The 60,948-nt window shown below is 41.6% G+C and overlaps 2 protein-coding genes across 7 annotated transcripts in view; one reads left to right on the forward strand and one right to left on the reverse strand.

The window, feature by feature from the left end:
* adgra1a (adhesion G protein-coupled receptor A1a) overlaps window positions 1–9,173 on the forward strand; it is a 25,523-nt gene extending 16,350 nt beyond the window's left edge. The window contains exons 4-6 of the mRNA XM_078279999.1: window positions 5,871–6,022; window positions 7,497–7,592; window positions 7,676–9,173. Coding sequence (XP_078136125.1) covers window positions 5,871–6,022; window positions 7,497–7,592; window positions 7,676–9,173 — 1,746 coding nt within the window. The remainder of the gene's footprint in view (window positions 1–5,870; window positions 6,023–7,496; window positions 7,593–7,675) is intronic.
* Window positions 9,174–30,922: 21,749 nt separating this feature from the next.
* LOC144535878 (zinc finger protein 518A) lies at window positions 30,923–48,217 on the reverse strand. Of its 6 annotated transcripts, XM_078278628.1 has the most exons (5): window positions 47,837–48,213; window positions 46,019–46,073; window positions 44,633–44,712; window positions 38,944–39,072; window positions 30,923–37,149 (listed from the first exon to the last, which is right to left on the reverse strand). In XM_078278628.1, exons 4-5 carry the CDS (start codon window positions 39,032–39,034, stop codon window positions 32,990–32,992), a joined length of 4,251 nt encoding a protein of 1,416 aa, XP_078134754.1. In that variant the 5' UTR covers window positions 39,035–39,072; window positions 44,633–44,712; window positions 46,019–46,073; window positions 47,837–48,213; the 3' UTR covers window positions 30,923–32,989. The 6 variants fall into 6 exon arrangements, 5 of the variants coding, with proteins under 5 accessions (XP_078134754.1, XP_078134753.1, XP_078134756.1 ...); XM_078278627.1 differs by lacking the exon at window positions 46,019–46,073; XM_078278630.1 differs by lacking the exon at window positions 38,944–39,072.
* Window positions 48,218–60,948: the final 12,731 nt, after the last annotated feature.

Below are 60,948 nucleotides of genomic sequence, written 5' to 3' on the forward strand. Positions count from 1 at the left end.
AGAAGAATCGGAATTGGAATCAGAATTGTTCAAATCAAAACAATGCCCAACCCTAGTGGGCGGACACACCTCTTCCACCCTCATCCCTAACACTGAAGCCCTGCTACGCCCTGCTACGTCCTGCTACGCCCTGCAGTGCCCTGCTACACCCTGCTACACCCTGTAATGCCCTGCAGTGCCCTGCTATGCCATGAACTACTACAACTACTGTTTCTAGTCATAGTTCCATTATCATTATTGTTACTATTATTGCCACTGTTCATCACACCCCCAACTGGTACCGTCAGACACCGCCTACCAAGAGTCTGGGTCTGTCCAAGGTTTCACCCTAAAAGGAAGTTTTCCCTTGCCACTGTAGCACTAAATGCTTGGTTTTGGGGGAATTACTGGAATTGTTGGGTCTTTGTAAATGATAGTGTTGTCTATCCATCCATCCATCTTCATCCGCTTATCCGGGGTCGGGTCGCGGGGGTAGCAGCTCCAGCAGGGGACCCCAAACTTCCCTTTCCCGGGCCACATTAACCAGCTCCGACTGGGGGATCCCGAGGCGTTCCCAGGCCAGGTTAGAGATATAATCCCTCCACCTAGTCCTGGGTCTCCCCCGAGGCCTCCTCCCAGCTGGACGTGCCTGGAACACCTCCCTAGGGAGGCGCCCAGGGGGCATCCTTACCAGATGCCCGAACCACCTCAACTGGCTCCTTTCGACGCAAAGGAGCAGCGGCTCTACTCCGAGCTCCTCACGGATAACTGACCCTATCTCTAAGGGAGACGCCAGCTACCCTCCTGAGGAAACCCATTTCGACCGCTTGTACCCTGGATCTTGTTCTTTCGGTCATGACCCAGCCTTCATGACCATAGGTGAGGGTAGGAACAAAAACTGACCGGTAGATTGAGAGCTTTGCCTTCTGGCTCAGCTCTCTTTTTACGTCTAACGGTGCGATAAATTGAATGTAATACCGCACCTGCTGTGCCGATTCTCCGACCAATCTCCCGCTCCATTGTCCCCTCACTCGCGAACAAGACCCCCAAGGTACTTGAACTCCTTCACTTGGGGTAAGGACTCATTCCCTACCTGGAGAAGGCACTCCATCGGTTTCCTGCTGAGAACCATGGCCTCCGATTTAGAGTGCTGATCCTCATCCCAGCCGCTTCACACTCGGCTGCGAGCCGATCCAGTGAGTGCTGAAGGTCACAGGCCGATGATGCCATCAGGACCACATCATCTGCAAAAAGCAGCGATGAGATCCCCAGCCCACCGAACTGCAACCCCTCTCCACCCGACTACGCCTCGATATCCTGTCCATAAATACTACAAACAGGATTGGTGACAAGCGCAGCCCTGGCGGAGGCCAACTCTCACCTGAAACGAGTCCGACTTACTGCCGAGAACCCGGACACAGCTCTCGCTTTGGTCGTACAGAGATTGGATGGCCCTGAGAAGGGACCCCCTCACCCCGTACTCCGCAGCACCTCCCACAGTATCTCCCGGGGCACCCGGTCATACGCCTTCTCCAGATCCACAAAACACATGTAGACTGGTTGGGCATACTCCCAGGCTCCCTCCAGGATCCTTGCGAGAGTAAAGATCTGGTCCGTTGTTCCCACGACCAGGGACGGAATCCGCATTGTTCCTCTTCAACCTGAGATTCGACTATCGACCGAACCCTCCTTTCCAGCACCTTGGAGTAGACTTTACCGGGAGGCTGAGAAGTGTGATACCCCTGTAATTGGCACACACCCTCTGGTCCCCCCTTTTTTAAAAGGGGAACCACCACCCCGGTCTGCCACTCCTTAGGCACCGTCCCAGACTTCCACGCAATGTTGAAGAGCGTGTCAACCAAGACAACCCCTCCACACCCAGAGCTTTAAGCATTTCTGGACGGATCTCATCAATTCCTGGGGCTTTGCCACTGTGGAGTTGTTTAACTACCTCAGCAACCTCCACCAGGGAAATTGATGCCAATCCCCCCCCCCTCATCCTCCAGCTCTGCCTCTACCATAGAGGCGTATTAGTCGGATTTAGGAGTTCCTCAAAGTGCTCCTTCCACCGCCCTATTACCTCCTCAGTTGAGGTCAACAGCGTCCCATCCTTACTGTACACAGCTTGGATGGTTCCCCGCTTCCCCCCTCCTGAGGTGGCGAACGGTTTTCAGAAGTACCTTGGTGCCGACCGAAAGTCCTTCTCCATGTCTTCTCCGAACTTCTCCCACACACGCTGCTTTGCCTCTTTCACGGCAGAGGCTGCAGCCCTTCGAGCCCTTCGGTACCTTGCAACTGCCTCCAGAGTCGTCTGGGATAACATATCCCGGAAAGACTCCTTCTTCAATCGGACGGCTTCCCTGACCACCGGTGTCCACCACGGTGTTCGTGGGTTACCGCCCCTTGAGGCACCTAAGACCCTAAGACCACAGCTCCTCACCGCAGCTTCAGCAATGGAAACTTTGAACATTGTCCACTCGGGTTCAATGCCCCCCAGCCTCCACAGGGATGCACGAAAAGCTCCGCCGGAGGTGTGAGTTGAAAGTCTGTCGGACAGGGGCCTCCTCCAGACGTTCCCAATTTACCCGCACTACCCGTTTGGGCTTACCAGGTCTGTCCAGAGTCTTCCCCCCACCCCCTGACCCAACTCACCACCAGATGGTGATCGGTTGACAGCTCCGCCCCTCTCTTCACCCGAGTGTCCAAAACATATGGCCTCAGATCAGATGAAACGATTATAAAATCGATCATTGACCTTTGGCCTAGGGTGCTCTGGTACCAAGTACACTTATGAGCATCCCTATGTTCGAACATGGTGTTCGTTATAGACAATCCATGACTAGCACAGAAGTCCAACAACAAACAACCACTCTGGTTTAGATCAGGGAGGCCGTTCCTCCCAATCACGCCTCTCCATGTGTCTCCATCATTACCCACGTGCGCGTTGAAGTCCCCCCAGCAGAACTATGGAGTCCCCGACTGGAGCCCCATGCAGGACTCCACTCAAGGTCTCCAAGAAGGCTGAATACTCTGAACTCTTGTTTGGTGCATATGCACAAACAACAGTCAGAGTTTTCCCCCCCCACAACCCGCAGGCGTAGGGAGGCGACCCTCTCGTCCACTGGGTTAAACTCCAACGTAGCGGCGCTCAGCCGGGGGCTTGTGAGTATCCCCACACCCGCCCGGCGCCTCACACCCTGGGCAACTCCGGAGAAGAAAAGAGTCCAACCCCTATCCAGGAGTATGGTTCCAGAACCAAGACTGTGCGTAGAGGTAAGCCCCACCAGATCTAACCGGTAGCGCTCCACCTCCCGCACAAGTTCCGGCTCCTTTCCCCCACAGAGTGGTGACATTCCACGTCCCCAGAGCCAGCCTCTGCTGCCCGGGTCTGGTCCGTCGAGGCCCCTGACCTTCACTGCCACCCATGTGGCAGCGCACCCGACCCCAGCGGTTCCTCCCACAGGTGGTGGGCCCATGGGATGGAGGGATGCCCGCCACGTAGCTTTTTCGGGCTGTGCCCGGCCGGGCTCCGTGGCAAACCCGGCCACCAGACGCTCGCTGACGAGCCCTCCATCTGGGCCTGGCTCCAGACGGGGGCCCCGGGCTTCCTCCGGGCAGGGTCACTTCATCCCTTCCTCGATTTTTCTATTTTTTTTTAGTGTTGTCTAGACCTACTCTATCTGTAAAGTGTCTTGAGATAACTCTTGTTATGATTTGATACTATAAATAAAATGTAATTGAATTGAATTGGAGCACCACAGGGCTGTGTTCCAAGTCCCCTGCTGTTCTCCCTGTACACATATGACTGTGTAACCACTTTTGACTCCAACACCATCATCAAGTTTGCTGAGAACACAGCTGTGGTGGGCCTGAGCATAGACAACAATCGAAAGGCCTACATGAAAGAAATAGAGGACCTGACCCGCTGGTGTCAGGGACAACAACCTACTCATGAATGTCAGCAAGACTAAAGAGATTATATATGGAGTGGAGAAGCAGGGAAGGAACTACACCCCTTTTCATATCAAGGGTCCCTAGGTGGAGAGGGTGGACAGCTTCAAGTACCTTGGTGTCCACATCGTCGATGCTCTGACCTAGGCTCTGCATACTGACTCAGTGGTGAGAAAGGCAAGGAGGAGACTGTTCACCTGAGACACCTGAGGATATTCCAAGTATCCCCTCAAATACTTTAGCGGACCAAACATCATTTGACCAATTAAAACCATTTTTAGTCCTGATATATACAGTATAATATTTGGTGTCAAACTGTTTTCAATCAGTGACTGCAGACTGCAAAATTGTAAGACTTCTTGAAAAAGAAAAGGCTACAGTTGTTTCACTGTTCACCCAGTATGGATGTGAACACAGAAAATCAATTAAACCAAGTCAGCACTTTAGTTTCAGTCATTGTTTTTATTTCAAATCAAATATACCAGAGACATAACAACCTAAACATGTCACTGTCTAAGTGTCTTACCAGCTGATAGTTCCGCCTGGCTGTTCCCAGGTTATCCTGGTGCAGACACAGGGTAGGTTCATACCATTGATACATACAGCGTTGGAGGCGGAGCCCCGTTTATTCTTGTGAGAGTTGCTCAGTGGCGCAAGAAGCCGTAATCGGCACTGCTTTTGCACTGTGTGGCCCATAGAGCAGGCACACTAGAGACTTCAGCTGGCCAAGCCGACTACTTCCAGTTTACCGCTCCGCTAACTTTAATTGGCATTAAATGATTTATTCATGTGGCTCTTCTACACTTTCCAAATGTTATCAGACAGAATGAATTAAATTCTGATAGACGAGACATTTGGTTTAGGGTTGTCACGCTTGAAGAAATTCATCCACTTATTTACGCTATGTAAGTCTATGGGGAAAAGTCTTTTTGGGCCAGAGGGCATCAATTGATAGGCCGGGAGTTGCAATTCCACTTGGCCGCTATGTTCAATTTGCTTCTTCAGCACTTCAACAAGTGTGTAATTACACTCACTGCCAGAGGAGGGGAGACAAAATCTCCAAACTCCAGGTTTAACATAAAAAATTTGACATCAGGGAAACATTGGCCATCAACTTTCACTATCTTTGAGTACCAAACATCACTGATGCAAACAGAGTCTGCCGCTCCTCGTCCCACCGGAGTCCTGCGCTCTGTCGGCGCAGAACACGCCGATCCAGGATGCCACGATGGAGCCCCGTCTCTGCCAGATGTGAGCACAACAGTCTCCTATCTCCCGTTGCTGGACCAGCCCGAGTACTGGTTCATCCATTCTACTCTCCTGTGACCTGATATCAGCCAGGTGCAGGCTGGGTAGTGGAACAGCCCTAGGTCCAATCTGGGCGAGCCTAGCTCTTATCCCGGCTCTCTTCCCTCTCTACCCGGGGCGGTCACACCGCCCTCGGTGGCGCTTGGTCCAGCTAGTCTGGCTGGGTGGTCGGAAGATGCTGTGGGAAGTCACCGTCTCAAGGTCCGCTGCACCTAATCCAATCCCTGCTCTTCATTCTTCGATGTTGATGAGTGGATCTCTATCATAGGCAATACGTGCTCCGGTAACAAAGGCAAAAAGACAACAAATTAAAACAAAAAATGTAGCAAAGTATCAGGGAGCTACAGTTAGCAGGTCCAGTTCCGGCGCCGTACAAGCAGCAGCCAGCAACAGTTGCTCTCTGTCTTTTCATACATTTCCCTCCGGACGGCATGAATGAAGTTTTCTCTTATTTTATTTTATCTTATCTTAGCAGCATAATAATGGTATAATAGGGTGGAGTGCAATTTGTGGTATGATTAATACCCCTTTATCTCAAATTCATGTACAAAACACTAATACACCCTCATGCAAATTTGGACAATGAACTCATATTGCTTTTAATAATCTTTGTTTACAACTTTATCTGTTAGGTTGGCATTGTGCTCCACTATGCGTCTTTGTCTACCATGCTGTGGCTGACATTTACTGCTAGAAACATCTGTAAGGATGTGTCCAAAGATCCACTTCGGCCCCAGAAGAGGAATGGGCCAGCCCAGACTCGCACCAAACCAACCGTCCTCAGGTAAGCTGTGAGCTATAAGCAGGTTTTTTAAGTGCACAACAAGGGCTGGTCAATGTTTGACATGATTGCTTTACTGGGATCTGACTGTCAGCAAGCAGTACCCTGCTTTTCAAATGTGGAATATAGCAGTGATGCGCGTGCCCTTGGACCTCCGTCTCTTTTTTACATGATTTTCGGCTGATTTAGAGAAAGTACATTTTGGAGTGTTAAGCCAAAGGCCCTTTTACAGTTCATTATTGAGCGCCCTTGCAGACTTGCAGAAAGTCTTTAACAATAATACTCAGCTACTTGATGCTGCACTACTTGCTTAGCATATAAAGTCAAATTAGGACTTTGAGTTTGAAAGAATTTGAAGTTGAACAAATCTTACAACTGAGTTTCTCCCATAAAAGTTTTGCATCACTAATTGGTTTTAGTTGGTGCATCTTGTGCCAGTGAATCACCCCCACTGTTAATAGAAGCAGCTTGTTTTCTGCACAAAATGAAAGCAAAGCTCACCGTTTTAAAATTCTGATAAAAACTTATTACAAAATTGAGCTTGAATAGTTCATCGTTTTGGAATGCTTATTAGCCATCGAGAACGATAAATATCAATCTTATGTCTCTGTGTTAAGTACAGAACTTGGGTCAGCGTCGGGATTCTGTATAGCTGTATATGTCTCTCTCTCTCTCTCTCTCACAGCGTCTCACCGCCCACCAAGAGTCAGTTTCTGTCTGAGGTTTCTGCCTGTTAAAAGGAAGTTTTTCCTCGCCACTGTCACACCAATCACTTGCTTTGTAAATTACAGTGTGGTCTAGACCTACTCTATCTGTAAATTGTCCCTGAGATAACTTCTGTTATGATTTGAGACTAAATAAAATAAAATTGATTCGGTGTGGCTAGCCTAGCTTAGCATAAAGACTGAAAACAGGAAAAAACAGCTAACCTGAGCAAGTCCAAAGTAATAATATGCCTACCAACACCTCTAGGGCTCAGAATTAGAATCAGAAAAATATTTATTGCCAGGTAAGTAGCACTTACTAGGATTTTTGCTCAGTAACTCACAATGACAATGTTATATGCTAATCTTTGGCGGTTAGCTTGCTAACTTTGCGAGTTAGTACTAAACACATTGTACAGCTGAGGCTGATGGTAATGTCATTAGTTTTACTGATATTTGGTCATAAACTAAGTATTGGACAAATGATGATGGCGCTAGAAGAAAAGTCAGAGGACCACCACAGTTATTACAATTCATCCTGAAGGAAATATAAATGTCAGAACCAAATTTCATGGCAACTCATCCAAAAGATGTCATCATATTGAAAAGAAAATGAGCACCATGGAGATATCTACCTGATTTCACAGCAATCCATTCAGTAGTTTTAAAAATGATTAAAACATTTGTTTTGATCTAAGATTTTCTTCTGTCTCTCTGACCCACCTGTTACCCTGCCAGCATTTATACTTTATCATTTTAAACATTTTTTGCAGATTTTATCTTGTAAGTGATGGAGTCCCTCTCATGATTGTTGGAGTTACAGCAGCATTTGGTATGGATAACTATGGCAGCAGGGATGACGCTTTGTAGTAAGTACTCATTATTTCTGAACAATCATGTTTTTATTCATTCTTTAGTAAATAACACACCTTTATGTCACTGTCTTTTTCAGTTGCTGGATGGCATGGGAACCAAGCTTGGGAGGTTTCTATGCCCCCATGGGTCTTCTGGTCTTAGTCATGTCTGTGTACTTCTTGTGCACTTACATCCAACTTAAACGCCACCCAGAGAAGAAGTATGAGCTGCGAGTTCTGAGTGAGGAGCAGCAGCAGTTATCATTTAGTGAGTCAAACCATCATTGCCCCACTGACACTGGGGGAGTTTCTGGGCCTAGTGGAGACTGTCCGCCATTTGCAACAGGTGTGTCGGTGCTGGCCAATGAGCACTCATTTAAATCTCAGCTCCGAGCCACAGCCTTCACCCTCTTTCTGTACCTGTCTACCTGGGTTTTAGGAGCATTGGCAGTATCAATGGGGCATTTCCTGGATATGATATTCAGCTGCCTGTATGGGGCTTTTTGTGTCACTTTGGGACTCTTCCTTCTCATCCAGCACTGTGCCAAACGTGATGATGTATGGCACCGCTGGTGGGCCTGTTGCCCGTCCAAGTCCAAGTCAGAGGACGGGAATGGGGACGGACAGAGCCAGAGGCAGGAGCTCCATCAGCCACACTGCCACCTGAGCTCCCCATGCTCAGGCAAGCATCCTCTACTCTCTCCTCACCTCGTGCAGAGTTCTTACCACAAAATGACACCACATTCCCAGAGCCCCGCACCCAATCACACAGGTCCATGCTGTGTGGCCGTGATGAGTCCTGTTACCGCCAACCCCATCTCACCTCTCGCTGAACCAGTGTCCTCGCCTCGTCCACAGTCGCTTTCTGACGAGCTCCCTCGTCCCGCTCTGCCTCTACAGAGCTGCCTTAATGACAGAACAAAGTCACGCTCCTTCAACCGCCCGCGTCCATGCCTCCAGGACTACCGTTCTCACATGGCTTCCGTCAGTATGGATGGGAGTGTGCACAGCTCCCACCTTGACAGCCCTCATGCAGCACACCACCTTGAAGGCTCCCCACTGGTTTCCATTAGCCCACAGCCAGACCTCCAGCTCCCCTGCCCCAGCCCTCACTTGGATAAGCAGCTGGCTTCCTGCCACAGTTTGCAACACCAGAACTCCTGCCACAGCGTACAAGACTCAATGACGTCCTGTCACAGCCACGCACACAGCATGCATGACAGCATTTCTTCCTGTCACAGCCTCCTCCTGCCTGCTCATGGGGCCCACACCTGCCAGTGGCACATGTACAGCTCAGCAGATCACTCTTCAACTACAAGCTGCTGTGAGAAACCGGATCCCTTTACCTTGCAATTTCAGCAAGACCCCAACACGTACAGCTGCATGTCAAAGACAACAGATAAAGAAAAGGATAATCTCTGCGTAGAGGTGGAGCAGAAAGGTTTCCCAAGAAATACTCTGCCTCGGCAGCACGGCACTTTCAGCCGGCGAGGTACCATCGGCCGGAACATGAGCCTGCAGGAAGACTGCCTGTTTGGTTCAGACGCCCCAGGAAACATACGGACTGGCCCTTGGAAGAATGAAACCACCGTATAGTTTTCTCATACTTGTACCTGTACTTGCCAGACCTTCCAGCAACCCTGTAATCCAATTACTCCGTAAGTGTTTGGGTCTCAATGCCTTCAGCTTTGCCCTTAAACCACAGGTTGAGTTTTCAGTGAGGCCTCGTATCGTGATGATATCTCAGAACCCTTTATGACATGGTTATCTTAAAGTGGGTTACTTATCAGTTTTTATAAAGAGAGGTTCAATTATTGTTGAATTAATATTCTGTTCCATGCTGTTTAAAGTTGCAATCAGTATTGTATGGCTCCGTAGGGGAGCACTGGCTCAGTAGTTTGCAAGGTCACAGCAAGAAGGCCCTGAGTTCGAACTCCAACGGTTCCAGTTGGAGCTTATTTGTGTGGAGTTTGAATGTTCGCTTCATGTTTGTTTCAGTTGTTCCCCATTCCTCCTACAGTCCACAGGCATGCAGGTCAGCTGCAAGGAATACGCCAACCTAAAGGGTCAACACAGATTTAAAACTATGGACCTGATCCCAAACAGACCAGGGCAAAACATACCTAAACTCAGTGGGCTAAAATAAGAGACCTGATCCAGAAGGGACTTGAAGACAGTCAGACCCAATCTAAATAGACCCAAAGATTGCATTGACCCCTGAAAGTTAAACTGGCTTATAAATACTATGTTGACCAGCAGTCATTACCAAGCAAGCTGTGATCAAGCAGCTGTGCTGTAACATCAGCTGTATTGACATTAAAAATGAATTATCTCAGGGGTAAATGTTAAGGCCGTGACGCACCAAGGCAACCTTCAGCCGAGATGGACCAGCTGTTTAGCTGATGGCCTACGCCGAATCGGCCTAAAAAAGGCGGACAAAGGATGACGCGTGGTGACAGTCACTAGGGCAACAGTCACTCACTGTGAAAATAATAAAAGAATAAAAAGACATGACCCTCCCCTATTTTCCTCTGGTGGTCCATTCCAAAAATACCGAACGGTCCCTTAGCATCGCTAATCCTCTGTTCTGATTGACAGGTCCTGAAGTATCCCCTGCTTTATCGTCTATTTTAAAAATGGCACCATCATTTATTTATTTATTTTCATATTTTATTTATGAAAATGTTTATTGAGGTAATAAATCAAGTGAGAAGTAGGGTCATTTCCTCCTAGACTTCAATAGAAACGCACTTCTTTTTGAAGTCAGTGGAGTTGTTCATCACTCAAAGACACAATGACATGGTTAAAGGAGGACCGCTCTGAGCCGCAGCCGCCTGCCTTTATGCTTGTAAAACACGCAAAATGTTGGCAAAACAACTCTAAACTGTATTATCAATGTGGCTGCTGAAGAACAGGCGCTCTGTCTCTGAAACGTGTCTTATGTAGCCTACATTAAACGACTGAGCCGTGACACAACGCAGCCGGAACACAACTCAGCCAGATGCCATGTACGTTCTGCTTAAAACTAATGTGACCTCAGTGTTTTACAGTTTCCATATTCCATATTTATAATTTGTTTATCATTCATTAAAAACAAAAGCAAAATATACTAATATTCTTTACAGATCTCAAACATTCATCAACCAACAAGTGGAAGAATCTACAGCTCCTGTGTTCACTGAGGTTTTGGAGAAACTACTGTGCATTTTGAATAGTTTAAGGGGTTGAAATCTTGAGAAAGATCCAGAGCCATTGAGAAAGATCGACTGGTATTGATCATCAACATCTGCAAACCTCCGTTGATATTCAATATCATTCAAAGAAGCAGTAAAATATCCCTGATTGCACCTTTAAATACTTGGATTGATCGTTTCAAAAAGATCTATATTTGTCAATGCTATTATATTTCTACTGGCATTGCTAGACACTATCATTTTAAATGTGAGTGGTTACACATGTGAAAACACTTTTGAATCAGTGTGAGCATGTGTGTTTTTATGTGTGCAACAGTGCATGAGTAGGTACATACAAATGTGGTGTGTTTTTGTGTTATATGTATTCATTATTATAGATTCACCCTTGAGGAATTTTACATTTATGAGTATCTTGATGAAGATTAATTTATAAAGCCTTTGAAGATTTTCTATGCGGGACACTTTATGTATGCTGCCAAAAAGAGTCACATAGACTCTTGTCTGACAAATATTGCACTAGTATGTACAGTACTATAGTAACTCACTTGGTGAGAGGATTATTCCAAAACAACTGCAGTGTGCTTCAAAGCACAAACTTTGTATCGTGCCAAAATGATGTGCCAGCTTTCACTGTGATGAGAAACTACACAACTCGTCAATGAGTTTTGAGAGATCATATGGTTTGTAGCATCATACAAACTTGAACTCAGGTTTTAAAAGATCATCAGCAACTTTTTCAAGTCGTTCCAGAAACGTTCATGTTTTCTCCAGAGAGGTGTTTCGTAACGCAGGACTGCAGTTGAGCCAGGCTTACTTCAGTACAAATCATTATTTTCTGTTTCTTAAAACCATTTAATAAGTAATAGAATAAGTCTGACCTAAGTTACTATGGAAACCCAGCCCTCCAGACCAGCCTATTTCGGGTAAGGCTAGTTTTCAGGCTGCTCCAGTGTTACAATTGATTAGTCAGACTAAAACCATCTTCTGCAGAAACTCACTTATTTGCTCTCTGTCATCTGAGCAAGATGATGTATGTGTATGGAGCTACAGCCAGGAGGCCATTAGTCCAGCCCAGCATAAAGTTCCAGCATGTGACTTCCCCTAAAGGTTTGTATATGAATTTCAGTCAGGAGCACTCTCGTCATAGATTTAACCATTTATTATTATAACAAATGGAAATACAGTTATGCTTGGCGCTGATGGCTCGGCTCTTGATAATGCTCCCTGAACCAGCCAAGCAGCATGCTAAGCTGAAACAGGGAGCGTCATTCACCAAAACGTGTTCCATCGGTATAAAATAGTGAGCCAAAAGAAAGACAATGAAAAGCATTTTTTAAAGTTTGAGTAATGTTAGGACTCTGAACTAGGAAGGTGGAGGCTGGGCTGGTGGAGGCAAGGCTTTGCCCGCCACAGCAGTGAGTGGGGAAGCGTCAGTGTAGCAGGGATCAGTGAGGAGGGAGTCATATTTAAAAGGACCGCCTCGATGTGAGAATGGCTGTGATTGGAGTGTGACTAGTCTTGCTTCGGCAGACCTTCCTCCACAGCACTGCAGAGGTTTGTGTCCCATTTTTGAGCACGTAGTGGGACTTGTTAAGCACAGAAAAAAATGTTTCGAGCACATTAATTAGAGAAATTAAAAGCACGTGAAGAAATATTTAATTTTAACAAACAAATCTATTCTGTGCTATTATCCACATTATGCGCAAAATAAAAACCTCTGTTGCTCACTTTTACTCATTTGCCAGGTTACACGGTGCACTCTCACAGCAGACACACATTTATCTTGGAATGCTCAAATTTAATTATGTTTTGTGATAATGTATCTGCAAATATAATTTCAATAGCAAAAGTATTTCTGTGCCTCGGAACACACCGAAGCAATGCTGACTTGAGCGAACGTTCTGTGCGTTCACGAGACGTAATACGTCTCCATAACAGCAGGCGCCACTAATCTGTATTGTCGCCCAAAAAATTAAAACCGGCAGCTGATTGGACAAACGCATCACGTGGGTCTGGTTTCTCCGGAATTTCAAAGCCAGACTATCATGGCGGCTCGTTCGGAATACAATCTCATATTTTACGAAAACAGTTCACCGAAACGTGTTTCTGAAAACATTTTAAGCGAGTCTTCATTTCAGATCGACAAAGGTCAGGTTAAAAGATTTTCGTCAGATTTTGAGAGACTCTAGTCACGCTCATCCCACTCGTCATTTCCGGGTTAGCACTCCACCAATCAGATTGGTCATTGAGTCCGATTGCCTGCCTTCCGATTCAACAGGTCAAATCGGCCCAAATGAAGGCCGACGGCTCCTCCGACTGACTACGGCACGGAACACACCAAACAGACTCGAGGAAACGGGAAACATCACTGCCTCTATAGCTGCCACAAGAAAGATTTCAAACACTATGCGGGTAAACAACGAAACACAAGCACTGAACTGCCCAGGAGTTTGTGTAATAGCTGAATGTTTCCTGCAACAGCAAAGTTCTCACTATGTCTCGATCGTCTCTTTTCTTTCTCTCTCTCCTGTGACATAAAGCTGCCTTCAAGTGCGGTCGTAAACATCGAAATCTATAAATGATCTGACGGAAAACAGTAATTATGAAATATAATGTCTACTTGTGCTTTGTTGGGTGGGGGTTAAGAACACAACAGGACGTCCCCCCTCGTCACCTGAATGCCCCGTAAGCCCTGCTTTTCGGAGCCTTCTTTATGAAACACCTCTGGTTCATGGTATTTAGCGGCACATTTGGAACAATTGAAAGTACAAGTCTTGTGAATTTCACTCATCGTAACATTTTATTCTACTTTTAGGCCATAATCAGGCCTTCATACTGGAACTAGTGTTGATTTAAAAAAAAGGGATGAGTCATATCCCTCTGTTATCTATTGTAGACAGATGTTCACTTATATGTCAGCATATCCCAGTGTGATGTAGGCGTATAGGTGTGGCGATCACGACACTAACCTTCAGCCTGACCGTGATGACTGTGTACGTGTGATGTGTCGTGTCGCAGTGTTGCGACAGCTTGAAGCATCTTCCCAGGCCCGAGGCAGGGATCACCTGTTAGTGGGGAAATGACACTGAAGGATGCTGTCCAAACATGAAACCATTTCAATCTGGCATTTTGTTTTTTAGTTCTCACTTCTATTGTGGATTTTGTCAACTGTGTAAAGAAACCAAGTGACACCTTGTAAGACAAAGGGAGTACCAATATGAGCACTGTGTGTTGTCTGCACTACAAATAAACATTTACTGTGATACACTGCATTAGTCATATTGCGTATATTTTGGATCTGATGAGTTGTATCTCCCAGGAGACGTTGCCCTGTTAAGGTGTAAACAGAGTCATAATGTTTTTTATTTAATGAAGAGTAGAGATAGTCTTGGTCTTGGTCCCTGGTCATATACATAACACATTCAAGTTTTTAAATTGATTTGTATCATTTCTATCAAAGTATAGGCCTACCACAACCTTTAGTTCTACTATGTGAACAGCAACAGTAATATTGAAAATAAAATAAAATAAAAAATGCTTTTGTTTTCACTCCCATTTTTCAGCAGTGAAATAAAACTTTTTCTATGTACACAAAGACTTTTTTTCTCTAATTGTGTGTACACATTGAATTGATATTTAATATCTATTGATTTTATTATTCACAATTTATTCCGATTAAACACTAACCCTGAATAGTTAGGAAAGATTCAAAGGCTCAGAGGAAGCAGGTTGGATTTATTGTTATTTGATTTCATTATTATTGTTAATAAATTCGTAACATACCATTGGTTAATTTATTTTGCAATACGGTATTAGTTCATAATAATAATGTATACTTTATTAATCCCGCAAGGGGAAATGGAGAGATGTCAGAGTGAGGGGGCTGCCCATGAAAAGGCTCCCCGCGGGTTCGGTGCCTTACTCAAGAGCACCTTGGCAGTGCCCAGGAGGTGAACTGGCACCTCTCCAGCTACCAGTCCACCACCATACTTTGGTCCGTACCCAACTCCCTACTGACTGAGCTACTGCCACCCACTGGTTAGGTAATTCTTCTGAGACAAAAATATGTTTTTAAGTTTAATGTGAAGCCTCACAAGGCGAGGTCAGGTGGAGAGGTGTTGCAAATAACTTTGAAGATAAATAACTAAATTTGAGTAAAACCAAAATCACATTTTTGAATTAAAAAAGTCACAATATCTATATATGTAGTTCATAGTGAAAGGGTGTTACTGTGTAATAATGAGTCATAAACTCTGTTAGAAACCTCACACAGCTTATAAGACAAACATGTCCATACATCATGTAATTTTGTACCAAGCAAAGTGCATATTGAAATATGGGGGGGCTTTAAATGTTACTTACATACTTATTTGACCTTATTTCAGTTACTGTGTGGAGGTCTGGGCCAACACATATGCAACTGATTTACAGTAAATCAAGTGTGCACAGTGTTCAACGGAACAGAGTATGTATCATGTAATAAAACTGAATGTTAAAGGAACACGCCGACTTATTGGGACTTTGTCTTATTCCCCGTATCCCCCAGAGTTAGATAAGTCCAGACATACTGTACCCTTCTCATCTCCGTGCGTGTTGTAACTGTCTGATGCAACCACCGCTAGCCTACTGCTCCCAATAAGTGACAAAATAACGCCAACATGTTCCTATTGACATGTTTGTGATTTGTATAGTCACAGCGTGTACAAAAAACAACGTAACATGAGACACAGCTATCTTCTAACCATATACATACTGGGAACTATATTCTCAGAAGGCGAAGCACTGCTACTTCTGCTACTTGGGCGGAGTGATATGCTGGCAGCACCTGAGAAGCCCCGTGGTGAGGAGAAGAGAGTAACAACGGTGCTTTTCAGGTGTTGTGCTAATCACTCCGCCCAAATAGCAGTGCTTCGCCTTCTGAGAATATAGTTCCCAGTTTGTATATGGTAAGAAGATGTGTCTCTTGTGACCTTGTTATTTGTACACGCTGTGACTAGTCCCAATAAGTCAGCGTGTTCCTTTAATTATGTATAGACCCAAAAAACGATTATAGAATTAAAATTGACGGAGGTTTGTTAGTATTAAGATCATGATCACAAAATATGGTTCACTGTGGATCATGATCACAAAAGGAAGCTTTAATGTAAACTACATTGTTTATGGAGTCCAACTGAAGAATTCTTTTTTTAGGCAATGTTAAACTATTATCATTCAAATCAAGGAAATTGGATCAAATAGTTATACATGGATATAATGAGTAATTCTTATAATTAGTCTGCTGTCATTGATTGTGCATGTGCGTGCACGTCTTCTGTCAAAGGGCTTATAATTATGTTTCTGATTAGACGTGATTGAATAGTTTTGAGAGGGCATTTTCTAAGCCTTTTGGCTTCCTTCCTCCACTGCATATCCACTGTTGCTCTATTATTGCAGACTGATCTCATGAAGTGGTGTATGTGTGACACGCCAATTCATATGCCATTATTGGCGTGTTATCAAGATGCATTCTCGCTTTTTAACGTGTTTATCAACGCCGTTTGGCCTTCATTGACTTACATTACCTTGTGATAGCATGTGAATTTACGCTGTAGCGAGTAGTATGAAAGGGCGAAAATCCACGTTGCTCGGGGGGAGGATGGGTCAAACAACACAGGACTTTCACCCAGGAGAACGGGGATTGGGTCCCGCGTCTCACGTTTCCTTCGTGTTCCTTGATACCTTTTTGAAAGGTAGCATCTCTGCCCACCAGTTGGTGTAAAAAGTAATCAGATCCTATACTTAAGTAAAAGTACTAATACCACACTGTAAAAAATACCCTGTTCATATTATGGTCATTTTCAGGTTCATAATTGTGTTTAGATGTTGTACCAGAATAGGTTCATGTGGTTTAATTTTCAGAAAACACCATATTTTTGTTGTACTGCACATTGCTGCAGCTCCTCTTTTCACCCTGTGTGTTGAGCTCTCTGTTTTAGCTACAGAGTGAGACATCTCACTTCTGTTCCATCTTTGTTGGGAGCCACACATGCGCAGTACTACTAGCCAATCAGAAGCAGAGTATGAGGGTGTGCCCTGACAGTAGCTAGGTAAGGACTACTAACCAGTCAGAAGCAGAGTATGAGGGCGTGCCTGACAGTACCTAGGTAAGGACTACTAGCCAGTCAGAAGCAGAGTATGAGGGCGTGCCCTGCTAGCAGCTAGGTGAGCATTATAACATGTGTTACAAAGTGACTACGTTTGTCTCTGAAGTAAAGGCTGGACTACAATAGAGCTGTTCGGAGCAGTTTGTAAACAGTGTTTTCTGTTGGAGATGGTAAGTCCCTTTTGGGGGGGACTTTGGGCTTTTTCACTTTGTAAACCTATAACATGCACAAAAAGATATATAACACAATAAAGGAAAGGGGAAAAGCCAAAAAGCATAATATGAGCACTTTAAGAGTTACTCAATGCAGAAAAATCCTCCCGTTTTAGAAAGTGTGAAGGATCCAACCAGTTGTGTGTTTAATGGTCTAATCATGTCAGCTGGACTTGTAGGCTGTTATATTGTTGGCTAGTTTCATTTATAATAAAACATCAGATTTAAAAAAATACATGTGTTTTGTGTGCAGAAATCTTAATGTGTAAAGTAACTAGTAACTAAAGCTGTAACAGATTTAGTGGAGTAAAAAGTACAATATTTCTCTCTGAAGTGTAGCGGAGTAGAAGTGGAAAGTGGCATGAAAAGAAAAGACTCAAGTAAAGTACAATTACCTCAAATTTGTACTTAAGTACAGAACTTGAGTAAATGTACTTAGTTACATTCCACAACTGCTGCCCACTGAACTGCCAACCGCAGACTGTATGGGATGTAGCTGCTACAGTAGTGGGCCAATCACACGTCGCATTAAAAATATGCTTGTGGGGACGTACCCTTGCAAGCAAAACCATACAAATCGTCTTTTGTTTCTAGATCTAGGTACAAAATTGATCAAATGCAGGAAATATTTGACTGGAGAAGTTTGGATAGCCTACTGTACTTGGCAGTGTTGTGACCAAGTCATCTAGCTCAAGTCCCAAGTAAGTCTCAAGTCATTTGGTCCAAGTCTGAAGCTAGTCTCAAGTTATTTGTTTTGGGGCAAGTCAAGTCAAGTCACAGGTTATGTCAAGTCAAGTCAAGTCCTTTGTTAAGGCAAGTCAAGTTCCAAATCAAGTCACTTTTTTTTTTTTTACATCCAAAATAAAGCTGATGTTTATTATATCTTGTTGATGTTACGTTTTGCCATAGCAAGGAGTTTCACTGATAGCCAGCATCCAATCATGACAATCACATACCAAGTCGTCCCATCATGATTCACAGTTTGCATAGCACCCTTAATAGTTAGACAGAAACGTGACAACATTAAAATTGTTATTATTAAATTGTTTTATATTTAACAGCTTACATTCAAACTTATGAATACACGTAAGTCATCCGAGTCATCATGCCTCAAATCATTTACTTGCAAGTCCAAGTCAAGTCTCTAGTCATTTATTTTTTGTCAAGTCGTAAGCCATCAAACGGTGACTCGAGGCGACTCGTGTCCAAGTCACCAAGTCTCAAGTCCACATCTCTGCTACTTGGTACTGGATGTTTTCGATACCTGGCCCTGCATGGCACTCAACTCATATGTCATGATGACCTGTTAGTAACTAGTATCACTGCCAGGTTTAATGCTAATTCATTCCCCTAGACACAACAACACATCTTTTTCTCTATTTCTCTGCTATTTATGCCATGACAATAATGTCTACAAGATAAAACACCCCATTTTATTTGTTCTTTATTGATAACTAACATATGGGTGACATGAGTAGTCTTAATGAGCTTGTTCTACACATAACAGCCAGCGTTGTATCCATGACTCAGTCACATTCACCCAGTGACTATGTGACATAATGTGACAACACATTTAGAAGAGACTTAACGTTTCATATTTACAAGGGCGGGGCTAGAAGGGGGGCATGGGGTGGCTCCCCCCCCGGTGCCCTCACAATCCATTGGATCAGAGTACTGTCACTTGGCTGCCTGTTCTGCCAATCTTCCCAGCCCTTGTCACATGACCAATTTTGGCGTTTTCCCATTACATGGTACCTGCTTGACTCTACTCGCCTTTTTTGGTTTTCCATTCTGATAAAAAGTCCCTGGTACCTGCTAACAGGTACTTTTTTTAGTATCGCCTCCGTCGAGGTTCCAAACGAGCTGAAGCGATACCAAACGGTGACGTGAAAACCTGCAGACTACTGATTGGTCGGAGAGAATCTACACTAATAACGGCGTCATCATGGCTATAGCGACAGACGGGGGTGTCCTGAACAAACCCGCCCTTTTTAAATAGTTTAGCCAGCGGTGTTTTTTTTGCTGCCTCCAGCTTCATTTGAAACTAAATGTGTCTTCTGGCGAACAGCCACACGCAGAGAGTCGAAAACAACATACCTTCCACGTTCTGTGTGTGTGTCGCGTTAGGTCACGGCAGTTTCCTGCTGCATTGCTATGATGACCAGCCACGCTCGCCTCACGCGTGGGGCGGTACTAAAGCTGAAATGGAAAAAGGAGGACGGGGCACCGCGGCCGAGTCGAGCCAAGCCAAGCAGAGTAGAGCTGGTACTAGCAGTGGCTAAGCGCCATTATTATCTATTGACTACCCAAAATTCTGATACAATGGCACCAGCACTGGAATTATTTTTTAAAAAGTAGCAGACTGAGCTCATAGAAAATGTGTATTGTATTCTAAAGCCCAGTTCAGACCAAAGATTTGCGCCGAGCCGGGGAAAGTGGTCTGAACCGGCCCGTCTCAGCTCGACTCAAACCAGCTGATAGTGACGCTGGGACTAAGCTGGTCGAGTCTCACGGTACAGATCCATTTGACCGTGCGACGCTTCTGTCGCGCCGCGCTCCACTCTATTCCTATGGGTGGCGTCAAGCGACTTCAACGCGCCTGCAAAGCATTCTGGGAAGGCGGCGCTGCATTTGAAAAAATGCCGCGTGTCCAAAAGCTGGCCAATGGCACATCTTTATGCGAATGAATCCGTTGAATGCGACGCGACTATCCAGTAGAAGTAGACGAAAATCTTTTAAACTGACCTTTGTCGATCTGAAATGAAGACAGATTCAGCAACTGCACGGCCTATTTCTCTCTTAAAATGTTTTCAGAAACACGTTTCGGTGAACTATTTTCGTAAAATACTAGATTGTATTCTCAACGAACCGCCATGACACTCTGTTGAAATTCTCAAGAAGCCAAACCCACGTCAGGCGTTCGTCCAATCAGCTGCCGGTCAAGGGAGCATCAACCGCGCTTCAGTCGTGTCGGACAAATGGATCTGTACCGTCAGAGGCTGGTTTTAGAACGTAAGGGACGTCGCCTGTTTCAACAGCCAACAGAGGAGTCAGCTGGTAAAGTCGGCTATGAACTCTAGAAATGAAATGATCCATAATCCATTTTATTTGAATGTTACAAACAGCTGGTCAAAATGGCCTCAATGACCGTCCGAAAGCATGGTTACGTTATATGGGTAAGCAAGATGGAGAGTGACTGAAGAGGGTGCGCAGATAGCTCAGTTGGTAGAGCAGGCACCCATATATAGAGGTTTATTCCTTGACACAGCGGGCCCGGGTTTGACTCTGCCCTGCGGTCCTTTGCTGCATGTCATTCCCCCCCTCTCTCTCCCCAAAAAATAATCTTAAAAAGAGAGAAAGACTGAAGAGAGGGAGCGCCCAGCAGCGTTAGAACAAAACAGTGAATCGGAGAACTAAAACCTGTTTTTGCCGATTCATCACTAGAAATGTAACTGTAGCAAGCATCTCAATATCACTAACGTTATCCACATTCATATTTAGATGCAAAAAATGATACATCCAGCTACAAAAAAAGCATAAAGTCGGAAGTCAGAAGGGCAGAATAATGAGACGTTGTCATGGAGATGATCTCGCCTCGTCTCATTGGTGTGAGCCGGCAGCTTTCAGAACGCTGCAGACCGACGCGCTGCAAGAAGATGCAAGTTTACACTCGTCCCGTCACGAATCTTTGGTCTGAACTGGGCTTAATAAACAATATGTTTAAAATGAGAAGAAGTGAAAGTAATAATTAATGTGTTTTATTTAGCAGAATTACATTGTGTTGTTCTATCTCATCCAATACTTCTTATATTTCTAAGCAGATTTTCAATGCTGGATTCTGATAAAAATGTATGCCCCCCCAACTGATTATTGGTCCCCCATTTGCCACACCACTTACAAAACGCTGGAATCGCCCCTGCATTACAACCCATGGCCTGTTATCACTTAAATTCAGCTCCCGTGTTCCTCCATCCATCCCATCCCCCACACAGTGCTCTCCTCCACAGCCACGGGCCACTGGCCTGTACCACTTCAGCAGCTGAGAAGTCAGGAAAATGATGCCGACGTCCCTGATGTGAACATGACCTATTTTGAAGCCTGCAGACCTGGCCGTCTTCCTGCTGCGGTGGCCTACTGCTTGCACCTGCCTACATGACATCCTTAATACACAGAGTTAAAGATTCACGCTTTGCATTTAGTTTTACATAACAACATACATACGTAATTATTGCAAATTTACTTCACAAATGTCCAGCCTTTTTGCTGCACAGCCTTCCCTCTGGACACATTTCGGCTGTTTCTATAAGACCCTATTTTTATACACATTATATTTGCACTGATTCTTTAGTTACATATTTATAGCAATCAAATATTTTGAATTTAAGTGGGCATATTGAATAATTATATATTTATTTTATTCATTTATTTTTCATGTATATATATAAGGACAGTCACCAACATTTTCATTCGGGAAGCACTACATATAATATAAATATAAACAATGATACTTAAATATATTAAAGCCAATGTATGATGCATGATAATGTAAGCGTGAGCATTTACACCACACCCAGTCATCAGCGGTTACACAAATCACATCACTGCTAAACAACTATGCAGTTTGTATTCTGTGCTTGAGGTTCATAATTATTCCTATTTCATGCATTACTGTCATTAAATATTAACTTGAAATTGATTTTAATGCTGTGATGATTAGTTGATTTTCAAGTGCATTTTTATTCAGTCACATTATACTGCAGTTTTTGCAGGTTACCAAGTTAAACCTGAAGACTTTTTAAGACCAGTATGAATGACATTTAGGACCTTTATCACAACATCAACTAAGTCCGAAATTCAGTTTTTTCAAGCCAAGTATCACTAAACTTGCACTTTCCCTCAGCTGAAGAATAAAATCTGCTTAATATCTGTGGTACAATCCGAAAGAGACTGGCGCCAATAACATGAAAGCTGATTGGCTGCAATATAAGTTGCATGTGGTCTCAATTGTAGTCTTAATACAGCGAAATTATAGTTGGACTAGCGAAAGAAAGAACTACAACACCAATAAATAAAAAAAGAGCATGGACTTAGGAAAATTAAGACCCGTTTGAAATTATTTAAAGTGCTCATATTATGCTCATTTTCAGGTTCATAATTGTATTTAGAGGTTATATCAGAATAGGTTTACATGGTTTAATTTTCAGAAAACACCATATTTTTGTTACATTGCTGCAGCTCCTCTTTTCACCCTGTGTGTTGAGCTCTCTGTTTTAGCTACAGAGTGAGACATCTTACTTCTGTTCCATCTTTGTTGGGAGTCGCACATGCTCAGTACCTAGGTAAGGACTACTAGCCAGTCAGAAGCAGAGTATGAGGGCGTGCCTGACAGTACCTAGGTAAGGACTATTAGCCAGTCAGAAGCAGAGTATGAGGGCGTGCCCTGACAGTACCTAGGTAAGGACTACTAGCCAGTCAGAAGCAGAGTATGAGGGCGTGCCATGCTAGCAGCTAGGCGAGCATTATAACGTGTGTTACAAAGTGACCACGTTTGTCTCTGAAGTAAAGGCTGGACTACAATAGAGCTGTTTGGAGCAGTTTGTGAACAGTGTTTTCTGTTGGAGATGGTAAGTCCCTTTGGGGGGGACTTTGGGCTTTTTCACTTTGTAAACCTATAACATGCACAAAAAGATATTAGGGCTGTCAAACGAATCTTTTTTTCTTAATCACCATTAATCGCTGAATTTCTATAATTTAATTTATAGTTAATCACGATTAAAGGACAATTCCAGCGCAAAACGAACCTAGGGGTTAATAACAGATGCGTACCCACTCTGTCGTTCTCTTGGCCATGTTTTCATGCTAATCGAATGTGTTTGTAGCTTGAAAGAAGCTAGCGCGGACCACTGATTAGCGTACAAAGCTAGTATTCGGGGCACAGGGAAAGTAAAAACAAATCGCTATTTATACCACTAAAAAGGCTCAAAATATCACCAAACTTCAACGGTAGCATAATGAGGGTCCCTAAATGTTAACCGAAGCATTGAGAACATTGTAAGCGTACAGACAGTTTGTTAAAAAGATAGATTATAAAGACAGTCGCGTTCATGTTTACATGCGGCCGCCGTCTTGAAAACCAGTCATGACTTGCTGGCAATGCAAACTAAAACCAAAAGCAATTTGCTCAATATATCTGAAATAATTGCACCAATGTAGCTAAAACACAACTTGTCTAGTGTACTTACTCGGTGGATAACTGTCCATCTGGTCCCTCTGGTCTGGGTCGCCGTCTCCAATTTATTTTCGGGAGAGGGGAAATCTTCAGACGTGTCTCTTGGGTGTCGCGACGCAACAGGTCCCACTCCGTGCAACACAGACACTCCTGTTGGGTGGCCATAGCTTCACAATGTCTGCAGGTACACCACCAGTTTCCCGAAGTACAAGGCTGTGTTGCGGCATTGACTACCGGTAGCTCTCTCTCTCTCTCGAAGCCCTTTCACGGAGCTCCCGCAGCTCTTCGTTCAAACTTACAATGTTCTCAACGCTTCGGTTAACATTTAGGGACCCTCATTATGCTACCGTTGAACTTTGGTGATATTTTGAGCCTTTTTAGTGGTACAAAATAGCAAATTGTTTTCACTTTCCCTGTGCTCCGAATACTAGCGTTGTAAGCTAATCAGCGGTCCGCGCTAGCTTCTTTCAAGCTACAAACACATTCGATTAGCATGAAAACATGTCCCAGAGAACAACAGAGTGGGTACACATCTGTTATCCTAGGTTCGTTTTGCGCCGGAATTGTCCTTTAATCGCATGTTTTATCAAATGATTAAAATTATATTATTTTGCATTTCAGAACTGTTTTTAAGTACATATTAACAATGGAAAGCAATTCTTACCAGTGTATCTTGATTGGGAATCAAATGAAGGCCAGTGATCAGCGGTTAAAGAGACAGTGTTTGCAGCACCTTGCAGCAGTTCCAGTGTGGCTGCTTTCTCCGTGTCATACAGGCTGTGTGTGGGGCTGCTGTCCCCCTCGACGGCAATGAGACGGGTCAGAACATGCCAACCGCAGTACGTCTTTAAGACCCGAGTCCTCTACGATGCTGACAGGTCTGCAGTTAGTTGCCACCCATTTCGCAAGAGCTGTAGTAATTTTTTGGGATTTGGTTTCATCCACAGGTCGGCGACTAGCACTCTCCAGTCACGTTAACTGTACTACTATGCTTAGCTCGTAGGTGGTAGCTCAAGCTTGACGTGCTTCGGTGATATTTTAATTTGGCTTTACACAATCTGCATATGGCTTTCGACTTGTCTAATGAGCTGTCTGGGAGTTATGGAAAATAAAAAGCACCATTCAGAATTGTGTTGCTGTCTTTCTCCATCATGCAGCCTGCAGCAGCAGGATGTGTTATGAGGAAGTGGCAGCTTGATGATAAGTAAATGTGCGGCAAAGGGTCAAAATAGTAGCCTGTTAGGCACGATGCAAAGCCGAGTGAAGTGTCAAATAAATTAATAAATGGCGGCATGCGATTAAAAAAAATGTACGCGTTATGCTCGGCCCTTAATCAAATCACGATTAACGCGTTAATGCTGACAGCCCTAAAAGACATTTAATGCTATAAAGGAAAGGGGAAAAGCCAAAAAGCATAATATGAGGACTTTAAGACCTAGAACACAATACTTCAGTGAATTTAAGACTCTTTAAGGCCTAAAGTTTTGATTTCGAAATTTTAGACTTTTTAAAACCCCTTGGAAATCCTGTACTGTATTTGCGATTTCTTTCCTAAATACACTTTGTAGTTTCTATTCATATATGGTATATCAGCAGCATAAATACATGTTAAAGTACAAGTGTGCTGTTGATGCACACAATGCAGGTAGCTTTCCCAAGTCAAAGTTTGACTGACGTATAACGTCAATCATATTGTATTATTTCCTGTTATTAAGAATTGATGTTGATTTCCTTGTATACCAACAGCTACACAGTATACTTTGATGATAAGTGTGTAGTACATACAGTGGCGGAAGAAAGTAATCAGATTCTTTACTTAAGTAAAAGTACGAATACCACACTGTAAAAATACTACAAGTAAAAGTCCTGCATTGAAAATGTTACTTAAGTAAAAGTATGTAAGTTTCATCAGGAAAACATAAAGTATTAAAAGTAAAAGTACTCAATGCAGAACTCTCCTGCCAATTTAGAAAGTGGAAAGGATCCAAACAGTTGTGTGTTTAATCGTCTAATCAATTCAGCTGGATTTGTAGGCCGTTATATTGTTGGCTAGTTTCATCAGATTTCATAAACTACATGCGTTATGTGTGCAGAGATCTTAATGTGTAAAGTAACTAGTAACTAAAGCTGTCAGATGAATGTAGTGGAGTAAAAAGTACAATATTTCTCTCTGAAATGTAGCGGAGTAGAAGTAGAAAGGGGCATGAAAAGAAAACACTCAAGTAAAGTACCTCAACATATACTATGTACTTAAGTACAGTACTTGAGTAAATGTACTTAGTTACATTCCACCACTGAGTACATACTGTATGGAATTATGGTCCGTTCATGCCACCTGGGAATATCAGGGACCGCCCCCGTGATGACGTTGTTTTTCCGACTGCCAGTGCTTCACTGTCTGTGCATGTTCTTATTCTGTTATATTGGCGTTTGGCATGACAACTTGTTGCATGACTGCCACCAACTGTTGGGCGTAGCCTAGAGCATCAGGTGTGTGAAAACATGGAGGCCACAATAATAAAGATTTGCTGCTGTTTTCTTATGCGAGCGCCTATTTGACTTGAATTGGTTTACTTGTTACTGGCAAGAGCACACAACTTTTATACCTAATTGAAGTTACTCTGTTGAAACCAGTGGACGACTACAACCTAAATCGATAGCACATTGTGGACTTTGGCAAAATATATTACATGCATGCGTGAATTTTCTACATTTAGGAAAAGTTTCTCACCCTTCAACACATTTGAACGATCGTCGGCCACGTTTCTGTACGTCAGTTGTCAACAATGCGTCACCAACTGGGAGACTCAATCTAGCCCGTTTCCCACCTCTGATTCCCACATGAAGTGATGTGAATGATGACGTTTTCACTGGGGGAAATGTTTCTCCGATGCCCATGAACGCACGGTTAGTATGTAGTTTTACACTGTGTGGAAATTTGCTCTGGGAAACAGTTGAAACATTAGATTTCAGAGAAATTCTAAATCAACATTCATGTTTCTGTAAAAGGGTGCAGGACACTGACCATTATCAATGGTTTTCAAATCAACAAAATGTGTAAATCTGTGTGCCTGTATAAGATTCTTAGAAAAGTCCTCTATGTGGGGCGGCCTCTAGCTCACCCAGTTAAAGCGTTCGCCCCATGTTGGCTGAGTCCTGCAGCGGCGCAGGTTCCTCTGTGAGTAAGAATTATATATATTATATATAATACTCAGTTGCCAGTTTATTAGGTCCATCTATCTAAAACTAATGCAGTCTAATCCATCAGTCCTGCAATAACGCCTCCCTTCATGAGGATTCAAATGTGCAGTATTGTTTCAGAGAGGTTCATTGGTTGTATTACACTGCATTTGTTTAAGCTAGTAACCTAATGTGTACCTAACACACGGGCAACCGAGTGTGTGTAAGTATTGTCATTGTTTAAAGCATGCACTTCCCCCAGCTACATTACAGTAAGTTAAAAGAGTTAAGCACATAATAATCTATGTGACTTAACAAATCATTTCCGTCAAACATGAATCTTGTTGTCCACCCGGGACGTTTCTGTCGCTTTTATCGATGCTTCTGACTCTTTTTTTTTAACCGCTTTTGTCACTTTCTTCAACGCTTCGTTTTATTCATGGTCAAATTTATATGACATTACAGCACATTTTTGAGAAGCAGAAAACACTGCCGCAAGCGACGATTCGTGGGGTTCAAACCCTTTCTCGGCCAACAGGAGGTTGTAGTTCTAGAAGTTTTTGTAGTTCTGTAGATTCTAGTCTTAACGACTACTCCAAGCGCTTTTACAGTACACATTAAAGGCACCATTCACACACATTCATACACTGTGGCCAAGGCTGCCATTTAAGGTGCCACCTGCTTATCACAAACATACACACGTTCACACACGGGGGGGGGGGGCAAGGACACTTGGACATTGGACTGCAGGGCCCTAGGAAGTAGCCCAAACGCCAAAACTCAAAGTAGCAAGCAGCAACTTTTTTTTTCTCCAAATGCTATACAATTGAATAAAAAAACCCAAATTCAATGAAAGTAATCATTAATTTTACAATGCATCCATGTAGTTTTTGGGCAATTTGATTGAAAGAAACCCCTATTTCCAACAACCCCTTATAGGGTGAAATGTTTGATTTCTTATAATTAAATCATACTAATGATGTGCGGCTTCCGGTCCAACTTATTCATAACTCTAAGGAGAGTTCATGTCAGAATTATTTACAGTACACCAACACAAATACTTTTTTTCTGATTTAGGCCCACATAAAACACAAGTTATGGTATGAAGTGAAAGATTATTCAGCTGGATAAAATTCAGGTGTAGGAGATCATACATCATTTTGTCTTGTGCTGCCCTCGTGTGGATCTTTTCAGCATCACCACCATTAGACATACAGCGGAGGGACAGGCCACTTCATTATTTCACCTCTGTGCAGGGTTTTTCCTGCAAAAAAAAAGAGGTTTTAGCCAGCCTCAAAGGAAAAAATCCCCAGACCAAAATGATTCTCAATTCTTGAGAATAAAAATTGCAATTCAAATCCTCTCTAAATATGTTTAAGAGCAATTTACCAAACACCCGTTAAACAAGCAGAACATAAACTTCAAGTCCTATAAATATTAATATTTAAATAAATCAGCAGGAGAAGCAGGCTATACTGGACTCACCCGGTGATTTATTTAAATATTAATAATAATTCATTACTTTTTTTTTTTTTTTTATTAAGGGGTTTTATTTACTCAAGCATAATATACTTTTGTTTATCAAAGTGTCAGAAATAACAGGTCAATGCATCGACTTCTGTCAAATAAGGTAACACAGACTCATTGTCTTTACTGTACGCAGACCGATCATGCTTACTGCCATGTGTAGTCCCCCCTCCCCCCCAAAAAAAAAGGTCCATTCTGAAACAGGAAAAACCCTGCTGTGCTATATAAAGCATGTTATTATTAACAAACTGTGTTATCGCTAACAGGTGTGCCATTATTTCCGATCACAAAAAAACACAATGTTTCCATAAGGTATGTACATTTATTATAGGAGAGTGAAACACTAAGTTGAACAAAAACAATACAGTACACATTGTCAACCTGCCAAAGGACGTTTGAGGCACTTTGCATGAGGAAAGACTCGGTGAATATTTCAACAGCCTGCTGGTCATGAACGGGCATGTTAGGGTTGAAATCTACAATCTAGTGTGTGGAAGAGTAAAGCATCATCACTAACAGGGAGCAGGGAGGCTAAACTGTAGCAGGTGTCTTTATGTATAAACTCAAATGTATTTCACTTATTGTTCACATTTTAGGCTCATACAACTGAAATATGAAATAAACTGATCTAGTAGTGTATCCCCTATATAATGAGTTTTTTTTAAATCACAGTGCAGAACTCATTTGTACAGTCAGAAATCCCAACAAAATGTTTTTTTTAAATGTTATGATAAAACCAAATCCTTTTTTTGGGCCTGAGAGCATCAATGTTACAAGCTACAACATCAATGAAAAAGCTAGGCGGAAAAAGTCATAAATACGATGTTATTGTTAAAGTAATGAAATGAACATGTACTGAACACTTAATTGTGTCAAACTTAGTAGGCGATTTTATTAATCGTATCCCAAAACTGTTATATATCATAATACAGACATGACTTTTCAAGTTTCAAGAATGACAAACCAATCATCAAAAAAGTGAATCTCACCATAAGGATTGCAATGACAAAAGTAAAACTATTAAGAACCTTTAGCTACTTCACATCTGCATGTACTGCATTCATAGACAATATTTTGTTGTTGTAGCCCAAACCACTTTGAAGAGAGAAACACCAGCCACATGAATATTTACGGATAGGAGATAACTTTAATCATTTAAACAAAGTTATAACAGTAACTTGTGATGTTTTGACATTTTGCATGTTGAACGTCAAGTTGTGATTATTTTTCCTACAAACAAAAACGTTAATTCGAGATTTATTCACTTGGAAATTTCCCTTCAGTTGTAAAGAACAGTAGATTTGAAATAGCTTTTGTACTGGGTTGGGATGTTATTACATCTAAAAGGGAACAAAACAAGATGGTTTGTTTCGGAAAAGGGACATTATGACCAAGGAAGTTAGCTTTCTGCAGCTGGCTAGGCTGGTTCGAATTAAGGAAAAGTTCGACATTTTGTAAAATAAACTAAATTGCTTTCTTTACAAGAGTAAGATGAGAAGACAGATATCAATCACATGTGGTTAGCATAAAGATTGGAGGCAGGGGGAAAAGGCTAGCCTGGCTTTGTCCACAGCAACCAACATCTCTAAAGCTCACCGATCGACACAAGCTAGGCTAACCCCAACCCAGGCTCCAGCTCTGTACTTAACACGGACATGTCGATCTTCTCATCTCACTCTCAAAAAAAAGAGAGTAAGAATATATCCCACATATGTTGAACATTACCTATAAGAAGAGAACACCCCATGAAGCAAGTATAGGTGCCAACCACCAACACACCAACCCGATTATCGGCCGTCTGACAGTCTGGCGAGGTCGGTGACTCGAGTCTGTTTGGTGTGTTCCGTGCCGTCGTCAGTCGGAGGAGCCGTCGGCCTTCATTTTGGCCGATTTGACATGTTGAATCGGCCAGTGGGCTGTCAGACTCAATGACCAATCTGATTGGTGGAGTGCTAGTCGAGTGCCCTTGACTAGCGAATCAGTGCACGAGAAAACCGGAGCTGACAACGCCAGTATCTTCTTGTTACTAGCCATCGTATTTTTTTCCGTTCAGCAGGTAATGACAACGATCCTTCTTGACTACTATCGACACTCTCTGATGAAAACAATGACTGACGACAGCGTGCTCTGTGAGATGTTCCGTCATTTCTGGTTTTCATTTTTTGGGCGACAATACAGATTAGCGCCGCCTGCTGTTATGGAGACGCAGTCCGACTGCCTTTTCTGCCGACGGTCGGCCGTCGAGTTGGTGTGTCAGAGCCTTAATGGCTGAATGCTTGTTTGGTTCCATTGGTAAGTCACAAAAATGAGTGGAATGTAGTTACTACTCATGCTACATTTGTAGGAGTTTTATAGGAAATGATTTCATGGAAATTCACCTAATGTACAACAAAATGTCCTGCTGATTGGAGCGGTTGATTCAAATTAACATTTAACAAATGTTGGTTAAACGCGGGACCTGCTGAGCTCAGAACTTCATCAATTGGAGGCTGGCTGTTTAGAACCATTTTGAAAGTATAAAAACATTAGCATGGCTTGCATTGTTCAGTCACTTGCATATTGAACGGAATAAAACGCCACAGTTTGATTATCATGTAATACAATCATTAAAACCCATGAAGGAACGCAAAGCCCATGTCCTGTTGCCATTAAAAAAAGGGGCAATGTAACATTAAAACATATGTATGTACAACATACTGGACTTGATGACGCCAGTGAGCCGATATATAGTACAACATTAATGCAATAACAGGTGAAAGCTGATGCAAACACATGGATTAAGTTCAGAGCTCCTACAACACCTAAAAGGTCTACAGAGCATAAAAACAAATGTGACAATCACTATCCAATAACCTCTGAATGTATTTGATACCAACAAGAAACTTTTTATTGAAGCAAGAGTGTTTGTATCTGGGGTGTCTGCACTTTGTTATAAGCACATTACTATCGAAACATGCCGTTTTATGTTTTTATATACCCCCTCGTCTATTCGTGTAAAGTTTAAGAACTTCCCGCTGTCGCATTTTTTACTTCTGGGGTGATCCAGCCAACCCCCCGCATCATAAAAATGACCTTTGTCCTTATTCTAATCAGCAGGTTCAATGTTTCCATTCCCCAAAAGGTTGTGGTAAGGGTCCAAGTACCTACAATTAGTTGTGTAGGAAGACAGGGTTCGACAGGGTTCGACATCATTGCCTAAGCCTTCCAGCGGCTTAAAGGGCATACTCCCATTCTTTCCTGAAAGGGTTTTAATATAAAATATCTGCAGGAAGTGTTGAGTGAACAATCAAAAAAAAAACGTTCAACCCAAAGCAATTGGAAATTTGTTATATTATTGTTTGAGACTTGGGCCATTATTCTAATAGAATTTACAGTAAATATTGGATCTAGAGCTGAAACGATTAGTCGATTTATTGATAAGTCGATCAACAGAAAAATAAATCAGCAACAATTTTGACAATCAATTAACCGTTAAATTAAAAAAAACGCCAAACATTGCCTCGTTCCAGTTTCTAAATTGAGATGTTTCGCTGCTTCCTCGTATTATGTGAGAAAAAGTCTGAACATCTTTGGGTTTGGGAGAGTTTGTCAGACAAAACTAAGACATCCGATGAAGTTACCTTGGTCTTAAGAAAATAGAATTCTTTTTTTACTATATTCTGACATTTAATAGACCAAAGGATTGATGTTTCGAGAAGATAATTGACAGATTCATCGATCGGGAATTTAATTGTTGGTTGCAGCCCTAGTTGATATTACTTATTGACACGTGTTATACTACAATTATAAATGATTAAAAGAATGCAGCCATTTTGTCAACTTTGGCATCGTAAAGGTTTCAAAGTGGATGTCAAATCTTACACTCAAGCCCTGTGACAACACTTGACTAACATTTCTATGTTGTTTCTGGCAGATTTTCATATTCTGTTTCTCTTGATGTTACCATCCTGCATCATAATCTTCTTCAATGAACAAACATTGCGACTCACAAAAAAGGGTAACAATCTGAAAGCAAATTCATGGGACCTTTAAGATCTACAGTAAACTCGGAAATCATATTGGATTCACATGATTCACAACATGAGCATGAGTAAACAGTCTGATCTGCTGACAACAATATTGTTGCGTGGAAACTGCATAGGGTGCAAAATGGGCTGATCTGTATTTCTCAAGTACTGACAGGGAGCATGGTTAACAGATAAGATTTCTCTTTTTCTGAAATTTATAAAACTATCTGTCTATTTGCAACACTTGGCAGATTTAAGAGATTACTGTGAAAAATATCTTCTCTAGTTATGACAAGCGCATGATACAGGTTGACAAAATCCTGACAAGGAAACCGTAAACTAATCCTGAAGATAAAATGGAGTAAAATTATATCCCCTTCAATTAAAACATCATACAAAATGGAATAATTTGGACCAGAACATTTTCAAAAGCGCAAAGCAAAAAGGAATTTGTCTACAAGCTTTAGAGTTAAGCTATACCTGTCCTCATGTGCAGGCCCAGGATTATAAAATATAGAAAAGTCCCTTAAACTAGGCCTCTGCTTTTTTGAAATTAATGAGCAAAAATGACAAACCAGATTAATATGAAATCACCTGAGTAATTTAATCCAGCTCTACTTACAACTTTGCTGATATTGTCCCCTTTCTTTAAGCTAGTGCTCTTACCACAGCTCTTAATTACAGTGTACCATTTTCACAGTTCAATTTGACCTGTGCATGCATGATATAAATCATGCTTGCAGTACATCATTTACCAGAAAATGCACCTATGAAAAGATAAACTACGATTTACTGAGGAATATGTATTTACAGGAACAGAATTTGAACAAACAGAGTGGAAGGTCATTAAAAAATATACAACTTAAAACCATTTGTTCCACCTCAGAATCTCTTTCATTTCAAAAGTAGATGGAAAACGTTCAGAACAGTTTATTCCAGTCTCTAGTTGCCTCCATGAGGTGTCGCTGTCCATGGCCAATCCAATCTTCTTGGCTGTTGAAGAGCCGACCACAAAACCAGCAGTCAAACACCACAGGCTCTTGACTGCAACCTGACAGTTTTTTCACCACCTCATACTTTTTTTTGCTTTTTTTCCTCAACTTCAGTTTCAGGAGGAATCGCTCTCGGACAGAACTCCGAACTGGCCGGGGTCTTGGATCATCGCTGTGAGACGATGCACCTTTGGTCGAGGAATTCTTCCATAGAGTACCGAGCTCAGAGAGAGCTTGGATAGTTTTCTGAGATAGAGAAACCTTAGTAACAGCACCTTTGTACCGGTTAACTACCTTCATGACATTGGCCACTTCGGGAATGTCAGCATCTGGATGATTGAGCACCACTACAGGTTGGTATCTACGAGGGCATTTGACCTGCTGTAGAGAACTGAATGGGGCAAGCCTTAGTGTTCTTTCAACTTCTTTGGCTACAGGCTTCCATAACACAGTAGTCTCTTTCTCAGTCAGTACTTTATTTGAGAGTCTTCTAGCTTTATGCACCGTCGATGGAAGCTCGTCAAATAATGGTTTCCTGCGCCTTTTCCTTTGGCTTGGAGGCCGAATCGGCCTTGGGGCTAGGATGGGTTTCTCTGCTTCACACGATTGTACCTTGACATTCATCTGAGATGGTGAAATGCAAGATTCCTTGACATCTTTCTGTGCAGTATTTTGTATGGTGATCAATTTCTTTACTCCATTGGAGGAATTTGCATTAGTTTTGTTTGATGACACCAGAAAACACTGGGTTTGAGGTCTGGTGGCCAAAAACAAAGGTTGACTGCTTGAGGTGGGAGCACCACTTGTAAGAAGGCTACCAGTAGGAGTGACAATTTTAAAAATGACTTTGTTCCCAGTACCTTCACTGGTTCGGCTACACTGAGTCCCAGTCTTTGTGTCTTGGTTGTTCAATTTCAAGCCTGATTTGGGTGGAGATATGTATCGGAGCAAGAATGCCTGGCGACCAGTCTGCAGGGTGCTGGGTTTGTCTGCAGAGCTCACAGGCACGGCCAGAACTGGCCGTGAGTTCAGTGGGAGTTGTGTATTTGCCAGACTGAGGCCAGGAGCACTGGGGGTTTGAACAAATGGAACAGACCGCTGTACCAAATAGCAAGTTGGCTGTGTCTTTGCCGTTTTGTCTGTAGGTGCATTATGTGGTGTGCTTGAGAAGAGTACAGGACCCTTAAAACCTTGGCTGTTGATAAGGTAGTGATTTGAGGTGGTGCCAACACCTGGTTGAACAGCAGAGAGAAGTGTTGTCCCTTTTTCAGCAGCCCCTGCCTTTGGTGCAGATACACCCATCCTCCTGCTGTTTGGAGTAAGGGTTACTCCAGTAGGGTTACTTGATCTTTCTAACCCTGACTTCATATAAGATACATTGATCTGAGGATTTCCAGAATTGGTTATCAGTTTAAAACCTGGAGTGGCCTTGAGCTGAACCGGCATGGCAAATTGATTCTCAGTAGTTCTCAGGACTACCGACTGCTTTCCCTCTGGCAATTGAAGAATTCGTAGAGTTGTTTTTGTTTGTTTTGAAGAATCATTACTTGCACTTGAAGATCCAACTCTTTCCTTATGAAGTTGTTGATTAATGATTGCATCTGAATGTTCCTCCACAAAACTGCCCAAAGAAGTTGAACCAGTCTTTGTTTCTGACCGTTTGTTAGATATAGGAATGCTCTCCTCCTCAATTTTGATAATATTAAAGTCTTGGAGCACTGACTCAGGATTCTCATCCTCAGTGGCAGGATCATCAACACTAGTGATGCACGCATCAATCTCAATGTCACTATACGACACCTTTTCTTGATTCGAGTCTTCTCCATTGCCACTTTCCGTGAATGGTTCTGGAGACTCTGCCAATGTCAAGCTAAACTGGGATGATTCACAAACACTTTCTTTGTCTACTGAATGTTCAGACATATTATCAAAGTTTTGGGTAGTGTTAGGGGAGGTGCCAAATGTTTCCTTGGAATAATTGTGAAAAGTAAATACTTCTTGGTTGGGTGAATTTTGTGTGCAGTTTTCTGCTCCCATGGCACTTTCTCTGCGGCTACCTGAAGTGGATAGGGATGACTCTGATGGAGGTGCTGGATTAGTTGAAAGCTTTTTTAAATTTTGCTTGTTTTTATGTTCAATATCAGTTTTAACCTGATCTGGGTTTTTTTGAGTACTCTGAGAAGATTGGTCATCATTTTCTATAGTGTTAAAGGAGGAGTTCCCTTTGTGTTCGTCAATGAGTTTGTCAGTTACTGTATCAGTCATCAATAACTCATCTGCAGCCCCACAGTTTTCAATAGTGTCTTTGGAGACTTGTTTGGAATGCAATGTGTCCTGAGCAGTGACCTTACCAGCACACATTGAAGTATTACTGATTTGAGAACCACTATGGCAGGTTGCATCAGAGTTAAATGTTGCAGAGACAGAGTTCTTATCAAACTTACTTCTCTGGGACCAGGTTGTTTGACTTGGGTGACTCTGGTCATCCCCATGAGCAATCTCATTTGTCATGGGATATAGCGTATCCGCACAAGTCGAAGACCTACCTAGTAAAGGATTAGTTTTCTCGCCAACATCGTCTCGAGGTGGGGTGGAATCAAGGTTGCAAACAGAGGTTTCTTCCTCCTCAAGCTTCACTTTTACTGCCATAATATCGTCTTGAGTCATCTGTGTGCAAGATCCACTTTTTGGTGAAAGAGCAGAACAATGTGATGCTAAGTTCTTGCTATGTGAGCATTCCCCATTCTCATGAGAGACTTTACTTTTTTCCAACACAGGATTTGGTGCCGAGGATCCCACATCTTCAACAAATGTATGGTTTTGAGTGGATGAATCTTGCTTTGCTGTTGGTATTACTTTGAGAACTAAATGTTTTTTGCCATCAACCATCTTGAATCCCATCACTTTGGTTGTACAGTTGGGGGGAAGAGAGATTTTGTTCTTAACCATCAAAACAGTCAGTCCATTAGGATTGGTGTGACTTGTAGCATCAGAACTTGCAGAGTTGTCATATTCCTGTAACACTACTGGCATTGAGTTCTCTGTATTATGAGAGCTTTTGCTCCAATTTTTGTTTTCCTTTTTTGCAACAGTCCCATCCACAAAGTGGTGGGTCTCCTCGAACGATATCTCCGTTTTCATTAGTCTGCCATTTTGGTTTGGTAAACTCCCAGAAAGACAGTTCAGTTTTGATATCCTCTGAGCCTCCTGTGATTCACCACTCTTTTTCAGCAAAAGTTTGAGGCTTGCAGATGAATTTGCTGAAAAGCTGCTGTCATCTATAGCCTTCCATGCATTCCTTCTCTCAACCTCCTCTTTGTGAACAGCTGCCGTGTGTTGTTTAAGATACTCGCCTCTTGATGCACCATATCCACAGATCTGACAAGTGAAAAGGAATGTTCCCGAGTGAGCTTTCATATGCTTCTGGTGATCTTCTTCGTTCAAGCTGATATGTCTGCATTTTGAGCACTTCCAATGACTCTCATTATGATGATGGATGTGCTGGACGAATGTTCCTGCATCCACAGTTGTAAACTCACACCAGTCACAGTTAAACTGTCCATTTAGACTGTGACACATGATGTAGTGTCTGGTAAGCAGAAGCAGGGAGTACTGAACATCATTGTTGCAGAGCTCACATGTAACCAGAGTATTCCTGTGCTCAATCCGATGACGTTGAAGAGCAGGGAACTCGTTTGTGAAAAAACCGCACAGGTCACAAGGGTATGTAGGAAGGGTTCCATTATGGGCCGCTCGAAAATGTTTGAAGAGATCATTGGGGCTATATGTGGAATCATCTTTACACACAGAGCATCCAAAACTCAGAATCTTTCCAGAGAAAACGGCCCCCTGCTGAATTTTACAATGGGATTTATTGTGAGTTTGTTTATCTTTCGTGATGGAACTCCCATGTTCTTTAATGGAGGATTCTTCAGCATTATTGAAGGGTGACCCATCCGTCACTTCTCTGAAATGCTTATACACAAAGTCTTTTACCTTCTCTTCCCCTATTACTGATATGTTGCAGTTTTTGGCAGGATCATGAGGTATTGTGAGGTCTTCTTCCATAGTTGTAAATCTACAGATATCTGTAAGAGAAGTAAACAAATGTTTTATTAGCACATTCAGGAGCATCCCACTTACTCTAAATGCATTTAACATTGCTGTATAGCAGAACAACTCAATCTAGTTATCTATACACTACAGTGCACCTGTCCAATGGGCATGATAATCCCTGTTCCAAATAGATACAGGGCAAGTGGTGATCAGGTGTATCATGGTTTCATGCCCACTTAAACAAACCACAGAGGTTTTGCTGCAGCATTTAAGAGTGGAGGTGGGCCACCTTGAAATAAAGACTATCTACTAACATCACAAGAATTTGATATACTTTTATAAAACAAAACATTAACATTGATAAAACACAGAGCATGTGATATTTCATACGTTGAAGCAGTGGTAGGCAGTAGGGATGTAACGATACACCCGATTCAATAAGATTCACAATTTTAAGTACAATACGATTTTCTCACAATAATTTTAACAGAATGAGCTGCAGACAAATGACCTTTTATATAAACATGTGTGCAAAATTGCAACAGAAATTGTATTTTATTCTCGATTAACAAAAATGTAATTAAAAAAATAATTTGATTTTTAAAACAAATCCTACACCAAATAACTAAAACATAAAAATATCTTCAAACAAACAAACTAAGAAGACAGCGACATCTGAAGTCAAACAAGTGAAATCAAAAGTGGATTACGCCCTAGGCCGTTTCAAAATTACACCGCGATTCATTTTTTATTACACATTTATATTGATTTTTAAGCGATTCACGATGATTGTTACATCCCTAGTAGGCAGTATATTTTGCCATTGTTAATAATTCCATTATAATCTTTCATCATATTGTTATTAAAGTGTTCTGAGAGAAAACTAAAACTCTGCACCTCCTCTTGGTTCCGTTTTCAGGCTTCAGAAAATCTAGCATGATGGGAGACTTTGGCCAATCACAGGTCATTCAGAGAGAGAGAGCATTCCTATTGGCTGTTCTGGACATGCAGTGAGCGGAGACAGACCTGCGGGAAGAGGTCTTACTCCACTTAAACTTCTGTGGTGTTTTTTTTTTTTGCTTTCTACCTACTGCAGCTTTAAATGCTCTATATGTAGAAGGTGACTATTGTGTAGGCCATAATCAACTAAGCAAATTTGGCATGATGTGGAATACAGCAGGACCTGAGTGGCTTAAGCGCCACTAAACATTCCAGTTCTGGGGATAAAGCCTGTATACCAACCCTTTACACCAGGGGTTCTCAAACGTATTACTCAGTCCACATCTGATTTTTTTTTCCAAGGACAGAGGAACGATGGGCAATAACGAGTTAACAATTAATCAGCTCACTTATGACTTTTAAGCAACATGGGCTTAGATTTGTAGATCTCAAAAGAAGCTCAATGTATTGGAAGAAGGCAAAGCCTGTGCTCCCACAATGAGAAATGTATCAGGTGCTACCAGTGGCACAGCTGAGGAACAACCTTACACACTTAATAACTAGGGATGAAACTGTAACTGAAGGTATATCATTTAAACCGTGTCATTGTCATTGAAAATGTCATAACGATTATAGTGACAAATGATCCTGTTATCAGTGCTATCGCGGTTTTGGTAAAATGTGCTGAAAATGTTCAAAAAGTACTAAAACACACAAAAATCATTTAACCAAGTTTTATATTGAAAATCATTACAGCATTATGCACTTTTGGTTTGCATATACGTTCAAATAATGTAGACAACACTTTGGCATAATAGAAACACCATTACAATGTTGAGGAAATTATTTTTGCTATATTCAAAGAAATAGGTTTAAAAGAACTTAACTGTGAAAAAAGAAAACAAGAAAAAATAAGATGTCAAAAGGATGGGAGGGAGGGGGTCCCACAGGCGAGACGGAGAGCTTTTGCTTTGGCATTGTTGTCGTTTCTTCAGTTTTTTTGAGCCGGCACAGCGCTGTGAAAACATCAATTTACTGTCAGCTGTTATCAGAGGACGCAGGTGAGGGAAACAAGAAATAAAAACAGAAACTCTGAAAATGAAACTGCCAATACGCTCATTGACAGTCATTAAGTCGTTAATAATTGTACCGTTACCTATATCTTAATATAAAGCGAGAAATGTCTGTCTGTGAGTGTGTCAATCACAAATTTCAGGAACCGTTCATCCGATCTACCTCACACTTGGTGGGTGTATTGCTGAGTACTCAATGAAGTGAAGTGTCAATTTGGTGCAATTTGTAAATGCATGTTCAATATTAATAAACTGAATAAAACTAAGCAACCGCAGCAACAGGGCCAAAACGTGAAGTGGTTGCGATACTTCTTTTCCCATGACCCGCCCTACTCTGCATCTGATTGGCTTACCCTTGTATTCATACCCTAACCAATCTCACTCCTCATGACTAAATCTAACCAATCCAACCAACTAAGGCAACTAGTACTGTACAAATTACAAAAAGTTTGCCATACTACCTAATAACACTAATAACGTGACTGCTATAAGTACCTTTTTAACAGCAGTTAATACGTCTATTTAGCAACTAATACCTCCGCTAAGTGGGTTTCTGACCGATCCGATGTCAAGGCCCAACTTATTGTCTTTAAGTCATTTAATGGTCCGGGCCAAACATTGCAGATATGTTTGCTAAGTACACGCCGGGTTGGTCTTTCAGATCTGCAGGGGTTGGTCAGTAAGTGGTGCCCAGAGTTTAATCCAAGTGTGACAACAGCTTTTGCCATTATGCTGCCCACTGCTGGAATCAGCGCCCCTTAGAACTAAGACAAGCCCCAACTGTAGCCATTTTTAAAACAAAGTTAGACTGTTCTCTTTAACAGTTGTTGTCATTAGTTTTTTCTCATTGTGTACTAATTTGTTGTTGTTTTGCATGTAAAAGAACTTTGAATTACCTCTGTGTATGATAAGAGGTTATATAAATAAACTTGCCTTGCCTTTCTCTAACCGGGAAAGTTGGTATTGGCAGAAGTACTCAAAGGTTTTTTTTAAACTATTAATACTGCACAGTACAAGCCCTGCATATAAATGTTTAAGTGAAGAGTGAAATAGAGGCATTTTCAGCACAATGTAATTACATTTAACATCTGTTCAAGGTATATAATGCCGGATAGTTTAATAAATAATAATGCATCATCATTTAACATCTGTTCAAGGTATATAATGCCGGATAGTTTAATAAATAATAATGCATCATCATTTAATTGTAATATGTTGTAAGTAATATCTGATTCTGCAACGTAACCAGTAACATTTCTCTGTCAGGTAAATGTAGTAGTACAATGTTATGTACATCATCACATACCCTTCATCATACCTAGAGATTGGCATGGTTGTATTTCAGTTAGCCTAATAGCTGGTTTGATTTGCATTGAGAGATGATCTTATGGAAAGTACCCCATGCCAATCTCTAGGTATGGTGAAGGGTATGTGATGATGTGGGGGGGGGGGCTATTTTAATTCCAAAGGCCAAGGGAACTTTATCAGTATCCTGGAGCCATGAAATAACTGGCCTTTCAAAATAAAAGTCTGCCTGCCTCTATGGGAATTTAACAGAGGTGTACTTACTTATGCCCCCTGTATTTTAAGGAAGAACATTTATTTATTTACGATACATTATTCATTCACAAAGAAAATTGGTGTCCTTAAAGGTTGGATTTTTCCTATTTTTTTAATTAAGGCATTAAGATCAATTTCCAAAAGATGATTTTTTTATTCCTCTTTTTAGTCAACTTTAGCATGGGTTCATAAACTTATGAGCACCTTCTACACCTCGTCAACAAGACCTCTATAAAGTTTCAGAGTTCTTGTCCTAACCTAATGAGAGCTAGGGAGTTTTCAGTATTTGGTGTTACAGGTGTCACTGGTGTGCCAAAACCTCTCCAAGTGACCAATTATTGTTAAATGCTTTTACTCACTTCTATGCTATTAGAACAAAACATAATAAAGACTTAAAATGACTTCTAAAACCTTTTAACATTCATTCAAACACATCTTTTCTCATAAATCACATGTATGTGTTTGCTGGCTCTGGGAGGCGGGACTTAGCTCTGTTGCGCAGTCATTTGGACAGGCTCCCATTGGATGTTCCTATCATGCTACAGTATACGCCGTTGGAAAGGGAATGTGATTGGCTACAACTGCCATGATTGACGTGTCGATAGCCAATAACAGCTTTTTCTAAGATGGCTGCTCAGAGAGATGATGCAGTGTATTGACGCTCCACAGTGGGAGTGCTTGCTGGACGTCGGGGGCTGTCCCGGGGTGAAAACTAAACAGAAAAAGGTGGGGATAGTTGCATTGTGTAGGCAGCAACCTGAAGAAAAGGTGCAGGGCGACCCGGTGGATGTTAACAGGTTAAGACTAAAGGTTAAAGAAAAAACTGGCCAAAAAAAAAAGTCAGAAAGGGAACAGGCACTACGGTAGTATACTGTATTATAAAAATGAAAAACGTTGAACCCACTCTGCCCCCACTTATGACCCTCACACTTGGAGGAAACACTGTTATCAAACACACAACACCCAAAAAGCCAAAATAAAGATATCGAGAGACATTTAGTCAAAACAGAATCCCTCTAGTCTGCATACCAACGTTGTCAGTGTAGAACAGGTGACACTCATTGTTTGGCAAGTATGCTGCCTGCTCACTGCACACTGAATCAGAGAAACAAATCCCACCAATCAGAACACGCTTGAGTCTCTTCTTCGTGTTTGCATGCAAATTAACTTAATGACATTAAATAGACAGCATACTGCTGTCTCTTTGACCTAGACTTCTGATCACTTTCGAGCCGGAAACTTTCCTGGAAACTTGCTCAATTGCTGCTGAGTGTAAGACATTATAGTTTGTGTCTGTGTTTAATTAAATAGAACATAAAAATTAAGTAGAAATAAAGAAAACCGTGAGGAACCAACAACCCTGAAGAACCACCACGTTAAAATACACACCCACCCACACCCTTCTTCAAAACGGTGTCCACAAGCGCATCAAAAGAATGATTTAGATCAACCCAGCATGGCGCTCATTTGGGCCATGACCGGACAACTGTTCCTGTTTATATTGCACTGTAATACACAACAGCACCATACAGTCAAAGCTAGGGCTGGGCAACATATCGATATTATAGCGACATCGATATATGAGACTAGATATCATCTTAAATTTTGGATATCGTAATATCGTGATATGACATGTCTTTTCATGGTTTAACAGGCTACATTGTTCTAGCTGTTCTGTCTTTTTGCCTTTACCCACTTAGTCATTATATCCACGTTATGGGCGATTATTTAAAATCTCATTGTGTACATTTTTTGTGAAAGCACCAAAAGTCAACCCTAAAATATAGCGGGAAACCAGTTTTTCCTGTTCTCTGGATCTTGGGTGGCATTTAAGAACCAAGGACTTAACTAACTAAGTGTAGAGCCTTTTAGAATGGTTTGCACTAAAGGAAAGAAACACAATACTTTAAGCTTTTTCTTTGCTAAAGTCTCTGCAACTAGTGTACTTGAATTTTATTTATCTGCAACATTATGTTGTATAATTACAGTTTTGAATAATAAATGTTCTCAAAACTACATACATCTTTCTCTTTTAAAAAAAGAAAAAATGCATTTAGCAGTTTGGCTTTCCTTAGGGTCTATGTAACCTGTTCTGAAATGGTTCTATTATAATTTTTATATCGTGATATATATATATATATATATTATATCTCGTTATCGCAAGAGGCTGAAATGTATAGCGCAAAATTGATTTTAGGCCATATCGCCCATCCCTAATTAGTAGTTAATAAAACCGATAACAGATATTTGGAACCGATATGCATTTACAGTGAAAATGAAAGTCTTATAGAAAAAGATTTGGAAATATTACAAACTCCAACAATAAACTTTTTTAATTATTTAAGCAATTATTTAATAAATTAGAAACTTTCAAAATAATAGTCAGTTAGTGTTGGGGGGGGGGGGGGGGCATTAAGTCAGACTCAGTGGTGAGTGAAACCGAAGCCGAGGGACAGACACAGAGCTGAGGCCGAGCCAAACTACACCACTTTAACTAACTTTATCAGATATCAGGCAAATAAAACGCTGATACAGATCATCTGCAAACTGCCAAAAAAAACACCCCGATAAATCAGCCAGGGCCGATAATCGGTCTATCCCTAACATGCTGGCAACTCTGTTTATTAGGTCTACCTAGCCAAGTCTAATCCAACATTGGAGGATGTAGTTTGTGGTGAACTGTATTCGTACAGTATTATACAGAGAGGTGTTTCTGTCATTCAGCCTCCCCTCCACAACCTTTTTGTGTACGTTGTAATTTTCACTATGTAGACATCCTGGTGTTTTCAGGCGTTTCCTGTGTTTTGCCAGAAGTTGGAGCAACCAGAGGGGTTTAACGTCAGGTGACCAAACGACCAAACGACTGATTTCTCTGGGTTTGAATATTTGGGATAATGTAAGTAAACAACTCAGTGTTTCCCACAGATTAGAAAGCAATTTGTGGCGGTTTGGCGGGGGCATTTGTTACTTCAATGCCTAACAAATCTCTCTCTTTCTCTCCCTCACCCTGTCTTTCACTGGTTGAAGGCTGAAAATATTGAAAACAAATTAATAACATAACTAATTCCACTGGTGGGACTGTTGAGCTCTGTTTCAGACCGATACCTCCGGTTCAAGCTGCTCCTCATCCTCAACACGTGACTTTTTCAGTCGCGGAAAATACTTTTTCAATACTCATCTGGATTGAAGCAGCAAACATTCAGTGTAAGAGTAAAAAATGACATGACATTATTTATAATACGCACATTATAAATAATATTTTTATTATAATAATATATAATTCACAGCTGCTATATATAGTGTTTTGACCTCGACAACCCAACTGCATTTTACCGCAAACTTGCGACTAGTTAACTTCCTAAAGCAGGCGCAATCGCTTGTTTGCTAAGTCGGGTCGGTGATTGTGTAAAGGGGTTCACGAGATAGAGACCAAGCTTTCGTGAACTTGTGAATTTCACCAGCCGTCTTCTCTCCTTTACGGAGACAGGCGCTATGGGCACGGTGGGCTCGATGGTGTTTTAAGCCTCCGTGCCTGAAAGGCGACGTTGGGGGCTAAAAACACCACACGGTGGGAGGAGCTGTGTGTATGTGAGCGAGACACAAGTGACAGGGACGGAGAAGAGCAGGGAAAGGAAATGCAGAAGAACGTGTTTTAAATAGCGTTAAAAAAAAAAATTTAAAAAATGATGCGATACCGCCACACATTAGTCTATGTGTGGGGAAACACTGCAACTAAACAAAATATAAAACATAGATATTTTTAATGCATCAATATTACATATCTTATAATTTGAGAGGATGGTAGTGCCACAACACCACCAACTTGGTCAGGTTACTCAATTTATAAAACGTTATTTTCAGATTGTAAGGCCCACACTGAAATTATAGCTTTATTGCTAAGTAAGAATAAATGGCAAACATAAGTTTAATAAGCAGTTATTACCTGTACTCCTTTAGGCCAAACCATAAACATTAATGCATGTCGTGTCTGAAGAAGAGGAGCATGTAGTGTGGCCCCAGTGCCTGCAAGACAAAAGCAGCATAATATTACAACTTCAAGTGTAATATTAAATAAACTGTACCGTTTTCTCTTTAAATACTACTAATTGTGTGAGTGCTTTAAATGAAAATATTTGTGGAGAACACCTCGTTGAACAAAATGTGAGAAAAAACCCTTGTTTTGTCACACAGCTTGTATGGTGATTTAACCCCAAAGTATCAATGTTGACATATTAGTTCCATGTTACTGTTCAATGTTATGAATATGAAAGTGTCTCCTATCAACAGAAACCAGTAAGCAATGGCTCTGCTGAACGTCATGCCATGTGAACTGCTGTTTATACCACATTATTGAGTGTCAAAGCGCGCGCGCGCGCGCACACACACACACACACACACACACACACGCCCCACAGTGCTGACATGTTTCACCTTTATACATTTCTATTAAACGTAGTGCTTTTACATCCAACGGCAGAAAACAACTCTTTTTGTCCTTTTGAAACTCTGCTATAAACGGTGGGATATTGGCTATTGAAACAGGCGATCAAGACTTAAGGTACCCTCTGGAGTTTTTGACTTCTAGTGTGATAGAGCAGTCTTTTATGAGAGGGACTTCTTTTTTTTTTATATTTGTCTTGTGCACGCACAATTGCACACGTGCATGTGGGTGATGCGATACACTTCCTGCCAATAGTTTTGCACTTAATCTGATGTAAAGGCGGCGTTAACAGCCAAGAGACACAGCAATGTACCAGCAATGACAGGAAAGAAGAAAAAAGGAAACTAGTAAACATGGATGTAAACATTGCATGATTTAAAATACTTTCAGTGAAAGGAATAATTAGCTTTGAAGAAGGAAATGGACACCGTTTGTTAGGTCTTAAAAATACACACAATGCATTAAAAATAAAATCTATTATAACTGTAGCCCCCCCTTGTCATTTTTGTTGCTATGAACGTGGATAGGGTCAAGTGCCAACAACTAGCATAGCTTTAGCTCAACAGTCCGACCAATAATCACTTATATAATTACAATTTGGCACATCTAAACAAAATCATTAATTACCATCAACATTCATACCTCTTAAGTCCTTGGCTACGGTTAACAATTAATTGCGGTTAACAAAGAAACCACAAATACGTTAAAAACAACAATTAGACAACTATATAATAATTGTTCCAGGCCTACTGATAGCAAGATCAGTTAAACCTACTTTGTACCAATCATATTTATAACCATAGTAGTGTTAGAGCAAAAACAGGAAAACACCCTTTACAAGATCACTTTCACAAGTGAGAGAAGCTGTACAATTACATGAATACTGACCCAGTGCTGTGAAGGCCATAATAAGGGCAGAGATACCGCAGTGTTACATGTGGAGCTGAAATGATTAATGGAAAAGTCAACTGAAAGAAAATTAATATCATTTAAAGTTAGGCTATTATCTACAAAACAATCGTCTCTAACAATCAAATTTGATTACTTAATTGCAGTACAATTAATTATTTAAACAGATAATAGTCTTTTCTATTCCACACGTTCTTCTTACTTGTCAAAATCTTGCACCTACGTTACCCACAATGCAAAAGCCTGCTGACAGTTCGGTCAGAGATTCGGGCGCATTATGCAAGTAGCAGGTAGCATAGCATGGAGCTTCTGGCCCGCAGAAGAGATGATGAGCTATAACGGTCAAACGTGTAGTCTTCAAACCCAACCGATGGGGACTCGAGTAACATCACTTGGACATTGTGTCAGACTTCACACAGCTCCCTCTGGAGACACTAAAGGCTTTATACAACGTGTTTACATCTATACAGTGGTACTCCCAACATCTGGAAACTGACTTGGATGTGGAAAACTGGTGTTCCCATTTAATATATCTGGCTTTTGGAATGTTAGACAAAAAACAAGCAGGGTGAAGACATCACCTCGGCTTTGGCAAATTGTAACATGCACTTTCCTCCACACTTTTCTTTTTCTTCTATATTTGGAAATGTTATTGACCAAGCAATTAATCAATTGTTCCAAGCAGATAAGTTAATGGAAATTTAAAAAAAAAAAAATACTATATGTCATTTAAGTATGCATTGTTTGTTTTTTATGTTTTATAACCCCACAATAACTTTTACACGCAGATTATTTCCTGTGTGCCATATGTCCCTGATATAGAGGCAAATAGGCCAAATCACACATGCGTGCAACAGGGTGTGTTCTTGAAACACGCAGGATGTTGATTACAGGCATTTTCATCCCAATTCAACATTACACTTATAAAGTATTAATGAAAGGTCAGGGAACCGGGATTAGCCTTCAACTCCATACGGCTCAGTCAGCTGTAAACCCAGGGAGGAAGCCATGTTGGGGAAAAAAATGGCTGCCATGATTTCATGACTTATCTGCACCAGCTACTTCAGTCTAAGAAAATGCAATTTCTGCTAACAGTGTCTTCACAAACACTTAGGCTGACTTAAATAACGTATATCAATAGCATAGGCCTACTTGAAAAACATGATGGAAATGATATGTAGCTATAACTATACAGGAGATAAGCCTACTTAGCTTTTAATATTTCTAATAAAACTGGATATATGAAACTAATAGTATAATGAAACTGAGTAGGACTTTAGTGAACACCTGGACTGCAGACTAGTAGGCTAGTTTAGGCCAACACCATCTAAAGGGGATAGATAAATGAAGCATGGAGATGAGAGAAAAAGTTGCATCGTCTCATAACTGCAATTCCACTCAGCCTCAGTAACACAGCACAGGGACAACAACGTGTTGCAAAAATGTGAATCTCATCCTTAACCATGCAATCCGACATCCTTTTTTTATTTTTTATTTAATGTTTACTTGTTCGAGTGACTTGCTCCATAGTCGCGTAAGTTTAGGAAACGCGAGGGAACGCTGCATCAGTGGAAGAATTAAAGGCTGTAGACAGACAGCAACAAAGGACTCCACAATGTACGCTGCGATATTTCATTTCACTGTGGCAATTTATATCTCGAAACACGGAAAACATTTGAGCTACTTCGCGATAATGTTAGTGTCTGTGGAGTTCAATAACCAGTTATTTTACATCAAAATAAAGCCCCCACCCACGCGAAGATATTGAAAGTTACAGAAAAATATGTTAATTCTTACTATGAACTAGATGGAAGTTCAGGCGGCGTCCCGTCAACGTCCGACATTATAAAAAGGAGGTTAAGGTTGAAAAAACACCCCGCAGAAACATTTGCCTTCCTTCTCTTCTCTCTGTGGATCCACAGCGACGGCGGCCATGACAGTCCATCCGGGTACTAATGTGCTCTTGACACTCATGTAGAAGCGGATGAATATGTATTGCCTGTCAAACACTAAACTAGTGCCGTGAAGGGCATGTTTACGCACAAACACAGTTAAAACAACTTTCACTGAAGTGAAAATATATATTGTGTTTTACGAGCGGCCCATAAGAACCTGACGGTGTTTTTGCAGCACGAGGTCTACGTCATTCGTTGCCTTTGTGTGTGTGTGTGTGTGTGTGTGTGTGTGTGTGTGTGTGTGTGTGTGTGTGAGAGTTGTGTCCTAGGTGGAAGAAGAAGCAATGAGCAGCAATGGCGGATACACGCTACTTCCTATTGAATGCGTTACATGTAGGCTAGGCTGAAGCCTTCGTTTATCGCCAATGAAATTCTTTATCTTTCAGCTCTATATAGACATATATTAGGCCTACATCACCTCTCTCTCAATCTTTATGTTCTGTCTTTCTCTCCCTCTGTCTCATTCACACATACACACAAACTTACTAATGGAGTATGTGAAGCTCACACATTGTTACTTCATCGCCCTACATTGTAACATTGTCACACCAGCTATATTAGAACCAGTTAAATCTATGTGTCTCTGCTTGCCTCCCTCATTCTCTCTGCCTCTTTATGTTTTGGTTGAGCATTATAACGGCTGCCATTATATCCATTTGGACAGAGACACTACTATAGAGTTGACTATTCAATTGATCATGAGTCTGTTCAACCATAGGCAGGATAGAGTATGTCACAAGGTCCATATTGTAGCTGCTCTGGTCTTTTGATCACGTCGCATGATCTTCATCAGTAGATGGACTTTGTTCAGATGTTATGGAATTGCAGATGCTAATATTTCCTGTTTTTTTTTCTCAGGGAACTTTAAGGACCTTCCTGCTATGCTGACAGGGTGTGGCACATATGAAGCAACTTCAACAAAACATTGAGGATTAAGCAGAAATTCTGTTGTTTTGTGTTCCCAGAAGCAGGGGCGTAGCACAGAAAAACATTCAACCACATGTGGCTTGTGTCATATTTAGGTTACTTTACAGTCTAGCCTCACTTTCTCCTCCTCCTTACTTCACTTCTTCATCTACACCACATTCAAAGTTCTTTTCACCTCCATCATCCTCTGCACTGCTTTCTGTCTCTAATTCAGCCTATTTATTTGGTGCAAGAACAGAACTAGCTTGAGGTATGTATGTATGTAAGTATGATACAGCAATATTAATGTTAGATTAAGGTATAGCCACAATTGACGAATTAAGGTTAAGTTTCACTTGCAGTCTATAAATCAGTAGGCTATATATGCTAAGTGTATGTACTTTTACACATGATTAGAACCACTCAAGAAATAGGCTAAATATTAGTATAAGTAGCTGACTGTTCCATTGTGGAAATTATGCAATAGAAATGCCAGACTTTGTAAATACCTGCTATATTCACCTTTCTCACACATTAATGCAATAGTAACCTAACTAAACGCAAGAAGATTCAATACCAGCATGACGGGAAAGCAGCAGGCTGGACACAATACAATAAACCCTACAAATATAGCCTGTATGAAATGTACTCATTTGTAATTACCTTTGTATTTACCTACCACTAATTTGTGATTAGCTAACAGAAAGCAACTTTACTTTCAGATCAGATGTTCAACCAGAACATTAGTCTGAGCAACCTTATAGACCAAGGGTTTTCAATGTCTGAGACTGTGGGCCTCCCCTCAGACAAAGCTTTGAAAAATGTGCCTCCACTTTGAAAACCTCGGTTATAGACCATCTGGGGCGTAGCACAAAATCCTTGGCCCTGTAAAAAGGCATTCTCTACGGGCCCCTCCCCGCATCTACAGCTATTCATTCTAGCATCTTTCTTCTATTTAATGTAGATAGCATTACCATGATTCATTTGTTAACAATATTATTTTAGGCTTCTAAATTGTTCTACAGTTTCAAATAGCAGATAGTAGGACCAGCAACATACAAATGCCCTTTAATCCTGACCCTGCTAGCCTATATTTCAGGGCTGCCAACATTTCAATGGTTTGGAATGAGATTTAGTTTTAGTACATTTTATGGAATTTTGTTTAAAAAGTTCAGCAGCTGAATTCTCAATTTTAAAGCATTTATACATTAAAAGCCAAGTCAATAGTAACGCTAGGTGATGAATACGTATGGTTGATCAGCATTCTTGCCAACCTCCAGACATCATATCCTAAATGTTGCTGATTAATCACCCTGACTCCACTTAAAAAAACTCTGAGAAGAGACAGGGCAAGGAAGCCATCACTCATACACAGACCCAAGACCCTTTCTACTGCAGCCTGCTAAATGTGCATCTGGAGAAAAGTGAAACTCGCTGAATTCTGTTTGGTGGTTTATGATGCTTTTCTATAATTTGTATTTGAGGACATGGATTACTGAGATAGCACCATGATGTTTTAACAGAAACATACATTTGCAAACATGTTAAACAATTAGAAGAACTTTGATCTACAACATGATAATGCTAATGTTCAAACCAGCAGTTATGGCATTAACATCTGTTCGTAGTTCCATCTACAGTCTCTAACTGGAGTGATGTTGCGCACTGTCAAGCCACAGTTACACACGGCAGATACGCTGGTTAAAGTTTGTGCAATCAGCAGGCCCGCCATCAGGAATTATGGACAGGGAGACAGCATTTTCCAAATTGGGCCTGTGTACCACACCCTCCAGCACCATTGGACTAGTCCAGTGGTTTCCAAACTTTTTCACGTGAAGGACCCTTAAACTGACACAGATTAGACCAGGCTGATGTTTGACTTTTATGATAAGTTTGGTTTTTATTAGTTATTTGATGCCATAAAACGTCATGATTGACAGCTGTGATTGACTCGCGATTGGTCGGGCGGTTGTATGGGCGCAGACTCTGGCCCCAAAATTACAAGATGGCAGCTCCAGCATCCTGGATGTTTTGGCTTCACTTTTGTACAGTGTGAGGAAGTGGTCTATTGTCCTCATGAACCAAATATCTTATAGCATTTGTCCCATTGTCCATTGACTTGAATGCACAGTGAAGATTCCTTTCATGTTGATATATGTTTATAATATAATGGCTTTGCATGAAGACAAAAAGGTCTTAGAAAAGCAGTTAGGAATCTGTGACTGATGAACCTGCTTTGCTGTTTGCTTGTTATCTATTAATACTGGCTTAATGTCCTTCACACAAAATATACAGAGTAGATGTGGGACCCAGAGCCACAGTAACCCACTGACTGACAACTTTCCGAACCTGACAATCCACTATCATTCAAACACACTTCACACAGTGATTGGTCAGCTGTGTGCAGGTGAGAAGGGTTTTGTATGTCTCTCTACCTCTTTTTCCGTTAATTCTGTTGATTTTTTTTCTCATAATGTCTTTCTTGTTTTGGTGACATTTCTTTTCTTCCTACAATGGCCTTAGAATTCTGTTGTAGCAGAAGCAACTTGCTTTTGCCAACATCTCTCTGGAGTGGTTTACTGGTCCAGCCCACTTGAGATCAAATTAGGCTGTATGTGGCCCATGAACTAAAATGAGTTTGACACCCCTGTCTAAGAATAATGTATTTAGTTTTGTACTACTGAAGTTTATTTACCATCATTTTGTAATTTGTCTTTATTGATTTAAAGTCATTGTCCCTCTGGATCATTATATTGAGTATGTGTCAAAAATTTATGTTTTTTTTCAATAAAGCTGATGGAAAGAGAAAAACAGACAATAAGGCGTGATTAGAGCCACATAGTGTCAAATTAATTGTGGTAACAAACACAATTCAGTCTCTGAAAAAGCTGCTCTGATTGACTTATTCCCTATTCTATACCCACGACCTTCCACTTCCGTGATTGCCCCATTGCCACCGGAAATTCCGCCATATGTCCTTTTTTTCGACCGGATGTCCGTTACCTAACGCTTCCTTTGTATTGCCGTTTTAAACTCTGGTGGATTTCTAAAGACTATGGTTAACTGCTCCTCAGATCTCTGCAGGGTAAATCCAGACAGCTAGCTAAGTTTTCTGTTGCACGACTAAAACTACTTTTGAACGTACACATGTTCCACCAAAACAAGTTCCTTCCTGAGACTATTTAGCAGAGGCACCGTTGCCCTGTGCAGAGCTTAGGGCCGCCCAAGACGATTGTGATTGGTTTAAAGAAATGTCAATAAACCATAGCACGTTTTTCTCCCATCCCAGAACAATATGAATTGAATATGTGGACTAGCCAGATCCTCCTCCGCAGCGCTGTGGAGGAAGGTCTGACAATGCAAGACTACTGATTCCCCAGCCCAACTCCCCAGTAAAAAATGATATTAACGCTATACTCCAGCAAATAACTAGAACCTATTTCTGAATGATGCAAGTCGCTGCTGTAGGCCTGACTAAACAGTTGATACAGTATCCCAGCGAGGTTGTTCATATAATGCGTTCCATTTGTACTCTGAAGTCGGATTTTCGAAGGTCAAAGTCAAAAACACGGCCCCTGACCTCGGGATTTCCGAGCTCGGAACTCAGACAACTTCGCAGTACCCCGAGCTCAAAATCCAACATGGCTGCCCCGTGCATCAACAGCAGTGAAAGTTATAGTAACATACAGTTATTAGCACTTCTGTCTTATTTGTGTAACCAAAGACCCAGAATTAACGGGGACCAGAGACTGCTGTACAAAAAATATAGTTTATTAGTATCACAGTATCAAGAAGAGGATGTATAGCCACTACATGAACCATCAAAAACTCAAAAAAATAAAACAGAATAAATTAGAGTTAAAATGCACTAAAAGAGGGACAAGTGTAGAGTTAAGCGCCAACACAATCATTTGTCACAAAATATGGAGGCAATTTATAGATACACCCAACACGGCAAACAAGCCACTTCAAGCGGTTTTACACACTCAAAATGCCTATAGAGCTCTGGGCGTCACGTGACTTGACTGTTTACGTCGCCATTTTGGCAGGAAAGTAGTAGCAAAAATGAACGGCGCCAGCACAGATTTCAACCCGTCCGAGTCCACTGTGCACTTTAATTCAAAAGACATAGGCAGCTATAAAGCAAAACGTGATCGATTAAACATTAGTGATCCATATAATGCTCCCGGAGTTATTTTTACGACCTTTACAAGTGAAACAGAAAGCTTCTCTGACCTTCAGTATCCAGATATTTACAATCTAATCAACTTTCCTTCGTCCTACTCTGGAAAGTCTTTGAAAGCCTACAAAAGCCTGGAGGGATATAAATGGACGCAATCAGCTGGATTTGTGATGAATATTCAGCTTTGGAGTCCACTGGCTAAAAATTGCTTTGTCGTCACTGGAAGGGTAAGTTAAAGTGTAACGTTAATGCAGTCAGTGTTGTAACTTGTATAGCTAGCTAGTCTGTAACATTCGCCAACGGTTAGCTACTAACGTTGGTTAACGTACATTATATCAGTGCACTTTTTTAAATCACAAAAATGCCATTACATCTTTATTACAGGTAAGTCATTCCCAGAGACTGAATGATCCTCAGTTGAAGCCATGGGTGGTTGTCAGGAATGATGGGGGCTGTGTTAGGAGCCAACTGTAATTGCACGGCTGGACTGGGTGAGTGCTGGAGATCTGAGTGTCAGCTGGCTTGACCGCAGTTGCTTCTTGCACGTTTTATGGCAGGAATCCATTCTTTCGGAATCCTATAAAATGCTCTCCCTTTATCTTTTCCCCGATGGTTCTGGCATCCCGGTGCACAGCAGCTGTCCACCATGTTGAATCAAGGTGTTTATTGAAAAAGGCAGCAAATTACAATAGGAGCAACTAGCTAGTATCGTAGCTAACTCGTAACGACTCTGGCTCAGCTCCGACTCTGCGCTCGGCTCTCCAATTTCCTGCCAAAATGGCGGTGTTTTGACATTGACTGGTGCATGCTGGGATTGGGTGACGTCAACTGCTGGAGCTCTATTCACAGCACACTAGGGCTGCATGTCGTCACTCTTTGATAGGTCCTCCACTCCTCGGTCCTCGGCTGAACCAGAAGTTGTTCTGTCCCTCCTCTGTGAAGGCCGTCTCAAAGCTCTTATTCCTGCCACAAGGAGTGAGGGTGAGCACCAAGGAGGGATCATCGAGGAGCTATAGGCGAGAGAAAGTAGGCTTCCAGGAAGCCGTGCAGCTGCAGGAGTTGCTAACTCCGCCCATAAAGCTGACAAATTCATGAATGCTTCAGTGGAAAGAACCTCTCATCCTTCTAAAACACATTTCCTCGGTTCCTCTCTCCTCCCATGATTTCCTTCCGTCTCTCCCATGCCTAAAAAAAACTTGAAACATCACATTCAGCATGAGCATACCTTATTTATTGGCTGTTGTGCCTAAGCAATCACTCCAATTGTTTGTCCCTCACCACACATGACATGGGAAATCTAACCAAGAACATGTTTTAACACTGAAAAACGGAGAAGACCGCAATGGCTGCCCAGGACTAAAGCTCATCACCCACCTCCGTATTTTCTTTTTTTTTTTTTTCCATATATTTTATTGGATACAGCATTCAAACAATATTTGCAACATAGTACAATATAAGTCTCCATTTTGTGTTTTCAGAATTAACAATTCTTCAAAACAAATGTCCTTTTGTGGTTTCATCCCATATCATATATATTTGAGTATATATATATATATATATATATAAAGATCGCTATATGGGGGGAGGGACAGATCCTCAACGCCAAAACCTTCAAGACTGCGTCATAATATAGCTGCCAGAAATTGAACAATTTCGGGCATGACCAGAACATATGGGTCAAATCACAAGGGGGTCTGAGAACATCTATTGCATCCCTCGTCCGTGCCACCTGGATAAATCTTGGCAAGCCTGGCCTTGCTAAAGTGAATCCTATGTACCACTTTAAATTGAATAAGACTAAGTCTAGCAGTCTAGTCTAATTTAGTCTAATTTTGTTAACAACAGAATCAAAAGATGGAGAAAGTAGGTTATAGAAGTAAGATATATGGCTCTTGGGTAGAGTCTCAGCCTTAATAATTAGATCTATGCCACTTGGGGGTGGGATTTGAGGGAATTGAGAGGAGTGGGTCCTAGCGAAATCCCGTAACTGAAAGTATCTTAGAAAATCAGAGCCACTGAAGTTAAAAGTTTTGCGCAATTGCTCAAAGCTAACAAAACAGCCGTTAACATTCATATATACATCTAGGGTCAATTTGAGCAGGAAGGAATAAATGGTTATCGCAAATAGGGGTTGTCTGAGGGAGGGTGAGCCAGCCGGAGTTGCGCCTAATTCGTGCCCAGATTTTCAGAGTGCCAGTTACTATTAGGAGTCGATGTATAAAGCGACGGGGAAAAAGGAAGGCTACTGCAAAGCAGGGCCTGGAGCGAAGAAGAGGAGCATAACTTGGCCTCTATTTGACACCAGTTGCTCCGAACTGAGGTAAACCAAAGCATAATCTTATGAGCATTTGCAGCCCAGTAATAACCAATAAGGCTAGGGAGGCCAAGACCCCCAAGGGATCTGCTCCTCTGTAATAGTGATCTACCGGCTCTGGCGTGATTGCCAGCCCAAATAAACGAAGAGATAATACTGTCTATGGCAGTGAAGATTGACCTGGTTAAGAAGATAGGCAGACATTGGAAAATATATGTTTATCTAGGAAGTATATTCATCTTAACAGTCTGTACTCTTCCGGCTAGGGATAGCAGTAGACGGCTCCCCCTCTGCAAATCAGACTTAACTGTTGTCGTTAAAGCAGTAAAGTTCTGCTCTCGTAATGTCCTGACGGATCTTGTGATTGCAATGCCTAAATATTTGAATCCTGAATTAGATAGTCTAAAGGGGACTGAAGATGGGGGTAGCTCCACAGCTAATTGGTTAATAGCATAGCACTCGCTTTTCGAGATGTTTAATTTATAACCTGAGAACTCGCTAAAGGACTTCAGAACCGAGAGAAAGAGGGATGCTGGACTGAGGGTCACGGATGTACAAAAGGAGGTTGTCGGCATATAACGAGACCTAGTGGTCTGTGCCCCATCTCTGAATTCCCTTGATTCCCTCCTCTGCCTTCAAAGCAATTAAAAGTGGCTCAATAGCGACCGCAAATAAGAGTGGAAAAAGCGGACATCCCTGTCGGGTCCCGCGGAAGAGAGGAAAGAACCCAGAGCGCTGGATGTTAGTACAAACTGATGCGCAGGGGGAGGAGTAGAGTAACCGAATCCAAGAAATTAAACCTGCCCCAAAACCAAACTGTTGGAGGGAGGAGAACAGGTAGGCCCACTCCACCCTATCAAAAGCCTTCTCTGCGTCGAGAGATATAACAACCTCCGGTTCTGAAGGAGAATGCAGGGTGTGAATGATGCTGAGAAGTCTTCTGACATTAGCGAACGAGTGCCTCCCCCTTATAAATCCCGTCTGCTCGTCTGATATAACTGAGGGCATGACCGACTCAATTCTGCGGGCCAGAGCCTTTGCGAGTATTTTAAGGTCTGCAGATAAGAGCGAGATCGGGCAGTACGATGTACAATTCAGGGAGTCTTTGCCTGTTTTATAGATCAAAGAAATAGCAGCCTGTGTGAGGGTGGGCGGCAAGGAGCCCAGGTGGTACGAGTGATTGAACATTTCCAATAATAATGGGGCCAGTTGGTCTGAGAATTTCTTATAAAATTCAATCGGGTCCCGGGGATTTACCGTAGTTCATTAACTGTATTGCCTCTTTAATTTCTGAAAGCTGCAAGGGAGCGTTTAACATCTCACGATCGCTATCAGATATTTTGGGCATGGCCAATTTTTCAAAAAACTGAGACAACTGAGCTTCATCATAAGAACATTCTGACTTATATAACTGGGAGTAGAACTTCCTGAAAATACCATTAATCGTTTCTGGGTCAGATGTAAGGGAGCCCGTTTCGTCTTTAATCTGTGTAATTTGATTTGAGGCCATCTTGGCCTTCAGTTGGTGGGCCATGCTCATACATCTATCCCCGTGCACAAAGGAGGTTTTGTTCAGCTTCCTTTGTCAAGAGGGGGTCAAGCTCAGTGTGAAGCACCATTCTCTCTTTATGTAAGTCAGGTGATTGGTTGGTAGAGAGTGAGTTGTCCAAGTCCAAGATAGCTTTTTCTAGTTCTACTCATCAAGCCTTACGGGCTCTATTTACATAAGATGTGAATGATATAATTTTGCCTCTAACAAAAGCCTTAAGGGTTTCCCAGAGAAGGGAAGGTGAAGTCTTGTCGTTCTGATTGGTGTCTAGGAAAAGTTTAATAGTCTCTGATAAATACTTGCAAAAGTCCACCTCAGCTAACAAAAAAGGATCCAGGCGCCAACATTTGAATCCCTTTGGCTTGTGGTCGAAATGGCGGACCAGAATAACAGTTGAGTGGTCCGATACCGTTATCGGTGAGTACTGGGTGGAGGAAATTGATGGGATAAATGCCCTGTCTATTATAAAGTATTCTATATGCGAGTAAAAAAAGAGTATTGTCTGGCAGATGGGTATGAGATCCTCCAGGGGTCAACATAGCCATACCGGTCCATGGAAGCAGAGAGAGCTGCTGCCATTTTCGAGAGCGGGACAGGTTTCGGATTAGATCTGTCTAGTACTGGATCCATGACGCAGTTCATATCCCCTCCTAGCTCCAGTAAGTGAGAGTTCAAGTTTGGAATAAAAGACAGAAACGATTTCATGAAAGAATCATCGTCCCAATTGGGGGCATAAACAGATGCCCCCAAGTGTGCCAGAGACAATAACATAGCGGCCATTCAAATCTGTAATTATAGTATCAGGTACAAAGTCAATCCTAGATCTTAACAATATTGCTGTACCCCTCGTTTTCAAATTAAATTTGGAGTGGAAGATCTGTCCGATCCAGGGCCTGTTCAATTTCTGGTGATCAGAATCACATAAGTGTGTCTCTGGCAAAAGCATTATATCCGCGTTCAAGTTTTTAACATGCGTCATGATCTTAGTACGTTTCACCGAAGCGTTCAACCCACCAGTGTTTAGTGAAATAATCCTCACTGCCTGCCCACCATTTGCCCCCTTTTTAGTCACTCCAGCCATGCAATTGCAATGTATCAGAGACATCCTAGGTTATGAGCAACAAATAGAGAGAAAAAAAAATAAATAAATTAGCTGTGCAAAAACAACATACTTTACTATGAAAAAAATAATTGAAACAGTCCTCACAAATAGTAAACATATAAACAAAGGTTTCCCAACATGCACGCATGCAAAACCCCAATAACCAAAATAAAAGATAAAGATAAAATGCCAACCATTGTGTGCACTGTGCTATATCAGTGAGTGGCAGAGTATGCTCCAGGAATATCCCGTAGCTGTGTGGCTGTATGTCAAATACAATTATAAGACTAAGAAGTCAGAAAAATTGAGAGGGGCCTGGAGCAACTATTGTTAACTGGCAACTTGTTACACAGTAGAGGATCCAAAAATAAACTTATGAACTCATCCAAAAATGTATATAAAAATCCAAATAAAGTTATTCTGCAGAGTATGGTGCAGGTAGCTGAACTATGGCACCTGAAATATGATATGTCAATCACCACCTCCGAGATTGTAAACATTAGCCCGCAGCAAGAAAAAACAGCAGCAGAACAAAAACATCCACCCATTACCATTACTAATTAAAGGAAAAAAGAAGGCAGACTTAACAACATAAAGTGTCCGAGTGCATTACAGACTCAGTTTAGTGTCTCTGGTCCAGCATCTTCAATGTTTCGCCCCTCAGAAGTTATGAAGTGTCATCCACTGGAGAGACGGTCTGAGGCCCAGGTTGTATAGCGTTGACATGGCGTCATGGTACTTAGCACGTTGCTCGAGGACCTCCGGTGTGTAGTCTTCGTAAATGTGTACCGGCGACCCTCATATTGGAGATCGCCTCGTCTCTTGCGGGCCTCCTGTACAATCATCTCCTTTATCTGGAACCGGTGGAGATGAATAATTACCGGCCGCGGCCGCGACCCTGGTTGCGGCTTAGCAGTGAGCGCCCGGTGCGCTCGGTCCAGTTCAGGCATTGATGAGATGGTCTGTTGGCCGAGCAATTTGACGAGGAGGTCTGCAAAAAAGGTTGTAGGCCGTGGACCTTCAATAGATTCCGGGAGTCCGATTACTCTGATGTTGTTTTCTGCGGCTGCGGCTTTCGAGATCTGATGTCTTCACCTTTAGCCTAGCGTTACTCTTGGCTAATGCCGCACACCTGTCTTCCAGAGCCTGACGGAGGGACCGGGGCTGGCGCACTCAGCGGCTATGGACTAGCGCTATCTGGAGTACTGTACAAGTTTGAGTCGAGAGCAATGTATGTAAGTTTTGGAGCCAAGCTTTAAAGGAACATTTAATTAGGCTGGAAAACATGATGAATGTAAAATAAAAATCAAATGAATTAAATTGGACTTTGAATTCAATATTTTGAATAACTTTCTAAACAAATAAGTGAAGAGAAATAAAATCATTATCACTATTGATTGAAATAATTGAGACAAATACTGACATTTGGGAATTGAGTAATTTGGTACCTTTTTGTTTCTTTTGATTTAGTTTTTTTGAGGGTTCTGGTTAAACAATAATATAAATTATGATTATTTTGATGGCATTTTGCAGATAACGGACATATTCCTGAATATTATCTCTCCAACACGGGTGTGACAATAGATTATCCATACAAGACCAGGCTGTGAACTGGTCAAAAAGGACAGTCTTTAAACTATCCCGGATTTAGCAAGGTTTACAGAAATTAAACTAAGCTTTGCAGCGACGGCTATATCGAAGAAAAAAGTAGAACTACTGCAACCTTTGTATGGCTAACGAAAACACCAACTTGAGCCCAAGGTGGTGGGAGAGATGATGGGGAGATATGGACTGGACTGCATTGAGTGTTTGCCATACTGGACAAAAAAAAATGAATTTTCGAGACAATGGTTCATTAAGTACAGGAAAATTAAGAATGTTACGACAAGATTTAGAGGAAAATCAAAGATTAAGAGGGAGGATTTAAAGCTAATAGACAAAAACAAAGAATATTTTAACATATTGATGAAAGAGGTAGTGATTCAGGGAAAGAATGCAAGAACAGAGATACCAGAGATAAGAGAAAAGATATGAGTTGCTATATCACAAATTGTTTAAAACTAAATTATTAATTGAGATTGGTGTTGAAAACATTTTATTTTGGTGATTTCTTTTCCTTTTAAAGAAATGATGAGAAGAAATGATTTCATGCCTTGAACAGTAGGGATATAGTAGTAATAAATAAGGTGTCTAATAAATGAAGTGTTCACATCATTTTGATTTTAAAACTACTCTAAAGAATTTTTTTGGGTTTTAATTTTGTTTTGTTTTGATTGACTTGCACTATTTGCAAGAACACAACCCTTAAGATAAACTGAGGCCTAAAGGAGAACAGTTTCCAAAAAACAGTGTTTCCTTTTCAACACAATTTGTATGGATGTTATAGAGTTAAACCAGAATGAGGGAAAGAAATGCTGTTTAAGAATTATTGATGTTCTCTAAAATAAGTAGAAATTTTTCCAAGTGATAAATATTGATAAAAGAACAAATAATGCTTCTTGGAGTTCTGTTTTGTGCCACACAGAGCCTCAGATGTGTCAGAGATCGGGTCCATCTCACTCCCCCCCCACCAGCTGCAGGACCGGTGACAAACAACCCAGAAGAACAACAACCAACACCACAGCACCTCAGACCACAGCACAGCTAGACACGATAAAGGTTTGTAGTCTGGCTACAGTTCTGGGCCCAGAGGGAAAGGGATGGGGGACCAGTGCTAGCCGTCTGGCTGTGACTTTCAGTATCTGGAGATGTACTGTGCAAACCAAAGAGCCAGCAGCAAACCACATGCCCTACCCAAAGCCTTGATGAACATTCTGTGATGAACTGATGACGCCTATCTGGAGGTACGGGACAACGGCCAGCAGAAGGAGGGGGGGAGCGAGAGACCGTCCTGATCTGAC

This window comes from Sander vitreus, chromosome 21 (assembly GCF_031162955.1).
Source record: "Sander vitreus isolate 19-12246 chromosome 21, sanVit1, whole genome shotgun sequence".
Lineage (NCBI taxonomy): Eukaryota > Metazoa > Chordata > Actinopteri > Perciformes > Percidae > Sander > Sander vitreus.

Bases quoted from the DNA above. Each gene is read 5' to 3' on its own strand.
- LOC144535878 (XM_078278627.1), bottom strand. From the start codon at position 39,034: ATGCCAAAGCAAAAGCTCTCCGTCTCGCCTGTGGGACCCCCTCCCTCC. The intron at 37,150-38,943 runs GTTAAGTTCTTT...CTTCTCTTACAG, and splicing joins TCTTGTTTTCTTTTTTCACA to ATATCTGTAGATTTACAACT.